Source organism: Bufo bufo, chromosome 8 (genome assembly GCF_905171765.1).
Source record: "Bufo bufo chromosome 8, aBufBuf1.1, whole genome shotgun sequence".
In the NCBI taxonomy this organism is placed as follows: domain Eukaryota; kingdom Metazoa; phylum Chordata; class Amphibia; order Anura; family Bufonidae; genus Bufo; species Bufo bufo.
The window spans coordinates 188380338-188452426 of NC_053396.1; the positions used below are offsets into that span (position 1 = coordinate 188380338).

General features: G+C 43.3%; 1 protein-coding gene across 1 annotated transcript; it reads left to right on the forward strand.

The window, feature by feature from the left end:
- The first annotated feature begins 18207 nt into the window (after positions 1–18207).
- Positions 18208–47854, forward strand: LOC120978130 (olfactomedin-4-like). Its single transcript, XM_040406358.1, has 5 exons — positions 18208–18264; positions 22468–22617; positions 41872–42084; positions 42239–42404; positions 47031–47854. Exons 1-5 carry the CDS (start codon positions 18208–18210, stop codon positions 47852–47854), a joined length of 1410 nt encoding a protein of 469 aa, XP_040262292.1.
- The last annotated feature ends 24235 nt before the right edge of the window (positions 47855–72089 follow it).

Below are 72089 nucleotides of genomic sequence, written 5' to 3' on the forward strand. Positions count from 1 at the left end.
CTGACTGTCCTCTAGTAGCTCGTCCTCCCTGTATAGTGGAGCAGAGCCCACAGCATACAATACGTCTCTGGCTGAGGGAACAGAAAAGGACAGAGGCAGGTTGAGAACAGGTGAGGGCACAGGGCCTGCTCCCGAGCCATGCCAACTAAGCGTCGTGTCAGAGGAACTCACCGACTCTTGGCTGGGGGTGTCTGATGTCACTTGGGACGAAGTGGATGACCGAGTCAACCATTCACTAACTGCTGGGTTGCTGGTCAAGACACAACCGCTAGATGACACCGGGAGCTCAGGCCTCTCTAAGTGAACCCTGCTGCCACACCCCCTTACTCTGCTGCGACCTATGCATGCGCCAAAAACATTTAGGCCTCTACCACTCCCCTGTGCAGGGCCTGGCACTTGTCTGTCTGATATACTGTTAGATCAAATAAATAAATAAAAAGGAAATTTAAGCACCCCAAAAAACTTGGGGTGTTTAATTTTCTCACTTCAGCACACAACAGCTAATAAGCCCTTTTTTGTGCCAATAACACACGCCAAAAAGGGCTTTAGGACATATCACTGCAGCACTGAGCTACAAATATACTTTTGGTTTGCCACTAATACTTGGAAAAAATGGGTTTAAAACAGATAACTGCACCGCTGATCGGCAAATATATATTTTCTTTTTACGGTAATACACAACACAAAAGGCTTTAAAAGATATACGGTAATTGCACCGCTAAACGACAAATATATTTTGGTTTGGCCACTAATACACAGCAAAAATGGCTTTAGAACTGATAACAGCACTGCTGAGCGGCAAATATATATTTTCTTATTCCGATAATACACATCACTAAAGGCTTTACCACAGATAACTGGACCGCTGAGAGGCAAATATATATTTTCTTTTTCCGCTAATATATGTCACAGAAGGCTTTACCACAGATAACTGGACCGCTGAGAGGCAAATATATATTTTCTTTTTCCGCTAATATATGTCACAGAAGGCTTTACCACAGATAACTGGACCGCTGAGTAGCAAATACCTGTATATATTTTCTTTTTCTGATAATAAACGTCACAAAAGGCTTTACCACAGATAACTGAACCTCTGAGTGGAAAATATATATTTTCTTTTTCGATAACACATGTCACTAAAGGCTTTACCACAGATAACTGCACCGCTGAACGGCAAATATATTTTGGTTTTGCCACTAATACACAGCAAAAATGGCTTTAGAACAGATAACAGCACTGCTGACCGGCAAATACGGTATATTTTTAGTTTGCCACTAATACACGGCAGAAATGGCTTTAAAGCAGATAACTGCACCAGTGACCAGCCAATATATTTTTCGGTTTCCACTAATAAATGGCAGACATGGCTTTAAAACAGATAACTGCACCGCTGAACAGCAAATATATTTTTTCTTTTTACGGTAATATATGCCAGAAAAGGATTTAAAAGGTATGCAGTAACTGCACTGCTAAATGGCAAATATATTTTTGTTTTGCCACTAATACACAGCAAAAATGGCCTTAGAACAGATAACAGCACCGCTGAAATGGCAAATATATTTTTGGTTTGCCACTAATACATGGCAAAAAAGGCTTTAAAACAGATAACAGCACCGCTGAGCGGCAAATATATTTTTTCTTTTTACAGTAATACACGACACAACAGGCCTTCCTTAGGCATTGGGGCTGCCTTCTGGTGGAGAGCCTGTGAGATCCAGCCCCCTGGATCTCACAGGCAGGAAGTTGTATGAGTAATACAGGGTGGGCCATTTATACGGATACACCTTAATAAAATGGGAATGGTTGGTGATATTAACTTCCTGTTTGTGGCACAATAGTTTATGTGAGGGGGGAAACTTTTCAAGATGGGTGGTGACCATGGTGGCCATTTTGAAGTCGGCCATTTTGAATCCAACTTTTGTTTTTTCAATAGGAAGAGGGTCATGTGACACATCAAACTTATTGGGAATTTCACAAGAAAAACAATGGTGTGCTTGGTTTTAACGTAACTTTATTCTTTCATGAGTTATTTACAAGTTTCTGACCACTTATAAAATGTGTTCAATGTGCTGCCCATTGTGTTGGATTGTCAATGCAACCCTCTTCTCCCACTCTTCACACACTGATAGCATCACCGCAGGAGAAATGCTAGCACAGGCTTCCAGTATCCGTAGTTTCAGGTGCTGCACATCTCGTATCTTCACAGCATAGACGATTGCCTTCAGATGATACGAGATGTGCAGGACCTGAAACTACGGATACTTGAAAAGTTTCCCCCCTCACATATACTAATGTGCCACAAACAGGAAGTTAATATCACCAACCATTCCCATTTTATTAAGGTGTATCCATATAAATGGCCCACCCTGTACACACTATTACACATACAGCCAATGCATTCCAATACAGAAGTATTAGAATGCATTGTAAAGGGGATCAGACCCCCAAAAGTTGAAGTCCCAGAGTGGTACAAAAAAAGTTTAAATAGATAAAGTTTTCCTCTAAGAAAATTGAAAGTTTCAAGTTAAAAAAACAAACAAACGTCATTTTCCCAAAATAAAGTAAAAAAAATTGTAAAAAATAGGGGGGGGGGAGTAGACATATTAGGTATCGCCGCATCCATATCAACCGGCTCTATAAACATATCACATGACCTAACCCCTCAGATGAACACCGTCAAAAAAATAAAATAAAACTGGCTTTCAGAATGTGGAGACACTAAAAAATCATTTTTTTTTCAAAAATGCTTTGTTATGTATATTTGGTATTGTCGTGTCCGTAACAACCTGCTCTATAAAAATACCACATGATCTAACCTATCAGATGAATGTTGTAAATAACAAAAAATAAAAACGGTGCCAAAACGGTGCCAAAGCTATTTCTTGTTACCTTGCCTCACAAAAAGTGTAATATAGAGCAACCAAAAATAATATGTACCCTAATATAGTACCAACAAAACTGCCACTTTATCCCTTAGTTTCAAAAATGGGGTCACTTTTTTGGAGTTTCTACTCTAGGGGTGCATCAGGGGGGTTTCAAATGGGACATGGTGTCAAAAAACCAGTCCAGCAAAATTTGCCTTTCAAAAACCGTATAGTGTTCCTTTCCTTCTGCGCAATACTGTGTGCCCATACAGCAGTTTACGACCACATAGGGGGTGTTTCTGTAAGCTACCGAATCAGCGCCATAAATATTGAGTTTTGTTTGGCTGTTAACCTTTGCTTTGTAACTGGAAAAAATGGATTAAAATTGAAAATCTGCCAAAAAAGTGAAATTCTGAAATTTCAACTCTATTTTCCATCAATTCTTGTGGAACACCTAAGGGTTAACAAAGTTTGTAAAATCAGTTTTGAATATCTTGAGGGGTGTAGTTTGTACAATTGGGTAATTTTTGGGCGGTTTCTATTATGTTAGCCTCACAAAGTGACTTCAGACCTGAACTGGTCCTTAAAAAATGGGTTTTGGAAATTTGACATTCACAAAATGATCCAAACATGAAGTAGACATATGGGGAATGTAAAGTAATAACTATTTTTGGAGGGATTACTATCTATTATAAAAGTAGAGAAATTGAAATTTGGAAATTTAATTTTTTTTCCAAATGTTTGGTAAATTTGGCATTTTTTTTATAAATAAAAATACATTTTTTGGACTCAATTTTACCACTGTCATGAAGTACAATATGTCATGAGAAAACAATCTCAGAATAGCCTGGATAAGTAAAAGCGTTTTTAAGTTATTACCACATAAAGTGACACTGGTCAGATTTGCCAAAAATGGCCAGGTCCTTAAGGTGAAAAATGGCAGGATCCTGAAGGGGTTCAAAGCCTGATAGTGTTGTTTTGTTCAGGAGTCTAGTTTCTAAACTGTTGGTAAATGATAAAATCTGGGCCGGCTTTGTTGGAGTGGTGAAGAGGTGGTGGTGGGACTCACCACTCCCACTACACTACAGAGAGTGTGGGAAACTCAGCATGTTCAGCTGAGGAAAAAGCGTGTCTCATTAGAGGTGTTTAAAAGCCTGAGTAAACCAGTAGGGCTTGCTGGGAGAAGAGCCTAGCTGACAGACACAGGCAATCTGCGGGCTGGTAGCAGGTCCGAGTCTTACCGACGTCCATGGGAGCTGGAGGCAGGAGTGCTCAGTTACTACAGGAGCCGAACCAGGTGATCGCTGTTTGGTGCTGTTTCTGTTTTTTTTGTCTAGCTCGTCTGGAGCTGAAATAAAGCTTTACGTTACTTTACTCTGACTGGTGCGTCTGTGTCACCACCACGCGGCTCTATCACGCTTCCAAACTTTACACACCCTAATTAGAACGGTTTGCTGGAATTACAGAGCTGTATAATGGCAATTATGCAGCAAGGTGTAATAGGATTGTTCCTATTACCCAGGCTGTAACCTCCCCTACTGAACCCTGTTCTACATAAACGCTGTGGAATGATTCCTCCCTATCCTTTCCCTACACCTTGAGTTATCTTTCCCTGCACTGGTAAATCGCTTTTTCTGCACAATTAAATAGTTTTTTCTAACACTGTCCCTAGCGCCTGCTGACGTCTCTCCCTGCACTCAGTACACTGGTAAAAGGCAGAATCTAAGATGGCTGCTGCAATTTATAGGTCTGTGACATCACAGGGCTGGCTGGCTGCTGATTGGCTGGATGCATGCATGTAAATCTGGGTGATCCCGCCTTCCCAGAGTTCCTTTCTCCATGTCCTCACACGTGCAACGGCCATTTTAAAGAAAAAATTTGGGAGGGAAGAAATGCAAATGAGCTCTTAACAAGCTTTGCCTCTAATGCCACCAGATGTAAGGCGGCTATCCTATAAGTCAATATTCAGCTCTTAAAATAAGCCTTGAGACATGACTTGGATATTAAATAAGCCAGCACCTCATCTGCAGACAGCTGTTTCGGGGTGATTGCCCCTCATCAGTGCAGAGCAGAGAGTACTGGCTTACCTGGGTAGGAGGCCTGTGAAGAAAAAATTTGAATCATTACCACAAAGCGCGAGGAAATTCGGCTTCGGTGCAAATTGAATTTTTCCTGAAATTCGGAAAGAATTCCACTTCGTCAGCTTTGATTCGCTCATCTCTAGCTGGAAGTGATGCATGAGAAGGGGGCATCATTTTAGTAACATCTGCTGTACAGCCCAGGAAAATGCATCAGAAGTTTTGTCATTGTGTGTTATGTACAGAGAACCAACTAATGGCCTCAGCAGTGACATGTGCAGAAATGGCATGTACCTGCCGAGGTCATCAGTTCTGGTCATCTACCATGGATTGGAAACATCGGGACAGGAGCTGTGGTGCTGGAATGGAAGGGCTTTTAAAAGGTGAGTTATGCTTCTAGACCCTTCCAAGCCAGCTAGTCATTTTTCATGGATGTTGGACAACCGGGTTCAGTACCTACCTTGAATCATCTCATTTGAAGGGTGATCGGCAGCATGCTTACATGGGGCAATGAACATGGACAAGTGTTTTTCATTCCACATCAACAGCCACTTTATCTGAACCAGTGCCAAGCTGATTGCAGTCTCTCACACCACAGAAAGTATATTGCAACAGAAATATAAAGAAGGTATTTTAATGTATTACAATAAAAACAAGACAGCTGGAACATAAAAATAGCTGAACTTTCATAAAATAATTAGCGATAGGAAAGAGTCTTATTTTTAATAAAACTAGTTTTTATTAACGTTAAAAAAAACATTTAAGGAGTTTTCTCATTTCAGCAAATGGCATTAAAGGGTTTCTATCACTTCATATGACATAATTAGCTGTCAGACACTAGCGATCTGCTAGTGTCTGCTCTGGCCAACCATCCTACTATAATCGCTTGTGGGGCAGCGGTTTTGCTAAAAAACGAACTTTTATAAATATGCTAATGAGCCTCTAGGTGCTATGTGGGCGTCATTAGCACCTAGAGGCTCGGTCTACCTTCATAAACAGTCGCCGCCCAGCGCGTCCCTCCAGCCCGCCCATGTCCTGCTGAATGCGATCCTCCGTGTGACGCAGCGGACAAATTCTCGCGCATGCGCCGTGCGCGGCTATATTCGGCGCATGCGCTTTGAATGTCTGCTCCCAGCTCAGACGTCTCAAATGCGCCGAATACAGCCGCGCACGGCGCATGCGCGAGAATTCGTCCGCTACCTCAGACATCTCAAATGGGCCGAATACAGCCGCGCACAGCGCATGCGCGAGAATTCGTCCGCTGCGTCACACGGAGGATCGCATTCAGCAGGACATGGGCGGGCTGGAGGGACGCGCTGGGCGGCGGCTGTTTATGAAGGTAGACGGAGCCTCTAGGTGCTAATGACGCCCACATAGCACCTAGAGGCTCATTAGCATATTTATAAAAGTTCATTTTTTAGCAAAACCGCTGCCCCACAAGCGATTATAGTAGGATGGTTGGCCAGAGCAGACACTAGCAGATCGCTAGTGTCTGACAGCTAATTATGTGATACAAAGTGATAGAAACCCTTTAATCATGTAGAGAAGGTTAATACAAGGCACATACTAATGTGTTGTGATTGTCCATATTGCCTCCTTTGCTGGCTTGATTCATATTTCCATCAAGTTATACACTGGGCTGGCCGGGATGGGAGCTTCTGCGCATGCGTGCCTATATGCGCCCCCACGGTTCCAGCCACTAGAGAGGCCAGCGATTTTTCCTATAGTGTGCATGTCTATCTTGTCTAGGTAATAGGTATCTGAACTTTCATCCCTCACTTGCAGCAGGGTCTGTAACTCTACGGTTGCCGGCCACTTTGCTGTCTATACAACACTGTAGCTTTTAGGAAAGCTGTATCTTTTCAGGTTTCCTGGTGCTCTTACAATCTCTCTGAAGTAGTGGTCTAACAGCAGAATAGGATCTCTTACCGGTCCCTAAGCCCCTAGAAGTGAGAGCAATAGGACATGCTACCTCCCTCCTCACTGTCCTAGCTGGAACTTCCGCTCCTGGCAGGAGCAGGACCAGTCCACTCTTCTCAAGAGAGGAGGAATAGGGTGGTTAGCCCCATTTCTACTGCCAACTATACCACAATTGCTGGTGTACATACATGTACAGATACCCCAAGATCTGGGGCATCTGCACTTGCTTGGTTTTAAATTCTTCCCTCTTTCCCATCCCTGCTTCACACTAAATCATACAATTATCATAGCTATTTGAAATGCTAACATTTCCCATAATTATCCGCCAGCTACCATATAGATAACTGTATCAAGTGAAGTGTGTGGTTTCATGTTACCTCACACCTAATTATTTTATAGTCATTTTTATAACCTTTTTATATCTTTCATAGGTTGATAAAAAGAAACAGAAGTCACTACCAGTGATAAATGATTATTACGTCTGATCTGCTACACCAGAGACTGAACGGCAGGAAGTTCTTCGACAAAATCTGCATCAGACCTCCAAGGCTCAAAAGAAGAATCCTATACAATGTAAGAGTATTTTTGCTTAGCACCGTATGTATTTATAGTGCACCTATTTACATCAATGGGAGCTGTATAAATACTGTATGTACAGTCATGGCCAAAAGTTTTGAGAATGACACAAATATTAGTTTTCGCAAAGTTTGCTGCTAAACTGCTTTTAGATCTTTGTTTCAGCTGTTTCTGTGATGTAGTGAAATATAATTACACGCACTTCATACGTTTCAAAGGCTTTTATCGACAATTACATGGCCCTTCTTTTTCAGGACCTCTGCAATTCGACTGGGCATGCTCTCAATCAACTTCTGGGCCAATTCCTGACTGATAGCAACCCATTCTTTCATAATCACTTCTTGGAGTTTGCCAGAATTAGTGGGTTTTTGTTTGTCTACCCACCTCTTGAGGATTGACCACAAGTTCTCAATGGGATTAAGATCTGGGGAGTTACCAGGCCATGGACCCAAAATGTCAACGTTTTGGTCCCCGAGCCACTTAGTTATCACTTTTGCCTTATGGCACGGTGCTCCATCGTGCTGGAAAATGCATTGTTCTTCACCAAACTGTTGTTGGATTGTTGGAAGAAGTTGCTGTTGGAGGGTGTTTTGGTACCATTCTTTATTCATGGCTGTGTTTTTGGGCAAAATTGTGAGTGAGCCCACTCCCTTGGATGAGAAGCAACCCCACACATGAATGGTCTCAGGATGCTTTACTGTTGGCATGACACAGGACTGATGGTAGCGCTCACCTTTTCTTCTCCGGACAAGCCTTTTTCCAAATGCCCCAAACAATCGGAAAGAGGCTTCATCGGAGAATATGACTTTTCCCCAGTCCTCAGCATTCCATTCACCATATGTTCTGCAGAAGATCAATCTGTCCCTGATGTTTTTTTTGGAGAGAAGTGGCTTCTTTGCTGCCCTTCTTGACACCAGGCCATCTTCCAAAAGTCTTTGCCTCACTGTGTGTGCAGATGCGCTCACACCTGCCTGCTGCCATTCCTGAGCAAGCTCTGCACTGGTGGCACTCCGATCCCGCAGCTGAATGCTCTTTAGGAGACGATCCTGGCGCTTGCTGGACTTTCTTGGACGCCCTGAAGCCTTCTTAACCACCTCCGGACCGCTGTACGCAAAGACGCGTCCTGGAGGTGGTTGATTCATTCCGAGTGGACGCGCGGCGCGTCCTCTCGCGAGACGCGAGATTTCCTGTGAACGCGCGCAAACAGGCGCGCGCGCTCACAGGAACGGAAGGTAAGAGAGTTGATCTCCAGCCTGCCAGCGGCGATCGTTCGCTGGCAGGCTGGAGATGTGTTTTTTTTAACCCCTAACAGGTATATTAGACGCTGTTTTGATAACAGCGTCTAATATACCTGCTACCTGGTCCTCTGGTGGTCCCCTTTGTTTGGATCGACCACCAGAGGACACAGGTAGCTCAGTAAAGTAGCACCAAGCACCACTACACTACACTACACCCCCCCCCGTCACTTATTAACCCCTTATTAGCCCCTGATCACCCCTGATCACCCCATATAGACTCCCTGATCACCCCCCTGTCATTGATTACCCCCCTGTCATTGATTACCCCCCTGTAAAGCTCCATTCAGACGTCCGCATGATTTTTACGGATCCACTGATAGATGGATCGGATCCGCAAAACGCATACGGACGTCTGAATGAAGCCTTACAGGGGCATGATCAATGACTGTGGTGATCACCCCATATAGACTCCCTGATCACCCCCCTGTCATTGATTACTCCCCTGTCATTGATCACCCCCCTGTAAAGCTCCATTCAGATGTCCGCATGATTTTTACGGATGCACTGATAGATGGATTGGATCCGCAAAACGCATCCGGACGTCTGAATGAAGCCTTACAGGGGCATGATCAATGACTGTGGTGATCACCCCATATAGACTCCCTGATCACCCCCCTGTCATTGATTACCCCCCTGTAAAGCTCCATTCAGACGTCCGCATGATTTTTACGGATCCACTGATAGATGGATCGGATCCGCAAAACGCATCCGGACGTCTGAATGAAGCCTTACAGGGGCATGATCAATGACTGTGGTGATCACCCCATATAGACTCCCTGATCACCCCCCTGTCATTGATTACACCCCTGTCATTGATCACCCCCCTGTAAAGCTCCATTCAGATGTCCGCATGATTTTTACGGATGCACTGATAGATGGATCGGATCCGCAAAACGCATCCGGACGTCTGAATGAAGCCTTACAGGGGCATGATCAATGACTGTGGTGATCACCCCATATAGACTCCCTGATCACCCCCCTGTAAAGCTCCATTCAGATGTCTGCATGATTTTTACGGATGCACTGATAGATGGATCGGATCCGCAAAACGCATCCGGACGTCTGAATGAAGCCTTACAGGGGCGTGATCAATGACTGTGGTGATCACCCGATATAGACTCCCTGATCACCCCCCTGTCATTGATCACCCCCCTGTCATTGATCACCCCCCTGTCATTGATCAACCCCCTGTCATTGATCACCCCCCTGTCATTGATCACCCCTCTGTAAGGCTCCATTCAGACATTTTTTTGGCCCAAGTTAGCGGAATTATTATTTTTTTTTCTTACAAAGTCTCATATTCCACTAACTTGTGTCAAAAAATAAAATCTCACATGAACTCACCATACCCCTCACGGAATCCAAATGCGTAAAATTTTTTAGACATTTATATTCCAGACTTCTTCTCACGCTTTAGGGCCCCTAGAATGCCAGGGCAGTATAAATACCCCACATGTGACCCCATTTCGGAAAGAAGACACCCCCAGGTATTCCGTGAGGGGCATATTGAGTCCATGAAAGATTGAAATTTTTGTCCCAAGTTAGCGGAACGGGAGACTTTGTGAGAAAAAAATTAAAAATATCAATTTCCGCTAACTTGTGCCAAAAAAAAAAATATTCTATGAACTCGCCATGCCCCTCATTAAATACCTTGGGGTGTCTTCTTTCCAAAATGGGGTCACATGTGGGGTATTTATACTGCCCTGGCATTCTAGGGGCCCCAAAGCGTGAGAAGAAGTCTGGTATCCAAATGTCTAAAAATGCCCTCCTAAAAGGAATTTGGGCACCTTTGCGCATCTAGGCTGCAAAAAAGTGTCACACATCTGGTATCGCCGTACTCAGGAGAAGTTGGGGAATGTGTTTTGGGGTGTCATTTTACATATACCCATGCTGGGTGAGAGAAATATCTTGGCAAAAGACAACTTTTCCCATTTTTTTATACAAAGTTGGCATTTGACCAAGATATTTATCTCACCCAGCATGGGTATATGTAAAAAGACACCCCAAAACACATTCCTCAACTTCTCCTGAATACAGAGATACCAGATGTGTGACACTTTTTTGCAGCCTAGGTGGGCAAAGGGGCCCATATTCCAAAGAGCACCTTTCGGATTTCACAGGTCATTTTTTACAGAATTTGATTTCAAACTCCTTACCACACATTTGGGCCCCTAGAATGCCAGGGCAGTATAACCACCCCACAAGTGACCCCATTTTGGAAAGAAGAGACCCCAAGGTATTTCGTGATGGGCATAGTGAGTTCATAGAAGTTTTTATTTTTTGTCACAAGTTAGTGGAATATGAGACTTTGTAAGAAAAAAAAAATAAAATAAAATCATCATTTTCCGCTAACTTGTGACAATCAGCGAATACCTTAGGGTGTGTACTTTCCGAAATGGGGTCATTTGTGGGGTGTTTGTACTGTCTGGGCATTGTAGAACCTCAGGAAACATGACAGGTGCTCAGAAAGTCAGAGCTGCTTCAAAAAGCGGAAATTCACATTTTTGTACCATAGTTTGTAAACGCTATAACTTTTACCCAAACCATTTTTTTTTTACCCAAACATTTTTTTTTTATCAAAGACATGTAGAACAATAAATTTAGAGCAAAATTTATATATGGATGTCGTTTTTTTTGCAAAATTTTACAACTGAAAGTGAAAAATGTCATTTTTTGGCAAAAAAATCGTTAAATTTCGATTAATAACAAAAAAAGTAAAAATGTCAGCAGCAATGAAATACCACCAAATGAAAGCTCTATTAGTGAGAAGAAAAGGAGGTAAAATTCATTTGGGTGGTAAGTTGCATGACCGAGCAATAAACGGTGAAAGTAGTGTAGGTCAGAAGTGTAAAAAGTGGCCTGGTCTTTCAGGGGGTTTAAGCACTGGGGGCTGAGGTGGTTAACAAGAATTGAACCTCTTTCCTTGAAGTTCTTGATGATCCTATAAATTGCTGATTGAGGTGCAATCTTAGTAGCCACAATATCCTTGCCTGTGAAGCCATTTTTATGCAACGCAATGATGGCTGCACGCGTTTCTTTACAGGTCACCATGGTTAACAATGGAAGAACAATGATTTCAAGCATCACCCTCCTTTTAACATGTCAAGTCTGCCATTTTAACCCAATCAGCCTGACATAATGATCTCCAGCCTTGTGCTCGTCAACATTCTCACCTGAGTTAACAAGACGATTACTGAAATGATCTCAGCAGGTCCTTTAATGACAGCAATGAAATGCAGTGGAAAGGTTATTTTGGGATTAAGTTAATTTTCATGGCAAAGAAGGACTATGCAATTCATCTGATCACTCTTCATAACATTCTGGAGTATATGCAAATTGCTATTATAAAAACTTAAGCAGCAACTTTTCCAATTTCCAATATTTATGTAATTCTCAAAAATTTTGGCCACGACTGTACACGTACAATATATTTCTAGGTTTCCAGGGGCGGCCACAATGCAGTGGTCCCAACCCCTTCCACCCACAACAAACAATGGCAGCACTAATTAACAGGTTAATGAAGGTATTACCTTAAAACTTGTGTGTCCACTAGAGATTTATTGAAAAGTTCGATTTGGCTGATTCGCCGAATTTTACAAAAAAATTAGCTTCGTGATAAATCACTTAGTCACGAAGCGCATTTTTTTGTAAGTAGCGAGTGCAATAACAGGGGGCTGCGATAGCACCGCCCCCCCCCCCCCCCCGTCATTGTACCCTTAGATGCCGCATTCATACATTATTGCTGCATAGGAGTGTAAAAAAAAAATGAAAATCGAACTCACCGCCTCCATTTGCTCGCGACGGGCTGGTCGTCGCCATCTTGTTTGAATATCTGGAGCAAAATTTCATGCGGCCTGAGATGACGTCATCATGGCGGCCAGCGTGTTGACGTCATACGTCACCACACATGGTATTTCGGCCCTTTACGAGCAAATGGAGGAGGTAAGTTTAAAATTTTTTGTTTTTTTACACTATTTCAGGTTAAATTCGGCTTCGAGGCAAATCGAATTTATCCTGAAATTCGGATCGAATTCGATTCGCTCATCTCTAGTGGCCACTATATGGAAATCCAGCCTATAGCCAAAAGTTTGTGGACATCCCTCCTAAATATTGAGTTCAGGTATTTCAGTCATAGCCATGAAAAACAGGTAGATATAATCAAGCACATAGTCATGTCATCTCCATAGACAAGTATTGGCAGTACTAAGTCATAATGAAGAGCTTAGTGACTATCACAGGACACCATTTTGAATCAGTTTGTGAAATTTGACTTTTTAATCTTTCCTAGTTGATCTGTAAGTGCTATTATTGCGTCCCTTCCACGTGTGCCACGTACAAGACTGTAGCGAGAACGCTCCAACAAACTGGTACACAAACTCTATCTACAATTGAAACAAGGCACCGACACGCACCATTTTTAGAAGGAACCAGGCAGTATACACCCAGCTGCACTTAAACTGGGGTGAGACAGACTTGATAAAGGGGTCGTCGAGACCCCGAAACGCGTTGTCTCGTAATAAACTTTGTTGTATCCTGCATCGGGTTGTGGTTATGCGCCTTACGATAGTCTATTAGCTGGATCACTCCACCGTGACAAGCTGAGATACGTTTTCCATTATTGTGAAGTGTCTGGGAGAAACAACAACAACAAACCGGAAGACCTTGCAAATTCACAAGCTTAAGACAACCGTGCACAATGTCAACCGTTGGCTGAGGAGATGGAAAGTACATCTCCATTCTGGAGCACAAAAAGAGTTCTCCTGAATAATAAATCATGGCAGTTTAGCAGATGTATCTGGGTTTGGGGGATGAACAGAATGTTATATTTACTGGGATGCATTGTGCTAACTGTAAAATTTGGTGAATAGCTTGGGGTGGATTTTCAGAGTTGCTCACTTATCTCCAGTGAAGGGTAATGTCAATGTAAAAGAGTAACCACTGCACTCAGTGCAGTGGCAGATCCAGAGCCTGGTCTCGGGAGGGGCACTTTCAGATTATTTTCTGTCCACCGCCACAAAACAATGGTGCTTATAGCACAGACGACACAGTGTAGAGGTATACTGTACATTGTGTGGCACAGTGTAGAGGTATACTGTATATTGTGTGGCACAGTGTAGCGGTATACTGTATATTGTGTGGCACGGTGTATGCTATATGTGTATAACATAAACATATTTCACATGAAAACTTACAATTACTTGACTTGGCCCTTGGGGATCTCGGACGCCACTTCCACACTTTGGCCGGAGGCTCGGTGGAGCTAAAGTTGTGTTTTATCCTAAAGATTTCATAATAAGGATTTGGAGAAGGGGCAGCGGGGCAGAGGGATAGCAGAGCAGGGAGAGGCTGGTGTTGCTACTAGGGGGTCATACCATGGGGAAGTAATAAAGCCCACCATAATGCCCCCCCCAGTAGAAATAATTCTCCTTATAATGTGACAGTGCAAAAAAATACCCCCTTGTAATGCCCCCAGGTGAGCTAATGTCCCCATAGTGCCTCCATAATGTGCCAGTATAAAATACCCCTATATAGTGCCCCCAGTAAATGCCCCCATAGTGCTCCACACCCTCCTTCCTCCTAGTGCCCCCCTTAATGTACCAGTATAAAATGCTCCAGTAGATGCCCTCAGTGTCCCCCATAATTTGCAAGTATAAAATACCCCTTTTTAGTGCCCCCCATAGATGACCCCATAGTACTCCTCTCCCCCTTCCCCATAGTACCCACCATAATGTGTCCCAGTATAAAATTGTACTGTACAGAGCGCCTCATATAAAATACCCCTTCTTTGTGGCCTCAGTAGATGCCCCTATAGTGCCCCCAATCATGTGCCAGTATTAATAACATCCCCCCATGTGCCAGTATTAACAGCCCCCCATGTGCCAGTATTAATAACAGCCCCCCTCATGCCAGTATTAATAACAGCCCCCCTGTGCCAGTAATAACAGCCCCCCCCTGTGTTAGTAATAACAGCCGCCCCCTGTGCCAATAATAACAGCCCCCCTGTGCCAGTAATAACAGCCCCCCTGTGCCAGTAATAACAGCCCCCTGTGCCAGTAATAACAGCCCCCCTGTGCCAGTAAAAGTATTGTATATATAAAAAAAAAAAAACATACTTACCTCCATGTCAGCGATGCGATGCAGGCCTCTTCCGGCCTGTGTCCCGCGCTGTACGACTCAGGCGCCTGCGCCGGCCTCTGATAGGCTGCCGGCCTCGTGCCTGCAGCCTATCAGAGGAAGGGAAAGGGACACGCCTCTCCCTCCCCTGCCTCAGCACAGCCATCTGTATCGCTGTCCTGAGGACGGCGATACAGATGACTATGGAGATGAACGCTTCCACAATGGAAGCGCTCATCTCCCTGTGCCCCGCCGCCGCCAGCTCGGGGAAGGGGGGGGGGGGGCAATTGCCCTGTCGCCCCCCCCCATCCTGGATCCGCCGCTACATCCAGTTAATTCGATTAAACAGACCAATGTGTCGGTCCATACCCGGACCTTGGTCATGGCTTAAGTTTCCAGAGAGGTAGAATGGAACTACTGGATGTTGGCATTCCTGGGTTATGTTAATGTTACAGCACACAAAGACATTTCAGACATTGGCTGCTTCCAAATTTTGTGACAATAGTTTTAGGAAGGCCCCATCCTGTTCCAGTATGTCTGCACCACTATACACAAAGTGACCTCCATAAACACATGGTTTAATGGGCTGGGTCTAGAAGAAATTAAGGCTACTTTCACACTGGCGTTTTGGCTTTCCGTTTGTGAGACCCGTTCAGGGCTCTCACTAGCGGTCCAAAATGGATCAGTTTTTCCCTAATGCATTCTGAATAGATAAAGATCCGCTCAGAATACATCAGTTTGCCTCCGTTCCGTCTCCATTCCGCTCTGGAGGCGGACATCAAAACGCTGCTTGCAGTGTTTTGGTGTCTGTCCGACGAAACTGAGCCAAACGGATCCGTCCTGACACACAATGTAAGTCAATGGGGATGGATCCGTTTTTCTATGACACAATAGAAAACGGATCCGTCCTCCATTGACTTTCAATGGTGTTCAAGACAGATCCGTCTTGGCTATGTTAAAGATAATACAAACTGATCCGTTCTGAATGGATGCAGACGTTTGTATTATCTGAACGGATCCGTCTGTGCAGATCCATGACAGATCCGCAACAAACACGAGTGTGAAAGTAGCCTAAGTTGCCTGCAGAGAGCCCTGACCTCAACCACATCCAACATAGTAAGAATGCATGGGAATGGCAGTAAGACAGACATTCTCGTCCTACTGTACGATGGATCCAATTGCAAGGTAAGTTGCTCTATTCTCGACATCAAATTTGACAGAGCCTCGAATGGAGAATCCAAATGGAACTGAAAACAGGACTTTGTAAAAAAAAAAAAGAATAAAGTAGAGGAGAGAGTTGAACCCTGTCATTTTTATGAAGCCTATCCGACCGTGAAATCAAATCGTATCTCCAAAGCTGTTAATGGGTGATGACTCCCACTGATCCTTAGAATAAAATGAGAGAAGCAGACGCTCTCTCGTCTCGCTGCAGAGGACAGTTTCAAGATTGGCCAATAGACTTCTATTGAGCTGTCTCCTGCACGAGAGAGAGCATGATGTATGAGCACTTCTCTCTCCTCGTTCTATCCATCTGAGGGGGTCTCAGCATTCACACCCCACTGATCAAAACTTTCTATATGTCTCTATGATATATCAAATTTGGTGAGCCTTTAAAAATGTCTGCTATAATTTAGTACATGTTGTAGATGAGGTCAAAAGAAGGGTAACACAGGTGGCATGAAGCAGGGACGAATCGATTTTCCTCATAAAGAAATGTTTGAATTCTTGAGGAAAGAAGTAGGAATAAAACCGTATATTAAAGGGGTTCTGCACTTTGTTTTAACTGATGATCTATCCTCTGGACTGATCATCAGCTTCTGATCAGCGGGGGTCCGACACCCGGGACCCCCGCCGATCAGCTGTTTGAGAAGGCAGCGGCGCTCCAGTAGCGCCGCAGCCTTCTCACTGTTTACCTCCGGCCCAGTGACGTCACGACTGGTATCAACTAGCGTGGGCGGGGCTAAGCTCCATTCAAGTGAACAGAGCTTAGCCCCGCCCACGCTAGTTAATACCAGTCGTGACGTCAGTGGGCCGGCGGTAAACAGTGAGAAGGCTGCGGCGCTACTGGAGCGCCACTGCCTTCTCAAACAGCTGATCGGGGGGGTCCTGGGTGTCGGACCCCCGCCGATCAGAAGCTGATGATCTATCCAGAGGATAGATCATCAGTTAAAGCAAAGTGCAGAACCCCTTTAAATATTGAAAGAACTTGTATATAGGAAATTACTGAACTGTTATGTTAAAGGGGTCGTCTCACTTCAGTAAGTTGCATTTATCATGTAGAGAAAGTGAATACAAGGCACCTACTAGTGTACTGTGATTGTCCATATTGCTTCCTTTGCTGGCTGGATTAATTTTTCCATCATATTGTACACTGCTTGTTTCCATAGCTACGACCACCCTGCAATCCATCAGCGGTGGTCGTGCTTGGTTACAATAGGAAAAAGAGCCGGCCTCTCTAGTGGCTTGGACCATGGGAGCGCACATAGACAGGTGCTTTTTCCTATAGTGTGCAAGCACGGCCACCGCTGATGGATTGCAGGGTGGTCGTAGGTATGGAAACAAGCAGTGTATAATGTGATGGAAAAATTAATCCAGCCAGCAAAGGAAGCAATATGGAGAATAACAATACATTAGTAAGTGGCTTGTATTAGCTTTCTCTTCCTGATAAATGCTATTTGCTGAAGGGACACAACCACTTTAAAGGGCTTCTGCCATGAGGAACATGGTTATTAAACTGGCTGACTTTAGCTATGTGTCAATGTCAGCCTCATTCTAACGATCAGTAGGGGCCTCAGATTTACATTAAAAGTCAATGGGGGACGGATCCTTTTCTATTGTGCCATGTTGTGTCAGTGAATAACGGATCAGTTTGGCTCCGCATAGTCAGACAGTCACCAAAACGCTGCAAGCTGCGTTTTAGTGACCATCTAAAAAACGCAACGGAGACTAAACGCAGCCAAATCGATGCATTCTGAACTTATCCATTCAGAATGCATTGGGGCTGAACTGATCCATTTTTGGCCGCTTGTGAGAGCCCTCAAAAAACAGATCTCAAAGGCGGACCCAGAAACGCCTGTGTGAAAGTAGCCTAATATGTCACTGTGACATATCATTTTTTTTTTCAAAGTATGGTGATGCTTTAAAATCGATAAGTTTAATGAGACCAGTCATAATAATTGAAAAACATATCTGCTTGTCATTGGGCAGATAGCCGTAGCTCGTGTTATATTTCTTCCCCAATCATTTATCATTGGTCTCTGGTTTATTTATTACCAAGTGGGAGGGGTGGAGTATACACACCAGAGTATATATAGAGGGTGACCACTAGCTGGCGGTATAGAAGGCAAGAAGGACACCATGTTCACCTTCTTCATTTTGCTCCTTGGCATCGGCCAGAATCATGCAGCCAGCTTGGTAAGTTCTACTGGAAGGTAGTTACTATTACTTTTGGTGCATCGCGTGCCAAGTTATTTTTTCAGTATTACTACATACAAAATGTACAAATATTGAAAGCTATTTTCCCATTAAGATAACATCTCTCAACCTACAAACCCTAAAAACTTTTAATAGTTATTTTAATGCTCTTTATTTCAGGTTCAAAAAGAAATGCGTTTTATAAAATCGTCTAACGTTTACCCTACCCGGACTGCAGGGTTGCCAACAGTCCAGAAATTCCTGGACAGTCTGTCAAAATATGGAACTTTTGTTTCCAGTGTCCATGAAAAAATTTTTACGTGTCCGTGTTTTTTTTTCTTATTGAGGTTGGTGGTACTTGAGCGGGTTATTTTGATTGTAATTCTCAGCATTTTAAGGGCTCATTCAGAAGGCCGCGTGCTGTCCGCAAAATTGCGGATCAGTTTTTTTTGCAGACGGTTCAGCATGTCGGATTGCATTTTTTCAGACCCATTGACTTGAATGGGGCCACGTCCCGATTTTTACTGACAAGTATAGGACATGTTTTATTTGTTTTGCGGAGCCGTGTAATGGAAGAAAAGGGTCCTAGGCTCACGTTAAATGCCAGTAACATGTTCAGTATTAGTATCTGACCTATAGATGTGTATTACTTACTGTAAATCCTTTATAGTTTATTATAGTTTTCCAATTTGGCCATAGAAATGTTGGCTGTCCAGGATTTTTGGATAATTTGTCCAGAAAAAAATACAAATTTAGGTTGACAAACCTGCTCGATTGTATGTCTAATATACTGCGTATTTGATAAATGGGGCATATATTTGCTGCAATGGTGCTGCTAGGAGGGCTGAGCTCAGTGATATCTTCATTTGCCTCGTGAGTAATCACTGCTAAAAAAGCAGCAATAGTAACATAGTAACATAGTACATAAGGCCGAAAAAAGACATCTGTCCATCCAGTTCGACCTGTCATCCTGCAAGTTGATCCAGAGGAAGGCAAAAAAAAACTGTGAGGTAGAAGCCAATTTTCCCCACTTTAGGGAAATAAAAAATTCATCAGAGGAACCCGGGCAAACAATGAATCGCTTAAAATGGTCCCTCATAAAGCCTAATTTTTTATATTATTTCTCCTCTATATTCCAGAGGGAGTTTTAGGGTACAGCCACACGGTTGGGTTTCTGCATGATTTTTTGGAAGCCAAAATCAGGAGTGGATCATAATAGGAGAGAAAGTATAATGGACAGATAAAACTTTTCCTCTTCCAAAACTGCATACAGAAAGCTGACCCTTAGGGTTATTGTGATTATTATGCCCAACACGTATCTCCATCCTCATTGGTTCCAAGTTACAGCATCTACATAGATATCTAAATGTGTTTTAGCTATCGATAGTTTTTAGAAGATACTGTTTCTCCTTACAACCAACTGGTGTGAGGTGTCCTAAAAGCAACGCTTGCTAGGAAAAGTATGCAAAATTAGCTTTCCTCCAGAAGCAAAAAAAACCTGTCTCTCTAGTGCCACATGTAAGTAGCTACTCTGAAAGCCAATGTCTACATGAGAGATATGCTGCAGTAATTTCTGGGACTTCCCTATTCAGCTGAATGGGGCCACCAGAAATCTATGCGGTTGCCTCCAAAGCAAATCCTTTCATTTGAATGTAATCGACTTTCACTCTTTAGCCACATATGAATTCACCCATATGGAGCCTTGAGTTTAGGGTTTAGGGCCTCCTTGCTCTCCAGGTCATGGAAACAATGGCAGTCTCTGCACTTCTCATAATCTTACATAGTAACTTAGTAACATAGTACATAAGGCCGAAAAAAGACATTTGTCCATCCAGTTCGGCCTGTCATCCTACAAGTTGATCCAGAGGAAGGCAAAAAAACCCTGTGAGGTAGAAGCCAATTTTCCTCACTTTTGGGGAATAAAAAATTCCTTCCCGACTCCAATCAGGCAATCAGAATAATTCCCTGGATCAACGACCCCTCTCTAGTAGCTATAGCCTGTAATATTATTACACTCCAGAAATACATCCAGGCCCCTCTTAAATTCCTTTATTGTACTCACCATCACCACCTCCTCAGGCAGAGAGTTCCATAGTCTCACTGCTCTTACCGTAAAGAATCCTTTTCTATGTTTGTGTACAAACCTTCTTTCCTCCAAACGCAGAGGATGTCCCCTCGTCACAGTCACAGTCCTGGGGATAAATAGATGACGGGATAGATCTCTGTACTGACCCCTGATATATTTATACATAGTAATTAGATCTCCCCTCAGTCGTCTTTTTTCTAACGTGAATAACCCTAATTTTGATAATCTTTCAGGGTACTGTAGTTGCCCCATTCCAGTTATTACTTTAGTTGCCCTCCTCTGGACCCTCTCCAGCTCTGCTATGTCTGCCTTGTTCACAGGAGCCCAGAACTGTACACAGTACTCCATGTGTGGTCTGACCAGTGATTTGTAAAGTAGTAGGAATATGTTCTCATCACGGGCATCTATGCCCCTTTTGATGCAACCCATTATCTTATTGGCCTTGGCAGCAGCTGCCTAACACTGGTTTTTGCAGCTTAGTTTGCTGTTTATTAAAATTCCTAGATCCTTTTCCATGTCAGTGTTACCGAGTGTTTTACCATTTAGTATGTATGGGTGACTTGCATTATTCCTTCCTATGTGCATAACTTTACATTTGTCAGTGTTAAACCTCATCTGCCACTTATCTGCCCAAGCCTCCAATCTATCCAGATCCATCTGTAGTAGTATACTGTCCCCTGTTGTATATATACAGTATACTGTCCTCTTCAGTGTTAATTACTTTACACAGTTTAGTGTCATCTGCGAAAATTGATATTTTACTATGCAAGCCTTCTACAAGATCATTAATAAATATATTGAAGAGAATAGGGCCCAATACTGACCCCTGAGGTACTCCACTAGTGACAGTGACCCAATCTGAGGGTGTACCGTTAATAACCACCCTCTGTTTTCTATCATTGAGCCAGTTACTTGCCCACATACAGACGTTTTCTCCTAGTCCGAGCATTCTCATTTTATATACTAACCTTTTATGCGGTACAGTGTGAAATGCTTTGGAGAAGTCCAGATACACGACATCCATTGATTCGCCGCTGTCAAGTCTAGAACTTACCTCCTCATAGAAACTAATTAAATTAGTTTGACATGACCGATCCCTCACGAAGCCATGCTGATATGGCGTTATTTGCTTATTTCCGTTAAGATGCTCTGACATAGCATCTCTCAGAAAACCTTCAAACAGTTTACCCACAACAGATGTTAAACTTACCGGCCTATAGTTTCCAGGCTCTGTTTTTGGACCCTTTTTGAATATTGGCACCACATTTGCCATGCGCCAATCCTGTGGGACATTCCCTGTCAGTACAGAGTCCGCAAATATCAGAAATAAGGGTCTGGCTATGACATTACTTAATTCCCTTAGGATACGGAGGTGTAATGCATCCGGTCCTGGCGATTTGTCTATTTTGATATTTTTAAGTCGCTGTTGTACTTTTTCCTGGGTCAGACAGGACAATTTTAATGGCGAATTTATTTCAACATTCAGCATTTCATCTGACAGTTTATTTTCCTCAGTGAATACATTGGAGAAAAAAATATTTAACAGCTTTTCTTTCTCCTCGTCACTCTCTGCGACTCCCCCCTCATTACTCTTTAAAGGGCCTACACCTTCAGATTTATACTTTTTAACATTTATATAATTGAAGAACATTTTAGGGTTAGTTTTACTCTCTTTGGCAATTCATCTCTCGGTCTCTAGTTTGGCAGCTTTTATTTGTTTTTTACATGTTCTGTTTTTTTCCTTATAATTTTTCAGTGCTTCCGTGCTACCCTCCTGTTTTAGTGTTTTATAGGCTTTCTTTTTGTCATTTATTGCTTTCTTTACAGTTCTGTTTATCCACATTGGTTTCTTTTTGTTCCTTAACCTTTTATTCCCATACGGTATGTACCTCTCACAATGAGATTTTAGGATGTTTTTAAAGATATCCCATTTTTTGGCTGTATTTTTATTTTTGAGGACTTTGTCCCAGTTAGTTAGGCTTTCTTAATCTTTTTGGTTGCTTATTTTGGTTGCTTATTCTTTTATTTGTTATTTCTAGCATTTTACCAAAATTTTAAAATGTCATATTCAGTGAAATAAAAGTTTCTTCTTGAACAAATTTGTTTTGTCTCAACAGATTCAAAACTTCACTGGATCTCTGGATGGGATGGGGGTCTGTCATTGTTCTGTTGTCCTCCCAGACTCTACCTTTCCTGCAGATCGTTTTGAGATGCTGGAGATGTCCAACCAGAACATGACCATCACTGTTGAACAGCAAATCACTAAGGTAAAGAAGCATGACTGAAATAACTCATAACAGTGACCATGGGATCTGCTCCTAGACAATATTGTCTAATTATTGAGACGAGTATCTGAGGTATGGTTTCTGATCCAAAACCAACAAAATTCCATGTGCCACACCATCTTTTCCGGTTGCCGGTTGTATTATACAGCTAGCACCCTGCTCTCCCTGTTGGGATAAGAGTATTACAGCTTAACCCCCTATGCTGACCATGGGATCTAAGTGGTTAGAGAGAGACAGGGTGCTCCCTTTGCCACTTCATGACCTCCCTTCATTGATGCAATCGCTGGGTGCCAAGGGGTTGTTATGGAAGCCACGGGCCTTTTCAAATACGGGTGTCTATTATGTCCTTCCTTTGGCAGGGTCAAAAATGCATAATGTTAGTACGCTGAAATCCAGAAGTATTCAAGTGTATCAGAAGATCACATGTTCTCAGTTCTCTTAGTAGGGCATAAAAAATACATTTTAAAAAAGTTTAAAAAATTTGTAAAAGTTTTTTTTTTTAAATCACTGAAAAACACAGATTACTATTTTCCACTTACCAACAAGCCCATTATATGACTTAATGATAGAGTTACCATAAGTCCTTTGTACAGATAAACATTGAAAAAAAGGAACCTTGAATTGTCGCTACTTAGTGATGGATTCAGAAAGTTGGCATCTCTTCCATATATTTATTAATCATATACAAATGACATGTTTCGGGACAGGACTAGTCGCTTTATCAGGTAGGCCCTTCATCAGGTACACATCAGTTCAGATTTATCATAGCCCAGCAGTGTACGCAGGTCTATGATAATCAGGCACGCTGCCGAATGCTGCACCTGATTTATGACGACATGTACACCTCATCATAAATAAGGTGCAAGATTCTGCAGTCTGTGCTCCTGAACTAATGGCATAGATTTCAGTGTTCTTTTATGCCAGAAAACTGTTGTAGAAGATAAATGTCCCCATTTAGGGAAAGTGGCGAGGTCGGCGGAGGGATGGCACTTGCGCAAAACTTTTTGCTCAAGTGCCGAGGGCAAAGTCACAAATACTGAGTACATATGGAGCACATTATATGATAAATCTGGCCCATTATGTGTAATACCTGATGAAGGAACTAGTCCAGTCCCGAAACGTGTCATTTGTACATGGTTAATAAAAATATGGAAGAGACTCTAGCTTTCTGAAACCATCATTGGCTAGCGCCAAGTCAAGTTTCCTTTTTCCTATGTTTATCTGTATTGCTCTCCGGACATCATGTCGGCGGTACCACCAGGATGCAGACACCACTGCAGCAACTTCGCAAGGTCTTTTGGGATATTGTGCAGTGTCGGACTGGGATGCCTAGGGCCCTCCTGTAAATTTCATTCTGTGGGCCCACTGTACAGCTATATGCAAATATTACCTGCTCAAACAGCGGCAGCAGTAAGATGCTACAAGACGCAGGTCCCTGGGGAAAGAGGAAACTGTCTGGCACACCTCTGTAGCTAGAAGGCATTAAGACAATAGATGCTTCTATAATAATAACCTGGGCAGTCTGTTAACCTACCCAATTTTTTTATATGAACATGGGCTGGTTGAGGCGCTGAATGCTCCCTATCTACAAGTAGGTTAGTCAGTCTAATGTGCCATGTGCTACTTGTGCAGGAGGTGGGGAACTAGGGGCCCACCTTGTTCCGTGGCCTACCAGTGGATTCACCTGTTCCCCTGTGGGCCAGTCTGAGCCTGCCCAGCACAACAACATCAGGTGAGTGGGACTAGTTTTTCTCCTCCCCACTTTTACCTAACGTTACTGCTCTATGTGCGCTATTTTTGTTTTTTTAAAGGGGATCTCCAGGAATTAAGAAAATTAAAATACTTAAATATTACTTTATTATAAATATATTCCCAAATACTTTTCATTAGTTATAATACCTCATTTTGCCTAGGGAGCAATCAACAGGGGAAATAAAATGGCCACTGTCCTATTGGTACACAACCTGTCCTAATCACACAGGAGGACAAGTTACTTCAGAACACTGAGCTAAAATGCTGCCTCGTCCTCCTCTCTGCTCTGCTTGTCAGGGATTATGATCCTGAATACAGCTGATAAGATGTTCATCTGAATCTCTTGGGAATGGAGTTCATGAGGAGACATGAAGTACAGAGAGGAGGTGAGGATGTGGCTAGCGAACTCCAGCTCTTGTATGCAGTCTCCATTACCACAGTCTGTCCTCTTTGTACTTCATGTCTCCTCATGGACTCCATTCCTACAGAGATTCAGCTGAAGATCTTATCAGCTGTATTCAGGATCATAATCCCTGACAAGCAGAGCAGAGAGGAGGATGAGGCAGCTCTTTAGCTTAGTGTTCTGAAGTAACTTGTTCTACTGAGTGATTAGGACAGGTTTTGTGTGTACTAATAGGACAGCGGCCATTTTATTTCTCCTAATGATTGCTCCCCAGACAAAACAAGCCATTATAACTAATAAAAGATATTTGGGAATGCATTTATAATAAAGTAATATTTAAGTATTTTAATTTTCTATGCACTAATTCAATGATTGTTATATTACATACATTGTTGTACTGGTATTAATTTTATGACTTTCTAAAATAAAAATAAAGTTAAATTAAAAAAAAAAAAAAAAAAGTATTTTAATTTTCTTGATTCCAGGAGAACGACTTTAACAGATCATGTAATTTATACAGTATAGGGAACTCCGTAAAAAAATTAATAAAAATGTAATCACTGTTCTTTCTTATGCTAACACCCCAACATTTTTTTTAAGTTATACAATACATTATTTGTAGTTGTATATATGTATATGTAGTTGTATGTACCCCAAATTATGCAGTTAAAAATACAAATTGTCCTGCAAAAAAACAAGCTGTTATGCATCTAGGGGAAAACAAAAATATATGGTGTTTGAACTGTGAAGATGAAAAAGTGAGAAAAAAAACTTGATGTGTCAGTAATTAGGTCACATCTTAGTATGGTTCATCTGAAGAGCCGAAATCCAAAAACTTCACCTAAATTTTATCTGGCCTCCATGCCTAGCTTTTGACATAAGGCACTTGTGTCTTTTTCAGCTTCACATAACTTTCCTTTCCAAGCTTAAATATCACATGTAGGGAAATCCAAAACCAACCTTCCAATAATCTCTATTTTAGGTTGCAGCCATATGGTCAGGTTTCTCCATGCAGTTTTAAAGCCAAAATCAGAAGTGGAGCATAAAAAGAGAGAACGTATAAAGGGCCGATACAACTTCTACTCTTTTTGAATTCATTCATGGCTTTGGCTTCTAAAACTGCAGGCAGAAACCTTACCGTGTGGCCATACGCTTAGAGTTTTTGGGTACTGCAGATAATTTCACCCTGGTAAAAACCTTATATAAATGTACATTGCAGTTGCAGACACAAGCATAGCTTAAAGGGGGTATCTGGCATAACTTTAGTGTACTCTGTCAGAACTATCTGTACCGTTTTATCTGTCTCTGCTCTGTGTCTAAACTGTGTACTAAACTGATTTCTATCTGTACTACCTATACTCCATGTACTGTACTACATGTACTTCACTGCTCCATCATGAAGGTACTCCATGCCCCTGCCATCCCATTATACGGGGCGGGCATGGGCGCTGGATCACTCACCCAGCTTTTGTCCTTCCAGCAGTGGGGACAGCCGTCGGAGTCCTTTGTCCCCCATTGCAGACTGTCTTCCTGTCTTCACAGGGCAAGAGTGCGCCCCTCGGCTCTTAAAGAGCCAGTCCACTCTACTTAGATTGTGAGCCCCTATTGAGGACAGCTTGATGCTAAAGTCTAAAGTGCGTCAGAATATAGCAGGTCTATATAAGTGTGTAAAATAAATTCTCTCATCTCTGCCAACCAATAGCTGGATACCTGTCTATACTCAAGCCAATCTTTCCTGAGATTAGGTTCCTACCTTGCTAGTCTTACGAGTGAAGGTGTGTTATTCTAATCATCTGCCCGTGTACCATACTTCTGCCTGTTACTGACCTTAGCCTGTCTATCATTCTGACCCTTTTAAGACCTGCCTCACAGAATCACACAAACTCTGCCTGCCCTCATCTTTCCCTGTTTCCTGACTATGATTATTGCCTGATCCCTTCTTACCAGTGTCTCTGATCCCCATGGGTCAGCTGCGAACTACACCAGGACTATTCCAAGAGGTAGTGACCTAGTGGTTCCCCTGCAGTGAAGTCCAGATCCCTGTATACGGGTTAAAGGGTGAAAACCAGGGGACTACCAGTACTCAAAGTCAAAGCTGTTAGTTGGCACAGTTGTTAGTTGTTCCACAACCATTGCCCTTTACAGCAAGTGCAGTAAGCCGGGTTGGGACAGATGCACACTGGCGCAATATAAATAGTTTTTAGTTCGTGACGCCAATTGCAGCTTGCGCAGGTACTGTAACAGGCCCCTTTAAGATTTTATAGCTCACGTACCAAGTGAGGAATGCCAGAGGGGGAATAATGTCTCTGTGTAGTGTCAACGGTGTCTCCTACCTTGGTACGGCTGGAATCCTGGATCCTGGCTCACATGCAATAAAATTGAGTGCGGTCAGTAGGAGTAATTGAGGAATTAATGCAATCCAGACAGGAAATATGGTCCAACTTGTCTTTACTTAATGCAGCTTTGAATCCATACAAGATACAGCAATAGTCTTGGGTCCCAGCAGGTATTGGCAATATGTGACAGGAATCTATATATATATTCTGCTTCTTATCATATGCCTAGTAGAACTGGCAGGTATCTGTCTTCTGCTCTGTCTGTAGTCTGCTTGGTTTGGGCCTGACTAGCTGAAGGAGGTATTTGGCTTCTCCTGGTCTTTGGATAAGTACTCACAGGACTGCTAGCAGGGTATGATGGCTTCTTCCTGGAGATCTTTAGTTCTGGAGATGGCTGCTTGCTTGTCAACCAGCTGAGGAAGATGACTCAGGCTGAGAAGGGTGATCCTGGGCCTCAGCCGAGGCTTGGATCCTAGGTTGGGATCCCTGTTTCTGGGAGCTCCTACCAACACAGCCTTCCCCTATCCGGGGTGGCTGGTACACACTGGATCTAACTGGTTTCTTCCCTCCCTTGCTGCAGGGCGTGGGACCAGCCCACTTCTGCTCCTAGAAGAGGGGGAGCTAACACTGGAATGAACTATTCCAGTCAAGCTATACTAAACTGAACTAAACACATTGCTGCCACCTGCTGGTGTACATGGAAATTACAGCATAATATATGAAACAGGCATAGAAAATACTTAAAATGAAAATGCAATGTTAGACTACACAAGATGACAATACATATGCACCTGACATGTTGTAGCAGGGAGATGTCACGGCTGTATGTGGGCAACAATAGTAATACACAGTACAGAGCTACTGACTGGACCCAGAACTAGGGAGGATAACGGGTGACCCCTGTCCGACCCTCAACGCTCTCCCTATTCTGCTAAAGCACATGCCCGGATCCAAATGGCGGAAAGAGGCATGCCCACGTGCCTAAGACTAATGACCACTGTAACCCCTACAATAGTGGAAGGGGCACGGCCACCAGTGCCCTACTCAGTATATGGAGGGAACCGTGGCCACCTCAGATCCAGTCAGAAAATAAACAGGAACACAACAATGTCTGCACACTTAGCTGACGGTGTTGCAGCCGCAGAGAAGACGGATCCAAGGACAGGCTGGCAATATCCGGAGTGCTAGCTGCAGCAGAACACAGGTCCAGTGAACTGATAGCTACAAGTGAAGAAACTAAAGCCAGAGCTACAACTGAAGTGAGAACTATAATCCACATCCTATCATAGGAGGAGGGGTGATATAAAGAGAGGAAAATCAAACACATGAAGGACAGCTGTGGTGAAAGAAACCAAAAGTAAACAGAGTAGTGAGAACTCCTCCCAGCTCTAGTAGTGACATCATCACAGGGGTGGAGAAACAGAGCTGTGAGAACGTCCCAAAGCTCTGGTAGTGACAGTACCCCCCCCTCTACGGGTGGACTCCGGACACCCAGGACCCACCTTCTCAGGATGAGCCCTATGAAATGCCCTGATGAGGCGAGTGGCTTTAATGTCCGACACCGGAACCCACATCCTCTCCTCAGGACCATAACCCTTCCAATGAACGAGGTACTGAAGAGAACCGCGGACCATGCGAGAGTCCACAATTCTGGAAACCTCAAACTCCAGATTGCCATCAACCAAAATCGGAGGAGGAGGCAAAGAGGAGGGTACCGTGGGCTGGACATATGGTTTTAAGAGAGATCTGTGAAATACATTATGTATCTTCCAAACCCGTGGAAGATCAAGACGGAAGGCAACAGGATTGATGACTGACAAGATTTTATAAGGCCCAATAAACTTGGGACCCAATTTCCAGGAGGGAACCTTCAACTTAATGTTTCTAGTAGACAACCACACCAGATCACCCACATTCAGGTCCGGACCAGGCACACGTCTCTTATCAGCCACACGCTTATACCTCTCACTCATCTTTTTAAGATTACCCTGAATCTTTTGCCAAATGGTAGACAAAGACGAGGAAAATCTCTCCTCCTCAGGTAAACCAGAAAGAGCCCCTCCCGAGAATGTCCCAAACTGTGGATGGAACCCATATGCGCCAAAGAATGGTGACTTATCAGAAGATTCCTGACGACGGTTGTTCAGAGCAAACTCAGCAAGAGGGAGAAATGAACACCAATCCTCCTGGTTCTCTGAAACAAAACAGCGCAAATATGTCTCCAGATTCTGATTGAGGCGCTCAGTCTGACCATTCGACTGCGGATGAAAAGCAGAAGAGAAGGACAGCCGAACCCCCAGGCGAGAACAGAAAGCCTTCCAGAACCTGGACACAAACTGCGTGCCTCTATCGGAAACAATATCAGAGGGAATGCCGTGCAATTTAACAATATGGTCGACAAAAGCTTGCGCCAACGTTTTAGCATTAGGTAAACCAGGGAAAGGTACGAAATGAGCCATCTTGCTAAAACGGTCCACCACCACCAGGATCACCGACTTCCCCGAGGAACGAGGAAGATCCGTGATAAAGTCCATGGACAGGTGTGTCCAAGGACGGGAAGGAATGGGTAACGGGAGAAGGGAACCTGAAGGCCGTGAACGAGGGACCTTAGCGCGAGCGCACGTCTCACAAGCAGCCACAAAACCCTCCACCGACTTACGAAGAGCCGGCCACCAAAATCTCCGAGCAATGAGATCCACCGTGGCTCTACTCCCGGGGTGACCAGCAAGAACCGTATCATGATGCTCCTTAAAGAGTTTGTGACGTAGCTCAGGAGGCACGAACAACTTCCCAGAAGGACAACGGGCAGGTGTCTCAGTCTGGGCAGCCTGGACCTCGGCCTCCAAATCGGAATATAGAGCAGAAACAACTACCCCCTCCGCCAAAATGGGACCCGGGTCCTCGGAGTTTCCTCCTCCCGGAAAACAGCGAGAGAGAGCATCAGCCTTCACATTTTTTATCCCAGGTCGGAATGTAACAACAAAATTGAATCTGGAGAAGAACAGAGACCATCTGGCCTGTCTCGGATTCATACGCCTGGCCGACTCCAAGTATGCCAGATTCTTATGGTCGGTAAAAACGGTGATAGGGTGCCTGGCCCCCTCCAACCAATGGCGCCATTCCTCGAAAGCCAACTTGATGGCCAACAACTCCCTATCGCCCACATCATAGTTTCTCTCTGCCGGGGAGAGTTTTTTAGAGAAAAAGGCACAGGGTCGCCACTTGGCAGGGGAAGGGCCCTGGGACAAAACCGCACCCACACCCACCTCGGAAGCATCCACCTCAACAATAAAAGGTAAGGAAACATCGGGATGCACCAAGACGGGAGCAGACGCAAAATTCTCTTTAATCTTAGAAAAGGCTGCAAGCGCCTCCTCCGACCAAGAGGAAAAATCCGCCCCCTTTTTTGTCATGTCAGTGAGGGGTTTGACAACAGAGGAATAATTCAAAATGAACTTTCTGTAATAGTTCGCAAAACCCAGAAAGCGCATCAATGCCTTCTGATTCTCAGGAAGCTCCCACTCAAGTACAGCACGGACCTTCTCGGGATCCATGCGAAAACCAGAAGCAGAGAGGAGAAAACCCAGAAATTGAATTTCCGATACCATAAAAAGACATTTCTCCAGCTTGGCGTACAATTTATTTTCCCGCAGAATCTGCAGAACCTGAAAAAGATGATCCTGATGGGTCTGAACATCAGGGGAAAAAATCAAAATATCATCAAGATACACCAATACAAATTTCCCCATTAAATGATAGAAAATACTATTAACAAAATGCTGAAAGACGGCCGGAGCATTCATCAGGCCGAAAGGCATAACGAGATTCTCGAAATGCCCGTCAGGGGTATTAAAGGCCGTTTTCCATTCATCCCCCTCTCTGACCCTGACCAGGTTGTACGCGCCTCTCAAATCCAATTTGGAAAACACCTTGGCCCCAACAATTTGATTGAAGAGGTCCGGGATCAGAGGAAGGGGATAGGGATCGCGAATCGTGATACGGTTCAGCTCCCTAAAATCTAGGCAAGGTCTCAGAGAGCCATCTTTCTTTTTAACAAAAAAAAAACCCGCGGCCACAGGTGACTTTGAGGGACGAATATGCCCCTTTTCGAGACTCTCGGAGATGTAAGTTCGCATAGCGATTCTTTCCGGTTGTGAGAGATTGTAGAGGCGTGCTTTTGGCAGCTTGGCGCCGGGAATGAGGTTAATGGGACAGTCAAACTCCCGCTGAGGAGGTAGCTCCTGAACACCGCTCTCGGAAAACACGTCCGAGAAATCAGAGAGAAATGATGGCACCGTTTTAGTAGACACCTCTGCAAAAGTCGCTGTGAGACAATTCTCTCTACAAAAGTCACTCCACTCATTTATTTGCCTTCCTTGCCAATCAATAGTGGGGTTATGTCTAGTGAGCCAGGGTAACCCCAAAACTAGAGGAGACGGCAATCCGTTAAGGACAAAACAAGATATATCCTCCACATGAGTGTCACCTACAGCTAGCCGGATATTGTGAACAATGCCTTTCAGAGATCTCTGTGAGAGTGGAGCAGAGTCAATAGCAAAAACAGGTATATCTTTATCTAATGTGCAAACCTGAAAACCATGCATGGCTACAAATTGAGTGTCAATAAGATTGACGGCCGCTCCACTATCGACAAAAATCTCACAAGAAATGACTTTGCTCTCTAGCGCCACCCTGGCAGACAGGAGAAAACGGGAACTGCAGGTCAGAGGAAAAGCATCATATCCTACATCAACTTTGCCCAAAGTAGCAGATGAAGCAGAACTTGATGATTTACCTTTTGAGATTTTTCTCTTATTATCGCTCTTAGTACGGTTCAAGAATCTCCTAGATGGACAAACATTTGCCAAATGACCTATGCCCCCACAACAAAAACAGACCATACTCTGAGGACTAAATCCTCTTTTATCAGGGGCAAGTCGAGCTAGCTGCATGGGCTCCTCCTCAGAGGGGAGCGAGACAGGATGAGGCCCCTGCACACTGAATGAGTCCGCACCACTTCCCCTAGACTGACAATGGCTGGACAGAGAGGTCTCGTTTCTTTCTCTTAGACGCCTGTCAAGGCGTACCGCCAATGACATGGCAGACTCTAAGGACGTTGGTCTCTCATGGAAAGCAAACGCATCTTTTAATCTCTCCGAGAGACCATGACAGAACTGACTCCGGAGTGCAGCATCATTCCAACCCGAATCAGCTGCCCATCTCCGAAATTCAGAACAATAAAGCTCCGCAGACCGTTTGTTCTGGCATAAAACACGTAGGTTAGATTCGGCCAGAGCAACACGATCCGGGTCATCATAAATCTGCCCCAGGGCCACAAAAAATCCCTCCACGGATCGAAGGGAGGGATCCCCTGATGGCAGCGAAAAAGCCCAAGTCTGAGCATTACCCCTGAGCAGGGAGATGACAATCCTCACCCTCTGCTCTTGATTACCAGAAGAGTGAGGACACAAGCAAAAATGGAGTTTGCATGCCTCTCTGAAACGAACAAAATTCTCACTGCCCCCGGAGAACGTCTCCGGAAGTGAGACCTTTGGCTCGCAACAGACTCCATGAGCCGGAGCAGGGCCCAATGCTTGAAGCTGAGTCATAGATTGACGGAGATCCGCTACTTCCAAAGAAAGACCCTGCATGCGGTCAACCAGGCCAGAAAGCGGATCCATGTCAAAAAAGGACGGTTTTGGTGGATTATAATGTCACGGCTGTATGTGGGCAACAATAGTAATACACAGTACAGAGCTACTGACTGGACCCAGAACTAGGGAGGATAACGGGTGACCCCTGTCCGACCCTCAACGCTCTCCCTATTCTGCTAAAGCACATGCCCGGATCCAAATGGCGGAAAGAGGCATGCCCACGTGCCTAAGACTAATGACCACTGTAACCCCTACAATAGTGGAAGGGGCACGGCCACCAGTGCCCTACTCAGTATATGGAGGGAACCGTGGCCACCTCAGATCCAGTCAGAAAATAAACAGGAACACAACAATGTCTGCACACTTAGCTGACGGTGTTGCAGCCGCAGAGAAGACGGATCCAAGGACAGGCTGGCAATATCCGGAGTGCTAGCTGCAGCAGAACACAGGTCCAGTGAACTGATAGCTACAAGTGAAGAAACTAAAGCCAGAGCTACAACTGAAGTGAGAACTATAATCCACATCCTATCATAGGAGGAGGGGTGATATAAAGAGAGGAAAATCAAACACATGAAGGACAGCTGTGGTGAAAGAAACCAAAAGTAAACAGAGTAGTGAGAACTCCTCCCAGCTCTAGTAGTGACATCATCACAGGGGTGGAGAAACAGAGCTGTGAGAACGTCCCAAAGCTCTGGTAGTGACAGGAGAAAGAGTTTAGTGACATACTCTGGGATGTTACACAAGTGATGGCTCCTATTGGCTAGTGATGAGCGGGAGGTGCCATATTCGATTTCGCGATATTTCGCGAATATTCTATTGAATATTCGTATTATATTCGTCGAAATTGAATATTCGTAATTATTTCATTTATCGCGAATAATATGCGATTAAATTAATCGTACGATTATTTTTATTTTTTTCTGTATAAGGCAACGTTCCTATTACTATGGCTAGGCTAATATGTGTATTTTACGAATATTCTTAATATTGCTCTAAATTCGTCTTTTAGAATATTCGTAATATTCTAAAAGACGAAGTTAGAGCAATATTAAGAATATTCGTAAAATACACATATAGATTGTAATTTAGCTAATATAGTGCTATAATATTTTTTTTTTTTGCCTAATTTTTTTTTGCCTCTTCTGCACTTCAGTTTTGGAAAATATGTACACTATTAAGAAAAAAGAATATAGCACTATATTAGCTAAATTGCAGTCTATATGTGTATTTTACGAATATTCTTAATATTGCTCTAACTTCGTCTTTTAGAATATTCGTAATATTCTAAAAGACGAAGTTAGAGCAATATTAACCACCTCAGCCCCTATGGCTTAAACCCCCTTAATGACCAGACCACTTTTTACAATTCTGCACTACACTACTTTCATGGTTTATTGCTCGGTCATACAACTTACCACCCAAATGAATTTTACCTCCTTTTCTTCTCACTAATAGAGCTTTCATTTGGTGGTATTTCATTGCTGCTGACATTTTTACTTTTTTTGTTATTAATCGAAATTTAACGATTTTTTTGCAAAAAAATGACATTTTTCACTTTCAGTTGTAAAATTTTGCAAAAAAAACGACATCCATATATAAATTTTGCTCTAAATTTATTGTTCTACATGTCTTTGATAAAAAAAAAATGTTTGGGTAAAAGAAAAAATGGTTTGGGTAAAAGTTATAGCGTTTACAAACTATGGTACAAAAATGTGAATTTCCGCTTTTTGAAGCAGCTCTGACTTTCTGAGCACCTGTCATGTTTCCTGAGTTTCTACAATGGCCAGACAGTACAAACACCCCACAAATGACCCCATTTCGGAAAGTAGACACCCTAAGGTATTCACTGATGGGCATAGTGAGTTCATAGAACTTTTAATTTTTTGTCACAAGTTAGCGGAAAATGATGATTTTTTTTTTCTTTTCTTACAAAGTCTCATATTCCACTAACTTGTGACAAAAAATAAAAAGTCCTATGAACTCACTATGCCCATCAGCGAATACCTTTGGGTGTCTTCTTTCCAAAATGGGGTCACTTGTGGGGTAGTTATACTGCCCTGGCATTCTAGGGGCCCAAATGTGTGGTAAGGAGTTTGAAATCAAATTCTGTAAAAAATGGCCGGTGAAATCCGAAAGGTGCTCTTTGGAATGTGGTCCCCTTTGCCCACCTAGGCTGTAGAAAAGTGTCACACATTTGTTATCGCCGTACTCAGGAGAAGTTGGGGAATGTGTTTTGGGGTGTCATTTTACATATACCCATGCTGGGTGAGAGAAATATCTTGGTCAAATGCCAACTTTGTATAAAAAAATGGGAAAAGTTGTCTTTTGCCAAGATATTTATCTCACCCAGCATGGGTATATGTAAAATGACACCCCAAAACACATTCCCCAACTTCTCCTGAATACGGAGATACCACATGTGTGACACTTTTTTGCAGCCTAGGTGGGCAAAGGGGCCCACATTCCAAAGAGCACCTTTTGGATTTCACAGGCCATTTTTTACAGAATTTGATTTCAAACTCCTTACCACACATTTGGGCCCCTAGAATGCCAGGGCAGTATAACTACCCCACAAGTGACCCCATTTTGGAAAGAAGACACCCCAAGGTATTCCGTGAGGGGCATGGCGAGTTCCTAGAATTTTTTATTTTTTGTCACAAGTTAGTGGAAAATGATAATTTTTTTATTTTTATTTTTTTCTTACAAAGTCTCATATTCCACTAACTTGTGACTAAAAATAAAAACTTCCATGAACTCACTATGCCCATCAGCGAATACCTTGGAGTGTCTTCTTTCCAAAATGGGGTCACTTGTGGGGTAGTTATATTGCCTTGGCATTCTAGGGGCCCAAATGTGTGGTAAGGAGTTTGAAATCAAATTCTGTAAAAAATGGCCTGTGAAATCCGAAAGGTGCTCTTTGGAATGTGGGCCCCTTTGCCCACCTAGGCTGCAAAAAAGTGTCACACATGTGGTATCTCCGTATTCAGGAGAAGTTGGGGAATGTGTTTTGGGGTGTCATTTTACATATACCCATGCTGGGTGAGATAAATATCTTGGCAAAAGACAACTTTTCCCATTTTTTTATACAAAGTTGGCATTTGACCAAGATATTTCTCTCACCCAGCATGGGTATATGTAAAATGACACCCCAAAACACATTCCCCAACTTCTCCCGAGTACAGAGATACCACATGTGTGACACTTTTTTGCAGCCTAGGTGGGCAAAGGGGCCCACATTCCAAAGAGCACCTTTCGGATTTCACAGGGCATTTTTTACAGAATTTGATTTCAAACTCCTTACCACACATTTGGGCCCCTAGAATGCCAGGGCAGTATAACTACCCCACAAGTGACCCCATTTTGGAAAGAAGACACCCCAAGGTATTTTGTGATGGGCATAGTGAGTTCATGGAAGTTTTTATTTTTTGTCACAAGTTAGTGGAATATGAGACTTTGTAAGAAAAAAAAAAATCATCATTTTCCACTAACTTGTGACAAAAAATAAAAAATTCTAGGAACTCGCCATGCCCCTCACGGAATACCTTGGTGTGTCTTCTTTCCAAAATGGGGTCACTTGTGAGGTAGTTATACTGCTCTGGCATTTTCCAGGGCCCCTAATGTGTGGTAAGTAGGTAAATGACCTGTGAAATCCTAAAGGTGCTCTTGGGAATGTGGGCCCCTTTGCCCACCTGGGCTGCAAAAAAGTGTCACACATGTGGTATTGCCGTATTCAGGAGAAGTTGGGCAATGTGTTTTGGGGTGTCTTTTTACATATACTCATGCTGGGTGAGAGAAATATCTCGGCAAAAGACAACGTTTCCCATTTTTTTATACAAAGTTGGCATTTGACCAAGATATTTATCTCATCCAGCATGGGTATATGTAAAATGACACCCCAAAACACATTGCCCAACTTCTTCTGAGTACGGCGATACCAGATGTGTGACACTTTTTTGAAGCCTAGATGCGCAAAGGGGCCCACATTCCTTTTATGAGGGCATTTTTAGACATTTGGATCCCAGACTTCTTCTTACGCTTTAGGGCCCCTAGAATGCCAGGGCAGTATAAATACCCCACATGTGACCCCATTTTGGAAAGAAGACACCCCAAGGTATTCAATGAGGGGCATGGCGAGTTCATAGAATTTTTTTTTTTTGGCACAAGTTAGCGGAAATTGATTTTATTATTTTTTTTTCACAAAGTCTCCCTTTCCGCTAACTTGGGACAAAAATTTCAATCTTTCATGGACTCAATATGCCCCTCACGGAATACCTGGGGGTGTCTTCTTTCCGAAATGGGGTCACATGTGGGGTATTTATACTGCCCTGGCATTCTAGGGGCCCTAAAGCGTGAGAAGAAGTCTGGAATATAAATGTCAAAAAAATTTTACGCATTTGGATTCTGTGAGGGGTATGGTGAGTTCATGTGAGATTTTATTTTTTGACACAAGTTAGTGGAATATGAGACTTTGTTAGAAAAAAAATAATAATTTCCGCTAACTTGGGCCAAAAAAATGTCTGAATGGAGCCTTACAGGGGGGTGATCAATGACAGGGGGGTGATCAATGACAGGGGGGTGATCAATGACAGGGGGGTGATCAATGACAGGGGGTGATCAGGGAGTCTATATGGGGTGATCACCCCCCTGTCATTGATCTCCCCCCTATAAGGCTCCATTCAGATGTCCGTATGTGTTTTGCGGATCCGATCCATGTATCCGTGGATCCGTAAAAATCATACGGACATCTGAATGCAGCCTTACAGGGGGGTGATCAATGACAGGGGGGTGATCAGGGAGTCTATATGGGGTGATCACCCCCTGTAAGGCTCCATTCAGACGCCTGTATGTGTTTTGCGGATCCGATCCATCTATCAGTGGATCCGTAAAAATCATGCGGACGTCTGAATGGAGCTTTACAGGGGGGTGATCAATGACAGGGGGGTAATCAGGGAGTCTATATGGGGTGATCACCACAGTCATTGATCACGCCCCTGTAAGGCTCCATTCAGACGTCCGTATGCGTTTTGCGGATCCGATCCATCTATCAGTGGATCCGTAAAAATCATGCGGACGTCTGAATGGAGCTTTACCCCTCTGTCATTGATCACCCCCCTGTAAAGCTCCATTCAGACGTTCGCATGATTTTTACGGATCCACTGATAGATGGATCGGATCCGCAAAACACATACAGGCGTCTGAATGGAGCCTTACAGGGGGATGATCAATGACTGTGGTGATCACCCCATATAGACTCCCTGATCACCCCCCTGTCATTGATTACCCCCCCTGTCATTGATCACCCCCCTGTAATCAATGACAGGGGGGTGATCAGGGAGTCTATATGGGGTGATCACCACAGTCATTGATCACGCCCCTGTAAGGCTCCATTCAGACGTCCGTATGCGTTTTGCGGATCCGATCCATCTATCAGTGGATCCGTAAAAATCATGCGGACGTCTGAATGGAGCTTTACAGGGGGGTGATCAATGACAGGGGGGTAATCAGGGAGTCTATATGGGGTGATCACCACAGTCATTGATCACGCCCCTGTAAGGCTCCATTCAGACGTCCGTATGCGTTTTGCGGATCCGATCAATCTATCAGTGGATCCGTAAAAATCATGCGGACGTCTGAATGGAGCTTTACAGGGGGGTGATCAATGACAGGGGGGTAATCAATGACAGGGGGGTGATCAGGGAGTCTATATGGGGTGATCACCACAGTCATTGATCACGCCCCTGTAAGGCTCCATTCAGACGTCCGTATGCGTTTTGCGGATCCGATCCATCTATTAGTGGATCCGTAAAAATCATGCGGACGTCTGAATGGAGCTTTACAGGGGGGTGATCAATGACAGGGGGGTAATCAATGACAGGGGGGTGATCAGGGAGTCTATATAGGGGGATCACCACAGTCATTGATCACGCCCCTGTAAGGCTCCATTCAGACGTCCGTATGCGTTTTGCGGATCCGATCCATCTATCAGTGGATCCGTAAAAATCATGCAGACGTCTGAATGGAGCTTTACAGGGGGGTGATCAATGACAGGGGGGTGATCAGGGAGTCTATATGGGGTGATCAGGGGTGATCAAGGGTGAATAAGGGGTTAATAAGTGACAGGGGGGGGGTGTAGTGTAGTGGTGCTTGGTGCAACATATTACTGAGCTACCTGTGTCCTCTGGTGGTCGATCCAAACAAAGGGGACCACCAGAGGACCAGGTAGCAGGTATATTAGACGCTGTCATCAAAACAGCGTCTAATATACCTGTTAGGGGTGAAAAAAAATCACATCTCCAGCCTGCCAGCGAACGATCGCCGCTGGCAGGCTGGAGATCCACTCGCTTACCTTCCGTTCCTGTGAGCGCGCGCGCCTGTGTGCGCGCGTTCACAGGAAATCTCGGCCATCGCGAGAGGACGCGCCGGCGCGTCCACTCGGAATGAATCAACCACCTCCAGGACGCGTCGCTGCGTTCGGCGGTCCGGAGGTGGTTAAGAATATTTGTAAAATACACATATAGACTGTAATTTAGCTAATATAGTGCTATAGTAATTTTTTTTAATAGTGTACATATTTTCCAAAACTGAAGTTCAGAAGAGGCAAAAAAAATTAGACAAAAAAAAAAAAGGATTATAGCACTATATTAGCTAAATTACAATCTATATGTGTATTTTACGTATATTCTTAATATTGCTCTAACTTCGTCTTTTACAATATTCGTAATATTCTAAAAGACGAAGTTAGAGCAATAATATTCCACTTTGGCATACTGCTCCCCGACAAGCGTCCCCGTCACCATGGGAACGCCTGTGGGTTAGAATATACCATCGGATCTGAGGTTTTACGATCTCAGGGAAAACTCACAGGCGTTCCCATGGTGACGGAGACGCTTGTCGGGGTGTTGTATGCTGAAGTTGATTAAATAACGATTTTGTCATGCGCTCGGGCACACGTATTAAACCATTACGATTTTTCTGTTGTAATATTCGTGAACTTATTGGTTTAGATTAGAATAGGACGAATATTCTAAAATTGAATATACAGCAATAAATTCTTTATTTAGAATATTCATCATATTTGGTCCATCTTCCTTCCAGCTTCAATTCAGTTGCTCGTGGGCCAATGGCTCATTGACCCACAAGCAAGAAGCAGGGAGGAATCATATATTTTCAGATGAAAAAAATATTAAAAAAATACGAATATTCGATTTCGCGAATATATGGAACTATATTTGAAATATTCGCGAAATCTCGAAGTTGCGATATTCGAGATAAAAATTCGAAATTCGAATATTCGCACTCAACACTACTACTGGCTCACCCCGAAAAGGTCTACCTGAAATATTTAAAGACCTTTCTCAGCAGCGTGAATGGCAGGATCAAATACTGGGGCTGCTCTGGCCCTGATTACTTTGTGCTAAACTTATTGCCCACTATCCAAGCTAATGACATGATTTGAGCAAGCAAAGTCAGTTGGACCTGCTCACCGCAGTACAAATTGCAGGCATAATTGCCAGGGTACATTTGCCAGTCAAAGATTTTACTGAGAAAGACTTTAGCAAGAAAGTGTATACAAGGGCCATAAAATACATCCTTGCCAAAAGGTATACATTGCTGTCCGGGAAAGGAGCAGATGAGACTACTTCCCTGTTGTTGGATATACTACAACTCCCAGAGTAAAGACAGAATTTTCTTCTTTTTTAGACTGGCCTGGTTACTGTTACATCACAACATGCTGGCTTTTACACTCCACATGCCCTGCCTTGCATCCATGCAATAACTTAATATTAACAGCACCCCATGCATACATCAGACAGGGACCCCAACGATGGGGGTGCCCAGAAAGGGCACACACTCCTCTCAGTGGAACATCCCCAGGGAGCAAAGGCCGGAGGGAAACCACTGTGACACTAATCTTGTAGTCAGAACTACTACCACTCCTATCCTCTGCTCTGGCTTCTCAAGGGCTTACTGCACTCCCTGAAACCCTCTTTATGTCATCCTCCCCTTCAGGCTTCTCTCTAGTCCAGCCTTACTTTACTGCTCTCAAATTGTGCTACTTGTACTGTACTCTCTGCTTGTACTGCATGTACTGTACTGATATATACCAAAAGGACATGAACTGCACTTTTTGCTTCTATTACTCCATGTACTGTACTTATATATACCAAATAAATTACTCCACTGCTCACTACCTGCAGTACATATGCTGTATCCCTATCTATCGGTACAACATGTACTGTACCACTAGTGATGAGCGGCAGGGGTCATATTTGAATTCGTGATATTTCGCAAATATTTTGTAGAATATTCGTCATATATTCGCGAATTCGTATATTCGTTAAATTCTACATTCTTTTTTTTTAACGAAAATCGGCAAGGTAATAATCGTGTAATATACATATATTGCGCGCTCAATACAGGCGTGGGTCAAAAACGAATATATAGCACTATAGAATATACTGCTATATATTTGTTTTTAGAATATTCGTCATTTTTTTCCATCTGAACACATGATTCCTCCCTGCCTCTTGCTTGTGGGCGAATGACATCATTGGCCCACAAGCAAGAAGCAGGGAGCAATCATGTGTTCACTTTAGATGGAAAAGAATTACGAATATTCTAAAAAACGAATATATAGCAGTATATTGAATATAGTGCTATATATTCGTTTTTTAGAATATTCATCAACATTTTTTTCCATCTGAAGTGAACACATGATTGCTCCCTGCTTCTTGCTTGTGGGCCAATGATGTCATTCGCCCACAAGCAAGAGGCAGGGAGGAATCATGTGTTCAGATGGAAAAAAATGACGAATATTCGTCATTACGAATATATAGCACTATATTCTAAATATTTACAAATTCTCAAAGTGCCGATATTCGCGATTAAAATTCGTTATTCGAACATTCGCGCTCAACACTATATACCACTGCTTACCTGTAGTTCATAAAGTGCACAGATTTATGCCTATGTTACCTGCACTGTATTGCTCACTACCAGTACTACATGTGCTGTACTAATTTCTACTATACTGTCTCAATTTTTGCTTTGTATTTGACTGAAATTAAACAGACTTGCAATATTCTCATAGATCCACCACTATGAGAGTACACTGAATAGTTACACTGAGCGTCTGGCTAACCTGACCAAACGTGTGGAGGAGATGGAGACTGGAGGTCTCTCATACACTGAGCTGGAGTTTGAGCTGGTGAAGTTGGAGATCAGAGAAATGGAGACTTTGATACTGCAGCTGAAATCTTCAATGGACGGTACTAATGTTCTAGTGGAAGCTTTGTACCTAGAGGTAAGACCAAGCCTACCATTTATTTCTTTATTATGAATTGTGATTAGATATGCTCACAAGCAACCATATGGATACCCCAGCAACTCATTCTTGTAATCTTATAATTAACGTTTTCTTTAGACCAACCCGCCATTTTGTCATTATGTTGGTTTAGATCCGCAACATTTCCATCATGGTGAGCCAGCTGGAGGTCTACGACAAGAATAATGTCATGGTAATCAGAAGAGAAATTGCAGCACTGAAGAAACGCCTTGAAGATTGTGAAAAGAACCAGACAACAAAGCCAACACCTTACCCTCCAGTTCCTCCAATGTATAATGGTATGTCAAAACAAAATTTTCTTGGTTAAATGGCTTCAATCACCAGGAAAAAAACATAAAACTGTTTCCCTAGGAAAAACAAGCCACCCTGAGATGCCTCCTAAATAAGTCCCCCTGTATGAATGATATTGTATGAACTTTTTGGAGTTACCGTGACTAATTACTGCATGGTGCACCGTGATGTACCTTCTACAATATGTCTGCCTTCAGAGTCCAAATAATGCAGAGACACAGTGTATCATACAGTGCCAACACAACATTGCCCAATCAATGAATTATGTAATTAATTAATTGCTGCTGCCTTCTGATAGTTTCAGACATAAAGTATTGTATCAAGGATACAAGCTCCACATGTCCAAGTCATCAAAGCTAGTGTTGCTCCTTTCAGTAGTGATAAATGATATGCCCTGTGTGATATCACCAATCACAGGGCAAAAGCACTGGGCCATGAGTAGCAACCCATCCAGGGGTTTAGCTATTGTGGAAGCAGGGGAAGAGGTTGCTACGATGACCAAACTTCAGAATGCCCCCCCCCCACCCCCCAGAGGACTGAAGCATTTTATGGTCCGGGTCCTCTCAACAGTATTATACAATGACATTATATACAGTGACACTATATAAAGTAACATGACATATAGTATATAAGTGTAGGAAATGAACAGAGCGGCCCTGCTCTGAGAGAGCTATCTTGCCTAGCTGCTGGAGTAAGGGTTGCTAGGGGTTGGGGGCCAGGCTCGGACTGGCAAACAGAGGTACAGGTTAATCCCCCGGTGGGCCCCTGAGCAAGGTGGGCCCCTAGTCTCCCACCCCCTGCACAAGTGGCACATAACACATTAGATTTACTGCAATATATATATATACAGTACAGACCAAAAGTTTGGACACACCTTCTCATTCAAAGAGTTTTCTTTATTTTCATGACTATGAAGGCATCAAAACTATGAATTAACACATGTGGAATTATATACATAACAAACAAGTGTGAAACAACTGAAAATATGTCATATTCTAGGTTCTTCAAAGTAGCCACCTTTTGCTTTGATTACTGCTTTGCACACTCTTGCCATTCTCTTGATGAGCTTCAAGAGGTAGTCCCCTGAAATGGTCTTCCAACAGTCTTGAAGGAGTTCCCGGAGATGCTTAGCACTTGTTGGCCCTTTTGCCTTCACTCTGCGGTCCAGCTCACCCCAAACCATCTTGATTGGGTTCAGGTCCGGTGACTGTGGAGGCCAGGTCATCTGGCGCAGCACCCCATCACTCTGCTTCATGGTCAAATAGCCCTTACTTTCAAAGTTTTCCCAATTTTTCGGCTGACTGACTGACCTTCATTTCTTAAAGTAATGATGGCCACTCGTTTTTCTTTACTTAGCTGCTTTTTTCTTGCCATAATACCAATTCTAACAGTCTATTCAGTAGGACTATCAGCTGTGTATCCACCTGACTTCTCCTCAACGCAACTGATGGTCCCAACCCCATTTATAAGGCAAGAAATCCCACTTATTAAACCTGACAGGGCACACCTGTGAAGTGAAAACCATTTCAGGGAACTACCTCTTGAAGCTCATCAAGAGAATGCCAAGAGTGTGCAAAGCAGTAATCAAAGCAAAAGGTGGCTACTTTGAAGAACCTAGAATATGACATATTTTCTGTTGTTTCACACTTGTTTGTTATGTATATAATTCCACATGTGTTAATTCATAGTTTTGATGCCTTCAGTGTGAATCTACAATTTTCATAGTCATGAAAATAAAGAAAACTCTTTGAATGAGAAGGTGTGTCCAAACTTTTGGTCTGTACTGTATATATATATATATTCAATGTACAGCACCTCAACCAGCCTATTTTCATATAAAAAAAGTTTGTTAGATTAATTATTATATTTGAATGTATCCGTATGGTGGGCCCCCAAAATACATTTTACTGGGGGACCCTAGGTACCCCAATCTGACACTGTTGGGGGCCCATTCAAAAATTTGCTGTGGGGCCCAGTCAGTTCTAGTTAAGCCACTGGACCCATCCTTAGCTTGTTTTCCTATGCCTGCTTTATTGCCACATCTATATAGCCTTCTTTGAGGGCGGCATAAAGTAGAGACAGGTACACCAAATTCAGGTCCATTATGTCTACCTGTGGTATAGCTTTTGTGATACCTACAGCACTGTGAGGAAGGAGTCCTCTGCATTGATGAGATGAAGGCTTTCCCCACCCTCCAACTGCTCAATTGACAGCTTTCTCCTTATTAGCGGACAAAGGGAGAAAGCTGCTAATCAGTGGCTGGAGGATGGAGGTGGTATTCCACAGCTGATGAATATTAAGTATTCCTTGCAGATTGGAATGAGTGTTACAATGTATAAAGCCAAAATTTTCCAAAAGCTGCACCACAGGATGTGTGAAAGACACAGCCCTGACTTTAGTGTCCCTGCCAATACCCTATGGCAGCAAAAAATATAGTAACTGGGCACCTTTGCATCCAGTTGTCATATAAAAAGCTCTCTATAAGGGCAAGTTTATACAGATACCGGTGAGCAGCCTATACCAGGCGTATATAAATATCACAGATCAAAGGTGCAAAGACATCACAGAAAGGGAACCCAGTTTCTTTTAACAGAGCATCCTTGTAGGTAGACTCACTTCTCCAGTCAATGTACAGAGAGCCCCTTGAGAAGCTGTGGATTGAAGTGATAGTGGCCCCAACTAGAAGATTTATCACATTGATCTCCCCCGGGCAGTAGCTCCCTAGGGTCGGTGCAGTGAAAAGGTGGGTGCAGCTGAAATCTACAGAGAGAAGTAAAGCATACGAATGACAACCTGGCCCAACCTAAGAGAAGCACTCACTGTGAAAAGGGTGACCCCACAAATTGTCCTAAACCCAAAGCATACACCACCAGACACACTATAACACATATTAAAGGGCTGTGCCCTAATTTACGGACCTCTCCGGATGGCAGGACCCACATTGTTGATCATACTTACCTGATCTCCAGCACTGGATCCCGGCTCTCCAGCACTGGATGCCTTCATGTAAACTTCCTGTTTGATACCACTGCAGCCAATCACTGGCCCTTGCTCTCCTTACATCATGTCAAATGGTCACATGACTCAAGGGAAGCAGATCACCGGTGAGGCCAGTGATTGGCTGCCGCAGCATCAAACTGGATGTTTACATGGAGGGACCTAAGACAGGCAGCGGATCTGGGACACAACACAGGAGATCAGGTAAGTCTCACCAGTCTGAGAGGTCTGCTAATCAGTGCACCCTGTCAAGAATATGGTTAAGCAAATCTGTTTTGGATTGCCGTATTCTTTTAAAAACTTTGTTAAAAATATTGGCTCTGTCCTACTGTAAAAAGTATGGCCTCCGCAGAGGTCTTTCTGAAGCTTTAGCTAATATCGCAAGACTTAATTTGCCTCGCCTCTATCATGTGTCACTTCATTTATTCACATAAATTACTGTATCATAATACTAAGCCGATCTCGGCTTCGTGCCTCATTTACAAAGCCAAGTTCAGCTTCGTATTTTGATACACTAATTTATGCGAATAAACAAAGTGACATGTGATAGAGGTGAGACGAAGTAAGTCTCGCAATATTTGCTAAAATATTGGAAAGACCTCCGCAGAGGCAATGGATCTTCTTAACGAAGTTTTTAAAAGAATCGGGTTGGGATACAGCAACCGAACCCAATTCGCTCAACCCTAGTCATAAAAATTATGCAAAGGGAGCAGGTCACCACTGCAGCCTGTGAATGGCTGCAGCAGACACATGTTCTCTTGTCGATGGATGTTGATCTCAGCGTGGCAAGTAGAGGAAGAGCCATCCTGGAGCATTGCACAGCTAACCCACTGACGAGGACCAGCATGATCTCCACTGCGGGCTGGCCACTCTGGGAGGTGTGTCTTACTCTTGGATAACCCCTTTAAGTGCCCCCATACACTGTGATTTCCCCTCATCTCTAAACTGAATACTTATTTAAGCCACATTTCCACAATGAATGGTGCAGAGCTGGACTACACTGGCCTCCGGTCTGCACTGCTTGTGGCTCGGCTCAGCAGGCGTGATAACATCACTGTGTCCTGCTTCAACTGTATTTATATACCGTTGAAGTTAGGACATGCGGACATGTTAAGCTATATTTACATAGCCCTTATGCCCTCTGCAAGGCTTTTTTTTAGGGTATATTTTTGAATACCAGAAAGAGGTATTCAGACTATACTGTGACCACTTTGCTACCTTTGGACTCAGTTTGACCTACTTTCAGCATTTTTGCCGGACAGAATAGTGTGGTTGCTATCTTCAATCAGCTAGTTACTCTTATTGTTCACAAATATAGTTATAACCACGCCACATGCACCGCTGACCTCTGAGTGCCGACCGAAACCCTCTTTGTATCACCGTTAACTGAGAGGAACTGAAAACAGGTCAAACGGAGTCCAAACAGGAATCCTTTTAACTCTGTATAGTCTACTGAAGTCAATATACCCATCGCTGTATACGTCTGAATACCATTTTTGGGTATTCAGATGAATACACCCCTGATGGAAAGCCCTGAGAAGGGCTCAAGCACTATGGGAATGCCGCCTTACTTGTGTTGTGAGGCCACAAATACATTTGCTTTTCTTATTGTGCAGGTACCTGTCAACATGGATCGATTAGTGGTATCAGTAAACCATTTGTAGTGCAACTGAACTATCTAGGATCCAGCTACAGATATGGAGGATGGGGAAGAGATTCACTAGCAGGAGCTGATCAGGATGTTCACTGGGTGGCTCCTCTTAGTACAAATGCACGGGCAATGCACACTTTACGTACCTACATTACATACAGCGATCTTCTGATCTATAAATATTCCCTTGATAGAAGCTTCCCAAATGGAAATTATGGACAAGGTGGTGGAATGATCATGTTTAATAAAACAATATACTTTAATTGCTACAACAGTAGAAGCATATGCAGGTACAATCAACAGACCAATAAAGTGGAACTCTCAGTAACTCTCCCTAATGCTGCTTACAACAATCAGTTCTCCTACTCATCCTCAGCGTACCAAGACATTGACATGGCCGGTGATGAAGAAGACCTATGGGCAATTTATTCAACTGTAGAAAATGCTGGAAACATTGTTATCAGTAAAATAGATCCAATATCTCTTGCAGTAAAACAGACCTGGACCACTGGCCAGTACAAGCCAGCAGTCACCAACGCATTCATGGTGTGTGGTGTCTTGTACGCTACTAGAGCTATCAGCACCACACAAGAAGAGATATTTTACATGTATGATACCAAAACTGAGAAGGAAGGGTATTTTAGTATTCCCTTGGAAAAACCAATGGATATTGTGCAGAGTTTGTCCTATAATCCCAATGATCATAAGCTCTACATGTACAATGATGGCTACTTAGTCAACTATGCCCTCACTTTTAAAAATCCTCAGGAAGATAAAACTGAAATATAACCCTATGAGTCCACATCGCCACAGAGTGTTCATAACAGAGCAGGTTTTCCATATTTCCCACTAGGACAACAATGAAACCATCAAGTGCCCCTTATGATCCAGTGAATCCAGGACGATGGCCAATCCTGTCCTAATTGTACAAAATCAACAAATATTCCTATTAGAATCAACAAACCCTAAATGTGTCTCCATGGTAACAGACAACAGACCCTGCGTAGTCTGATCCTGCAGTGATAATTCCTTCTAGCTGCCCCCTATTTCTTGCTGATCCACCAAATGTATGTTTCAATCATGAACAGTAAGGTACAGCGAGAACTGAATATCACTGAAGGATTAGACCGCACAAGATTTGTGAGTCTGTTAGAAAGGATTGTGGCTGTATACAAAAAAAAGGTAGGATATTTTTTATGAAGATTTGCAAAGCTGCTTTATTTTTTTATTTTTAATGCATTGGAGGAGAGAAAAAAATTAAATGCAGGTGGGCATAGCCTTTAAGATTGTCCTTGGAAAGATAGGATTTCTGCCTAAATGAACACTGAATTATGAATCTTATGATTATTTTTTCATCTGTTCTTAAAGCTTAGCGTTTAACATTCAAATTGTGAGTTTGCCTTTCAACATTATTTTATTTTTAACATGGAATTAATTTACAGAAGCATTTGCAAAGTCACTTTGCAGCTACTTTACAGATCCTAAATTGCAATTTGCAATTCTACACACTGTAGATCCAAAATCTCCAAGGATAACCTACGTGCCTTCAAAGAGCTTGTACTGGTCACTTGCATTCTAGAAAGTATCTGCATCACACTAGTTAACGTTCAGTAATGTGGAATCTGGAAAACTAGATGTCCCATAGCATCATGGGGGCATAGCACGGCTTTTAGGGAATGTATCTGACCATACTCTTATTGTTTCCAAGCGAACCAGCAGAACTGTGAATGCAGCCCTGGACTAAAATAGAGAACAAGATAGGAATGCAGGATTTTAAAAGGGAATTCTGCCATCCCAATGGTAACCACTTTGTGCATAAATTACAAACGTTTTTAAAAAGGGAGTGGCCTCCTTTAGAGGGAAATCACTGCATTGAGATATAAACAGTCTCCATTGAATTCATGAGTAAATATGCCATAGATAGAAGGCAGAAATAATTCTCAGAGTTTGTAGGGTTTGCTTTAAAGGCTATGTACACCTTAGGGGGCCAAAAATTTTTATAATTGCATTGTAGCAATTTTGAGCTAAAAATATATTTTTTTAAATGGTCTTTATTAAAAATATGGAGCCCCTTTTTCTGTACGGAGCTGAGATGCTGTAATATCACCCTTTGGATTTTCTGTCTTTTCCGTCACACCAGGAGCTGAATGACTCCTTATATCTCCTCTATGAAGTTATGAACACTCATTATAGCTCAGTTCTTATGTTACTGATAAGAATCTGGCTTAAATATGTGTTTATGTGTTTATGGGGCACAAAGTGAAAGTACCAGTCACACAGCTAGAAAAACAGTTAACCCATTGTGACAGAACAGCTCACTATTTTTAATAAATGCCAATTGAAAAAATGATTTTTAGCCAGTTATAAGTAACATGCAATCTTAAAAAAATTGCCTCCAAAGGTGTTCATAGACTTTAAACTGTCAGTGGAGGTTTCCAAGTAGTAGGATATTCCTCACAGTGCACCTCAGTAATGTTTTAGCAAAGTTTCTTAATTTTCCATGTATATCTATCTATAGACTCAAAAATAAGTTCATATTAGGACAAACTCTTTCACACTATTTAACAGGGATAAATGAGGGTCTGTATATCTGCAAAAATTATTAGAATGTGTACTAATGCTAAGGTATTATACGCCTGTTTTCTTTAGAATTGTTTCATCTATAACATTCATTAAATAAAATCAGAAGTGTGCGAATGATGTGCCACTGTCCATTTATTACCTTCTCTTACTTCTTTCTGTATGCATTCAGTATATATACATTGCACAACATGGTCTAAAACTATTGTGACCTACGTTTGGTGCAATCTAGGCGTATTCTGCAAATCAGTAGTATTAATTATTTTATTGATGATATTTATTATTTTGATCTTACAGCTCTAGTGAAGAGACATGCAAATACACATGGGTGGCATAAATTATCAAATATAAATGTTTTAGTAAGAAAAACACTAGGTAACAATGATAATTTCTGTGGGGCTGGCTAACCATCTAATATACATGGTGACCTCATGACTCTTCCCCTAATAGATTTTGGTGGATATATATATTAGGTTGTTGGATTTCAACATGTCCAATCCTAAAATGAATGTTATGACCAGTGGGTGAGAACCAGCTGTCTCACATGACCAACCCTCTGAGAGCGATGTCTGAGTACACCCCTTGTTCTTTACATGATATCTCTGATGGTGAGGAGACACTTTCCCGAGAGGTGTACTAGGTGCTACCTCAGAGGGGAACTGGAACACAAGGGAATCAGGATATGAGTGTGAACTCACTGGACTGACCTCCAGGTGACACAATACACCCAGTGGATGCTGGGAGGCCAGAGGCTGATCAGATGGAAACGTAGTCAGGGTATAAAGGCAGATGTCAGGGCAGGCAGCAAGTCCGTAAATGTAGACCAGGGTCCGGGCAAGTGGCAATCAGGCAAAGTCCATAAAACCTAATGCAAAGTCCGGTACACAGAATGAAAAGAAACAGCAGAACACCTTAGCTCAAAAAGGAAACTAGACTTGCTAGGAACCTAATTGCTCAGGCAACTCCCAGTTGAAGGAGGCGCCTTTAAACACACATTGCAGATCAGCCATAGGCTGGGCAAGATGGAGGGCTTGCGCATGCTGCCTTACAATAGGAGGAGAGACACACCTGTGCACACTCTAACAAACAGTACAGAACTCTGAGCCAGAGCATAAGCTCCACTCAGAGCTAGAAGGAGGATGCCAGAGACTACATACTGTATCTGCACCCATACTAGCAAGGATAAGGAAGCAGCGGCACGGGGCATAGATGCAACAGTTAAGCTACCAGCTGCCTGCACTTGTCATCATGGCTCGCTGCAGCAGGAGGAAGTGAAGGAGTCCAACTCCCATGTCTGCGTGTAGGGGCAGCAGCTCAGGCACAGAACGCTGGGCTAACACATGATAAACAAGCGCTTCATTCATCGGGTGAGCGGCTGCATTTTTAAACAGACAGATTATCCGGCAGGGATATAAAAGGGGTTATCCTACGATTAATGTAAAAATGTAGTACATGATAATCTCTTCCTAACAAAGCTAGAACCAGCCCTGTACCTCACATGGATCCAGAGATTTCCACATTCATTGCTCTACTAGATTTAAAATAAACGAATAGCTCAAGTGAAGTGTCTTTTCTGCTGGAGTTCTCTCCCTATTACAGCTCAGGAGGCTGTTGAAGGATAAAACTGAGCATGTGCGACCATCTTAGTGAGCAGGACAAAGAAATAAGAAAAAGAACAAACAGCAGGTGCCGCTATACAGATACATTGCATTGAATAACTCAATGGCTATACAACATTTTTAACTACATGCAATTACAAAAGTATTCAGATCCAGGTGCTGGTCTGTAGAATATTTTTCTTTGGACAACCCCTTTAATGCTGACCCCCGGGTGTTATCCTCTTAAGCACATTGTGAACTAGAAATCATAGATATCTGTCACCGCCAGTTCTCTGAGAAGCTCTGACAGACGTTCTTCTGTACCTCTTGCATGATGTTCTTTGTTTTGGTTTTACTTTGTCATCTCTTTTCCTTCTCCCAGCTGTCATCTATTTACACTGATTGCCTCCCTTTATATTCCCTCCCATACTGCCTCACTTTGCGGTTTATACTGCTAGATGTTCACTGCTAGATGCTGCAACTGCTGGTTCCTCAGATAAGTCTTTTCCTTTATGTGTGTTTCCGTTTTGGCTTGATTCTAGGTGACCCTGACTCCCTCCGTATTAAGTGCAGGGAGCCGGTGGTCGTGTCTCCTCTCTATTATAGGGTTTTCAGGTGTCACACAGTCTAGGTACGAGGGCATGCAATTATCTATCATAAAGATCTTTGCATGGGCAGAACAGTCAGGGAGAGCTCTAGAGGTTTTATAGGGCTCACCCATATGTTCCTTGGGATCAAGTCAGTCGGATGTTTATTTATAACTTCCAGTTTTCTGCAACACCATCCGTGACAATATCCCACAGAATGGAGGACACTATCTCTCAGGCTATAGTATGTCCCTTAAAATTAAGGATGTTCTTTCTTATTCTACATTAGATAAAACATATAATGTTTTTTCTCTCAGGCCCCCTTAGATAAAACGGAAAATACTCTATTTCCCAATGTACCCCAGATAAAATGAAAGATGCTCTCTCACAGTCTACCTGAGATGAAATGAAACATGCTCTCCCTGTCTACCTCAGATAAAATGAAGGATGCACCCTTTTTCTAAGTCTACCTCAGATGAAATAGAGGATGCTTTATCTCTCTCTCAGTCAACATCAGATAAAATAAGACTTTTACCTGCTTCTCCAGCTCCTCCTAGCTCCTGTGGTTTTGAAAACTTCAATCACTAAAGTGAGGTATGAGGAAAGTATCCTATAACACATTTTGTACTTCAGGATCCTCTGTCACATTTCCACTTATTTGATCGGATCCAGAAGTACTTTCTTCATTTATTCAAGGGTGAATAAATTGATTTATTTAATAAATGATTTATAAAATGGAGGCGGTTCTCTCTCTCTCTCTTTCAGTCTACCTAAGATTAAATAGAGGACCCTCCCGCTCTCTCAGTCTACCTTAGATGATAATAATCCTGCCAATTCCTCATGGTTCTTCTGACAGGGGTAAATGCTTCTAACATTTACAACTGATCTGTCAATATTTTCAAGAAAACATCAATTTAGTTGTTCCCATTAATGGGGGCAGTCTTCTTACAAGACACCCTGAGATCAGTGAAAAATCCCTCAATTTCTCTCTGGATTTATAAAAAAAAGGCGCGTCAGGTACAGTACTCTAATGTCCTCCGGTCCCACCCTCGATCTCTGATACTGTCTTTTGTTATGGGTCAAGAATTTGCACGATTAGTTTATGTACTAACAAATTAAGGTGTTTTACTTGAAAGGCTTCCCTGCACTGAGATCGGAAAAGCCGTTAATTCACTGAGGTAACTGCTATAGTTTCTGTAGCAGGACACCATAGGAACCTGTTGAATGTCCCATGAACTACAATGGTAATTCACTGCAGTCTATGGAACAGGTTATCTAATGATTGCACATTAAATTAATATAAATAAAAGAAACAATTGGCAGTAGTTGGCGGGCTAGCAGTTCCGACAAGCCAGCGGTCAGCCGCTGGGCAATAGTATTATTCGGCGTCATATTTTTTTTTTTACGCTCAAACATTTGGGCCACGGAAGCCTGCCTTGTGCCAGATGAATGCGACAACGGCAAAGTGGAAGGTGGAGTGGAGGACAAATGGGAGGAGAGAGGAGAAGTAGAAGAGGCAGGACGTGGAGCGCTGGGAGTGTGGCTTTGTGGGTTCTGACGGCATTGCTCCCACTGGGCTCAATGTTGGGAGGCCAGGTTCCTTTTTAAGGCGGTCGTCCTAGGTGAGTGCTGGGCTTACCGCGACTTATGCTTTGAAAACGCAGTCTGCAGGTGGCAACACTATTATCAGCAGCTGACACGTAAAAAAAATCCCACACTGAGGAGCCATGTGCCGGCGTCCTGGGAGCGCAAGATGTGACTGTGCAAGGTGGATGGCTCGCTCCAGATACATTTTCAGTCTGATTTTTGCAGCCTGTGCACTGCGAGTTCTGCCTCTCCTCCTTCTCCTCCCTATCTGTTGCTCCATCTCTCCCTCTGAACTCCCCTCCTCTTCCTTGTGGGCACCCACGTGATGTCCATCGACACGTCATCATCGTTACCTTCACCACCACTGACATTCGAGATCTCGGAGTAGGCAGCAACAGCGGCGACCACCCTCCTTGGGATGACCTGGGTACTGTCGTCAGACCACTGGGTGGCGGCCGTTACTACCTCCTCTTCCTCATCCGATGCCAAGAATGGCTGCACATCGGTAAGGTCTGGGAATGGATGGGAAAATAATTTGAGCGGAGGGGCTATGGTGGTGGTGGTGTCTTTGGGGGTGCACACAGCAGAGAGTGAGGCTGAGTGAGCCATTCAACCAACTCTGGGGCACCCTTTGAAGTTATCGCACGCGCCTTCTCCAACTTCCCACTTAGGCACCGGCCTGGTGCACCTGCCCGACCCCTACCATCCCTGTGGAACAGTCTGCCTGTAGCTGGCCACCTAGGACCTGTCCTATGTTGCTAGTATAGCTTATATGTGTATACAGCTAAACCTGCTAATAACATTAATACAGTTCCTATGTTTATGTGTTAAAGACAAAAACAGAGTTATTTACTGTGACATCATGTTTTGGATGTCATATAACTGTTATACAGTTGCAAGAAAAAGTATGTGAACCGTTTGGAATGATATGGATTTCTGCACAAATTGGTCATAAAATGTGATCTGATCTTCATCTAAGTCACAACAATAGACAATCACAGTCTGCTTAAACTAATAACAAACAAAGAATTAAATGTTACCATGTTTTTATTGAACACACCATGTAAAGTAAACATTCACAGTGCAGGTGGAAAAAGTATGTGAACCGTTGGATTTAATAACTGGTTGAACTTCCTTTGGCAGCAATAACTTCAACCAAACGTTTCCTGTAGTTGCAGATCAGACGTGCACAACGGTCAGGAGTAATTCTTGACCGTTCCTCTTTACAGAACTGTTTCAGTTCAGCAATATTCTTGGGATGTCTGGTGTGAATCGCTTTCTTGAGGTCATGCCACAGCATCTCAATCGGGTTGAGGTCAGGACCCTGACTGGGCCACTCTAGAAGGCGTATTTTCTTCTGTTTAAGCCATTCTGTTGTTGATTTACTTCTATGCTTTAGGTCGTTGTCCTGTTGCAACACCCATCTTCTGTTGAGCTTCAGCTGGTGGACAGATGGCCTTAAGTTCTCCTGCAAAATGTCTTGATGAACTTGGGAATTCATTTTTCCTTTGATGATAGCATTCCGTCCAAGCCCTGACGCAGCAAAGCAGCCCCAAACCATGATGCCCCCACCACCATACTTCACAGTTGGGATGAGTTTTTGATGTTGGTGTGCTGTGCCTATTTTTCTCCACACATAGTGTTGTGTGTTTCTGCCAAACAACTCAACTTTGGTTTCATCTGTCCACAGAATATTTTGCCAGTACTGCTGTGGAACATCCAGGTGCTCTTGTGCAAACTGTAAACGTGCAGCAATGTTTTTTTTGGACAGCAGTGGCTTCCTCTGTGGTATCCTCCCATGAAATCCATTCTTGTTTCGTGTTTTACATATCGTAGATTCGCTAACAGTGATGTTAGCATATGCCAGAGACTTTTGTAAGTCTTTAGCTGACACTCTAGGATTCTTCGTCACCTCATTGAGCAGTCTGTGCTGTGCTCTTGCAGTCATCTTTACAGGACAGACACTCCTAGGGAGAGTAGCAGCAGTGCTGAACTTTCTCCATTTATAGACAATTTGTCTTACCGTAGAATGATGAAAAGCAAGGCTTTTGGAGATACTTTTATAACCCTTTCCAGCTTTATGCAAGTCAACAATTCTTAATCGTAGGTCTTCTGAGAGCTCTTTTGTGTGAGGCATCATTCACATCAGGCAATGCTTCTTGTGAAAAGCAAACCCAGAACTGGTGTGTGTTTTTTATTGGGCAGGGCAGCTGTAACAAAAACCCCTCCAATCTCATTTCATTGATTGGACTCCAGTTGTCTGACACCTCACTCCAATTAGCTCTTGGAGATGCCATTAGTCTAGGGCAGGGGTACTCAACTGGCGGACCGCGGTCCAAATACGGACCGCGGCCGCCAGTTGTCCGGACCCCGGCCATCCTTCAGAGCGCTGCTCCTCTCCTGCACACTGTGCCGTGCAGGAGGAGGAGCTTACCGGCGCACTTCCACCTGTCCCACAGCGCAGTGAGACAGGGCTTCCTCCACATGTAGCGCTCCTCCTCCTGCACACTCTGGCAGCTCTGCTCAATACAGCGGCGGGGCACAGGAGCTGATAGTTCTCAGCAGCGCAGGAGGAGTCTCTCTCTCCCCCCTGTGATGCTGCTGTCCCCGCCGCTGCCAATAAGAAGAGGCAGGAGGAGGAGGGGAGGGGCTGTGGCCACTGCGCCACCAATGAAGAAAACTGACCTGTATTACAAATACAGGAGGCGGGTGCTGGAATCAAATAGCCGGCACCCGACCTCTGTGACAGGGAGCTGCGATCAGCTGCAGTTGAGTTAACCCTTCAGGTGCGGTACCTGAGGGGTTAATTGTAGCTGATCGCAGCCCCCTGTCACAAAGGTCGGGTGCCGGCTATTTGATTCCGGCACCCGCCTCCTGTATTTGTATAAGAAACGTTGGTGGCACAGTGCGCCCCCCCCCCTAGTATAAGAAACATTGGTGGCGCAGTGCGCCCCCCCCCCCCCTTCCCCATTATAATAAACATTGGTGGCTCAGTGGGAAGTGCCAATGAGGGTTAAAAATAATAAAAGAAAATTAACTCACCTCCTCCAGTTCATCGCGTAACTGCCGGTCTCCAGTTCTTACTTCTTTCTTCAGGACCTGTGGTGACGTCACTGAGCTCATCACATGGCCCATTACCATGGTGATGGATCATGTGATGAGCTCAGTGATGTCACCACAGGTCCTGAAGAAAGAAGTAAGAACTGGAGACCGGCAGTTACGCGATCAACTGGAGGAGGTGAGTAAATTTTTTTTTAACCCTCATTGGCACTGCCCACTGCACCACCAATGTTTATTATATTGGGGGGGGCGCACTGCGCCACCAATGTTTATTATACTGGGGTGATGGGGGGGCGCACTGCGCCACCAATGTTTATTATTTTGAGGGGGGGCGCACTGCGCCACCAATGTTTATTATATTGGGGGGCACACTGCGCCACCAATGTTTATTATATTGGGGGGCACACTGCGCCACCAATGTTTATTATACTGGGGTGATGGGGGCGCACACTGCGCCACCAATGTTTATTATTTTGAGGGGGGGCGCACTGCGCCACCAATGTTTATTATACTGGGGTGATGGGGGCGCACACTGCGCCACCAATGTTTATTATACTGGGGTGATGGGGGGGCACACTGCGCCACCAATGTTTATTATTTTGAGGGGGGGCGCACTGCGCCACCAATGTTTATTGTGATGGGGGGGCACACTGCGCCACCAATGTTTATTATTTTGAGGGGGGGCGCACTGCGCCACCAATGTTTATTATATTGGGGGGCACACTGCGCCACCAATGTTTATTATATTGAGGGGGGGCGCACTGCGCCACCAATGTTTATTATACTGGGGTGATGGGGGGGCACACTGCGCCACCAATGTTTATTATACTGGGGTGATGGGGGGGCGCACTGCGCCACCAATGTTTATTATTTTGAGGGGGGGCGCACTGCGCCACCAATGTTTATTATATTGAGGGGGCCGCCAGACGAAAAAGTCGGACATGTAGTACTTTTAGTCTGGCGGCCTCTCACCGTGCTGCGCCGTAACTCTGCCCCCATCCCCATTATAGTCGATGGGCACAGAGCAGCGGCACGGCGAAGTAGTGGCAAGATGGATCTGACAGGGTGAGCAGCCTGTCGGATCCATCCTGCTGCAAGTGTGAAAGTACCCTTACTAATGAGCGCTTCCATCATGGAACGCCCATTAGTACAGCCTTTACCTCCACCGCTACTTGTGCTAGTAAAAAAATATATATATTACGACGGTACCTCCACCTCCATTTGCTCACGCTGTGGAGAACACTCCCTGCTGACTAGAAGCTCAAGACAGGACCTACAAGACGTCATCACGTTAGAGCACCGGTCCTGAGCTTGCAGTCAGCAGCGAATGTTCACCGCAGCCAGGTGAATGCAAATTTTTTTTTTTTTTTTTTGCAAAAGCAGAGAAGGGGGGCAATACTCTTACTGGGGGCACTAATGGGGACATTATTCTTACTGGGGCACTAATGTGGCCATTACTAATTCTGGGACTTACCCGGGGCGCTCCACTATAACGTCAGAGCGCCCCATGCGCATGTATCACATGATCGCATGGCATCTTTACTGTTGGCGTTCAGCTCGGACCTTCACCTGACTGCAGACCCTGGTATGTGGACCTTTAATAAAACTAGTTGAGTACCCCTGGTCTAGGGGTTCACATACTTTTTCCACCTACACTGTGAATGTTTACATGGTGTGTTCAATAAAAACATGGTAACATTTAATTCTTTGTGTGTTATTAGTTTAACCACCTCCGGACCGCTGTACGCACAGACGCGTCCTGGAGGTGGTTGATTGATTCCGAGTGGACGCGCCGGCGCGTCCTCTCGCGAGACGCGAGATTTCCTGTGAAGGCGCGCACACAGGCGCGCGCGATCACAGGAACGGAAGGTAAGAGAGTGGATCTCCAGCTTGCCAGCGGCGATCGTTCGCTGGCAGGCTGGAGATGTGATTTTTTTAACCCCTAACAGGTATATTAGACGCTGTTTTGATAACAGCGTCTAATATACCTGCTACCCGGTCCTCTGGTGGTCCCCTTTGTTTGGATCGACCACCAGAGGACACAGGTAGCTCAGTAATATGTTGCACCAAGCACCACACTACACTACACCACCCCCCCCCGTCACTTATTAACCCCTTATTCACCCTTGATCACCCCTGATCACCCCATATAGACTCCCTGATTACCCCCCTGTCATTGATTACCCCCCTGTCATTGATCAACCCCCTGTAAAGCTCCATTCAGACGTCCGCATGATTTTTACGGCTCCACTGATAGATGGATCGGATCCGCAAAACGCACACGGACGTCTGAATGGAGCCTTACAGGGGCATGATCAATGACTGTGGTGATCACCCCATATAGACTCCCTGATCACCCCCCTGTCATTGATTACCCCCCTGTCATTGATCAACCCCCTGTAAAGCTCCATTCAGACGTCCGCATGATTTTTACGGATCCACTGATAGATAGATCGGATCCGCAAAACGCACACGGACGTCTGAATGGAGCCTTACAGGGGCATGATCAAAGACTGTGGTGATCACCCCATATAGACTCCCTGCTCACCCCCCTGTCATTGATTACCCCCCTGTCATTGATCACACCCCTGTAAAGCTCCATTCAGACGTCCGCATGATTTTTACGGATCCACTGATAGATGGATCGGATCCGCAAAACGCACACGGACGTCTGAATGGAGCCTTACAGGGGCATGATCAATGACTGTGGTGATCACCCCATATAGACTCCCTGATCACCCCCCTGTCATTGATTACCCCCCTGTCATTGATCACACCCCTGTAAAGCTCCATTCAGACGTCCGCATGATTTTTACGGATCCACTGATAGATGGATCGGATCCGCAAAACGCACACGGACGTCTGAATGGAGCCTTACAGGGGCATGATCAATGACTGTGGTGATCACCCCATATAGACTCCCTGATCACCCCCCTGTCATTGATTACCCCCCTGTCATTGATCACACCCCTGTAAAGCTCCATTCAGACGTCCGCATGATTTTTACGGATCCACTGATAGATGGATCGGATCCGCAAAACGCATACGGACGTCTGAATGGAGCCTTACAGGGGCATGATCAATGACTGTGGTGATCACCCCATATAGACTCCCTGATCACCCCCCTGTCATTGATTACCCCCCTGTCATTGATCACACCCATGTAAAGCTCCTTTCAGACGTCTGCATGATTTTTACGGATCCACTGATAGATGGATCGGATCCGCAAAACGCACACGGACGTCTGAATGGAGCCTTACAGGGGCGTGATCAATGACTGTGGTGATCACCCCATATAGACTCCCTGATCACCCCCCTGTCATTGATCACCCCCCTGTCATTGATCACCCCTCTGTAAGGCTCCATTCAGACATTTTTTGGGCCCAAGTTAGCGGAAATTATTATTTTTTTCTTACAAAGTCTCATATTCCACTAACTTGTGTCAAAAAATTAAATCTCACATGAACTCACCATACCCCTCACGGAATCCAAATGCGTAAAATTTTTTAGACATTTATATTCCAGACTTCTTCTCACGCTTTAGGGCCCCTAGAATGCCAGGGCAGTATAAATACCCACATGTGACCCCATTTCGGAAAGAAGACACCCCCAGGTATTCCGTGAGGGGCATATTGAGTCCATGAAAGATTGAAATTTTTGTCCCAAGTTAGCGGAAAGGGAGACTTTGTGAGAAAAAAATAAATAAAATCAATTTCCGCTAACTTGTGGCAAAATTTTTTTTTTTTATATGAACTCGCCATGCCCCTCATTGAATACCTTGGGGTGTCTTCTTTCCAAAATAGGGTCACATGTGGGGTATTTATACTGCCCTGGCATTCTAGGGGCCCTAAAGCGTGAGAAGAAGTCTGGGATCCAAATGTCTAAAAATGCCCTCATAAAAGGAATGTGGGCCCCTTTGTGCATTTAGGCTGCAAAAAAGTGTCACACATGTGGTATCGCCGTACTCAGGAGAAGTTGGGGAATGTGTTTTGGGGTGTCATTTTACATATACCCATGCTGGGTGAGAGAAATATCTTGGCAAAAGACAACTTTTCCCATTTTTTTATACAAAGTTGGCATTTGACCAAGATATTTATCTCACCCAGCATGGGTATATGTAAAATGACACCCCAAAAAACATTCCCCAACTTCTCCCGAGTACGGCGATACCACATGTGTGGCACTTTTTTGCAGCCTAGGTGGGCAAATGGGCCCACATTCCAAAGAGCACCTTTCGGATTTCACAGGTCATTTACCTACTTACCACACATTAGGGCCCCTGGAAAATGCCAGGGCAGTATAACTACCCCACAAGTGACCCCATTTTGGAAAGAAGACACCCCAAGGTATTCCGTGAGGGGCATGGCGAGTTCCTAGAATTTTTTATTTTTTGTCACAAGTTAGTGGAAAATGATGATTTTTTTTTTTTTTTTCCTTACAAAGTCTCATATTCCACTAACTTGTGACAAAAAATAAAAACTTCCATGAACTCACTATGCCCATCAGCGAATACCTTGGGGTGTCTTCTTTCCAAAATGGGGTCACTTGTGGGGTAGTTATACTGCCCTGGCATTCTAGGGGCCCAAATGTGTGGTAAGGAGTTTGAAATCAAATTCTGTAAAAAATGACCAGTGAAATCCGAAAGGTGCTCTTTGGAATGTGGGCCCCTTTGCCCACCTAGGCTGCAAAAAAGTGTCACACATCTGGTATCTCCGTATTCAGGAGAAGTTGGGGAATGTGTTTTGGGGTGTCATTTTACATATACCCATGCTGGGTGAGAGAAATATCTTGGCAAAAGACAACTTTTCCCATTTTTTTATACAAAGTTGGCATTTGGCCAAGATATTTCTCTCACCCAGCATGGGTATATGTAAAATGACACCCCAAAACACATTCCCCAACTTCTTCTGAATATGGAGATACCAGATGTGTGGCACTTTTTTGCAGCCTAGGTGGGCAAAGGGGCCCATATTCCAAAGAGCACCTTTCGGATTTCACTGGTCATTTTTTACAGAATTTGATTTCAAACTCCTTACCACACATTTGGGCCCCTAGAATGCCAGGGCAGTATAACTACCCCACAAGTGACCCCATTTTGGAAAGAAGACACCCCAAGGTATTCCGTGAGGGGCATGGCGAGTTCCTAGAATTTTTTATTTTTTGTCACAAGTTAGTGGAAAATGATGGGTTTTTTGTTTTTTTCTTACAAAGTCTCATATTCCACTAACTTGTGACAAAAAATAAAAACTTCCATGAACTCACTATGCCCATCAGCGAATACCTTGGGGTGTCTTCTTTCCAAAATGGGGTCACTTGTGGGGTAGTTATATTGCCCTGGCATTCTAGGGGCCCAAATGTGTGGTAAGGAGTTTGAAATCAAATTCTGTAAAAAATGACCAGTGAAATCCGAAAGGTGCTCTTTGGAATATGGGCCCCTTTGCCCACCTAGGCTGCAAAAAAGTGTCACACATCTGGTATCTCCGTACTCAGGAGAAGTTGGGGAATGTGTTTTGGGGTGTCATTTTACATATACCCATGCTGGGTGAGAGAAATATCTTGGCAAAAGACAACTTTTCCCATTTTTTTATACAAAGTTGGCATTTGACCAAGATATTTATCTCACCCAGCATGGGTATATGTAAAAAGGCACCCCAAAACACATTCCTCAACTTCTCCTGAATACAGAGATACCACATGTGTGACACTTTTTTGCAGCCTAGGTGGGCAAAGGGGCCCATATTCCAAAGAGCACCTTTCGGATTTCACTGGTCATTTTTTACAGAATTTGATTTCAAACTCCTTACCACACATTTGGGCCCCTAGAATGCCAGGGCAGTATAACTACCCCACAAGTGACCCCATTTTGGAAAGAAGAGACCCCAAGGTATTTCGTGATGGGCATAGTGAGTTCATAGAACTTTTTATTTTTTGTCACAAGTTAGTGGAATATGAGACTTTGTAAGAAAAAAAAATAAAAATCATCATTTTCCGCTAACTTGTGACAAAAAATAAAAAGTTTTATGAACTCACTATGCCCATCAGCGAATACCTTAGGGTGTCTACTTTCCGAAATGGGGTCATTTGTGGGGTGTTTGTACTGTCTGGGCATTGTAGAACCTCAGGAAACATGACAGTTGCTCAGAAAGTCAGAGCCTCTTCAAAAAGCGGAAATTCACATTTTTGTACCATAGTTTGTAAACGCTATAACTTTTACCCAAACCATTTTTTTTTTACCCAAACATTTTTTTTTATCAAAGACATGTAGAACAATAAATTTAGAGCAAAATTTATATATGGATCTCGTTTTTTTTTGCAAAATTTTACAACTGAAAGTGAAAAATGTCATTTTTTTGCAAAAAAAACGTTAAATTTCGATTAATAACAAAAAAAGTAAAAATGTCAGCAGCAATGAAATACCACCAAATGAAAGCTCTATTAGTGAGAAGAAAAGGAGGTAAAATTCATTTGGGTGGTAAGTTGCATGACCGAGCAATAAACGGTGAAAGTAGTGTAGGTCAGAAGTGTAAAAAGTGGCCTGGTCTTTCAGGGTGTTTAAGCACTGGGGGCTGAGGTAGTTAAGCAGACTGTGATTGTCTATTGTTGTGACTTAGATGAAGATCAGATCACATTTTATGACCAATTTGTGCAGAAATCCATATCATTCCAAAGGGTTCACATACTTTTTCTTGCAACTACTTATTGTGTTCACAGAAGCAGAAAAAGATCATATGCCTTTAACCCCTTAAGCACATGGCCATATTTCACCTTAAGGACCAGGCTATTTTTTGCAAATCTGACCAGTGTCACTTTATGTGGTGATAACTTTAAAATGCTTTGACTTATCCAGGCCATTCTGAGATTTTTTTTTGTGACATATTGTACTTCATGACACTGGTAAAATGGAGTCAAAGAAAATAATTTTTATTTGTAAATAAATACCAAATTTACCAAAAATTTTGAAAAATTTACAAATTTTAAAGTTTCAATTTCTGTTCTTCTATAATACATAGTAATTCCTCCAAAAATAGTTATTACTTTACATTCCCCATATGTCTACTTCATGTTTGGATCATTTTGGGAATGATATTTTATTTTTTGGGGATGTTACAAGGCTTAGAAGTTTAGAAGCAAATCATGACATTTTTCTGAAATTTTCAAAAACCCACTTTTTAAGGACCAGTTCAGGTCTAAAGTCACTTTGCGAGGCTTACATAATAGAAACGACCCAAAAATGACCCCATTCTAGAAACTACACCCCTTAAGGTAGTCAAAACTGATTTTACAAACTTTGTTAACCCTTTAGGTGTTCCACAAGAATTAATGAAAAATAGAGATACAATTTCAAAATTTCACTTTTTTGGCAGATTTTCCATATTAATATATTTTTTTCAGTTACAAAGCAAGGCTTAACAGCCAAACAAAACTCAATATTTGTGGCCCTGATTCTGTAGTTTACAGAAACACCCCCTATATGGTCGTAAACTGCTGTACGGGCACACGGCAGGGCGCAGAAGGGAAGGAATGCCATACGGCTTTTGGAAGGCAGATTTTGCTGGACTAGTTTTTTGAAACCATGTCACATTTGAAGCCCCCCTGATGCACCCCTAGAGTAGAAACTCCAAAAAAGTGACCCCATTTTAGAAACTACACCCCTCAAGGTATTCAAAAACTGATTTTACAAACTTTTTTAACCCTTTAGGTGTTCCACAAGAATTAATGAAAAATAGAGATACAATTTCAAAATTTCACTTTTTGGGCAGATTTTCCATTTTAATATTTTTTTTCCAGTTACAGAGCAAGGGTTAACAGCCAAACAAAACTCAATATTTATGGCCCTGATTCTGTAGTTTACAGAAACACCCCATATGTGGTCGTAAACTGCTGTACGGCAGTGGCGGATCCAGAGCCTGGTCTCGGGAGTGGCACTTCCAGATTATTTTCTGTCCGCCGCCACAAAACAATGTGGTGTTTATAGAACAGACTACACAGTGTAGAGGTATACTGTATATTGTGTGGCACAGTGTATGCTATATGTGTATAACATAAACATATTTCACATGAAAACTTACAATTACTTGGCTTGGCCCTTGGGGATCTCGGACACCACTTCAACACTTTGGCCGGGGGCTCGGTGGAGCTGATGTTGTGCTTTATCCTAATGAGAAAGATTTCATAATAAGGATTTGGAGGGGTAGAGGGATAGCAGAGCAGGGAGAGGCTGGTGCTGCTACTAGGGGGTCATACCATGCGGGAGTAATAAAGTACACCCCTTAATGCCCCCCAGTAGAAATAATTCTCCTTATAATGTGACAGTGCAAAAAAATACCCCCTTGTAATGCCCCCCAGTTGAGTTAATATCCCCATAGTGCCCCGATAATGTGCCAGTATAAAATACCCCTATATAGTGCCCCCAGTAAATGCCTCCATAGTGCTCCTCTCCCCCTTCCTCCTAATGCCCCCCCATAATGTACCAGTATAAAATGCCCCAGTAGATGCCCTCAGTGTCCCCCATAATTTGCAAGTATAAAATACCCCTTCTTAGTGCCCCCCGTAGATGACCCCATAGTACTCCTCTCCCCCCTTCCTCATAGTACCCACGATAATGTGTCCCAGTATAAAATTCTACTGTACAGTCGTGGCCAAAAGTTTTGAGAATTACATAAATATTGGAAATTTGCATATACTCCAGAATGTTATGAAGAGTGATCAGATGAATTGCATAGTCCTTCTTTGCTATGAAAATTAACTTAATCCCCAAAAAAACTTTCCACTGCATTTCATTGCTGTCATTAAAGGACCTGCTGAGATCTTTTCACTAATCGTCTTGTTAACTCAGGTGAGAATGTTGATGAGCACAAGGCTGGAGATCATTATGTCAGGCTGATTGGGTTAAAATGGCAGACTTGAAATGTTAAAAGGAGGGTGATGCTTGAAATCATTGTTCTTCCATTGTTAACCATGGTGACCTGCAAAGAAACGCGTGCAGCCATCATTGCGTTGCATAAAAATGGCTTCACAGGCAAGGATATTGTGGCTACTAAGATTGCACCTCAATCAACAATTTATAGGATCATCAAGAACTTCAAGGAAAGAGGTTTAATTCTTTTTAAGAAGGCTTCAGGGCGTCCAAGAAAGTCCAGCAAGCGCCAGGATCGTCTCCTAAAGAGGATTCAGCTGCGGGATCGGAGTGCCACCAGTGCAGAGCTTGCTCAGGAATGGCAGCAGGCAGGTGTGAGCGCATCTGCACGCATAGTGAGGCGAAGACTTTTGGAAGATGGCCTGGTGTCAAGAAGGGCAGCAAAGAAGCCACTTCTCTCCAAAAAAAACATCAGGGACAGATTGATCTTCTGCAGAAAGTATGGTGAATGGACTGCTGAGGACTAGGGCAAAGTCATATTCTCCGATGAAGCCTCTTTCCGATTGTTTGGAGCATCTGGAAAAAGGCTTGTCCGGAGAAGAAAAGGTGAGCGCTACCATCAGTCCTGTGTCAGTCCTGTGTCATGCCAACAGTAAAGCATCCTGAGACCATTCATGTGTGGGGTTGCTTCTCATCCAAGAGAGTGGGCTCACTCACAATTTTGCCCAAAAACACAGCCATGAATAAAGAATGGTACCAAAACACCCTCCAACAGCAACTTCTTCCAACAATCAAACAACAGTTTGGTGAAGAACAATGCATTTTCCAGCACGATGGAGCACCGTGCCATAAGGCAAAAGTGATAACTAAGTGGCTCGGGGACCAAAACGTTGACATTTTGGGTCCTTGGCCTGGAAACTCCCCAGATCTTAATCCCATTAAGAACTTGTGGTCAATCCTCAAGAGGCGGGTGGGCAAACAAAAACCCACTAATTCTGACAAACTCCAAGAAGTGATTATGAAAGAATGGGTTGCTATCAGTCAGGAATTGGCCCAGAAGTTGATTGAGAGCATGCCCAGTCGAATTGCAGAGGTCCTGAAAAAGAAGGGCCAACACTGCAAATACTGACTCTTTGCATAAATGTCATGTAATTGTCGATAAAAGCCTTTGAAACGTATGAAGTGCATGTAATTATATTTCACTACATCACAGAAACAACTGAAACAAAGATCTAAAAGCAGTTTAGCAGCAAACTTTGTGAAAACTAATATTTGTGTCATTCTCAAAACTTTTGGCCACGACTGCATCGGTGTAAGAACCCCCAAAAATCTGGGGGGGCAGCCGGTTATATTCTTATTCAGTAAACTGCGAGTTGTTTATATCGTTAAATTTTAAGTGTGTGTGTGTGTGTGTGTGTGTGTGAACTCCCCCCCCACACACACACACACTTAAAGTTCTGAAGACTCAGGGGTGCTGGCTGGCTTGGCCTCAGGGGTGCTGGCTGGCTTGGCCTCAGGGGTGCTGGCTTGCTTGGCCTCAGGGGTGCTGGCTGGCTTGGCCGGGCAGAAGGAGTGTGCGAGACTGTGAGGCCTTTTACTCCAAGCTGCTCCGGATCAGTGCTCTGGGCAGCTGGCCTCCGGGCTGGAAGTGGCCACAATAAGAAAAAAATATTTTTCATTACACCTCAGGTCAGACCACCAATTAGACCCCCAATGTTAATCAGACCTCAGCTAACAGCCCCATTTATAGTGCCAATAGACATCCAATCACATATAATAGGAACTAGCCCTAATAGTCACTAGTGGTATCTAAATAACTTAACCACTTCACATCCGCCCATAGGATATAAACGTCCTATGGGTTGATGTTTATCTCTAAATGGACCGTTCTGGAACATCCATTCAGAGATGGCAACTGCACGCTAATCGTGCAGCTGCTGAGCGGGGGGCCCGCTGTCAGTGACAGCAGGGCAACCCTGAGAGAAGGCAAGGAAAGTTCCCAGGTGTCCCTGCCTTCTAGATCACTGTATACACAGCGCTCAGGAAGCGCTATGTCCCGGACCTGTGGTCATGTGACTGCCGGGGCCAGGAGAGTGCAGGAGCTGTCGGGTCTTCAATAGACCTTGATCAGCCCTGCACTGAGGCTGTACAGCCCTACACTGAGGAAATAGCTAAAATGACATTGAAGGGGGAAGTTATCATTATGGGAGACTTCAATCTTCCAGATGTAAACTGGAAAACCAAAATAGCTAGTTCTGCCAGGAGTACAGATATTCTAAATTCTACTGGGATTATCTCTACAGCAAGTAGTTGAGGAGCCAACCCGGAAGGAGGCCATTTTAGATTTAGTATTCACAAATGGGAATTTCGTATATGATATTACTGTAGGGGAAAACTTGGGATCTAGTGATCACCAGTCAGTGTGGTTTACTATAAGTACAGTGACTGAGTCACACCACACAAAAACAAAAGTTTTAGATTTTAGAAAAACTGACTTTTCTAAAATTAGATTAGTGGTATACGAGTCCCTATCAGATTGGAACAGTTTCATTGGAGTCCAGGAGAAATGGGACTACTTAAAAGTGGCACTATTGAAGGCAACAGAAAATTGCATTAAGCTTGTCAGTAAAAGAAAAAAAAGGAAGAGACCACTGTGGTACTCAGTAGAAGTGGCCAAAATCATTAAAAACAAAAAGATAGCATTTAGGAATTATAAAAAAAAACAAAAAACAAGGATAACAGGCAAATTTATAAGATTAGGCAGAGAGAGGCCAAACAAGTTATAAGAGCTTGTAAAGCACAGGCAGAAGAGAAATTAGCTCAGTCAAGGAAAAAAGGCGACAAGGCATTCTTCAGATACATAAATGAAAAAAGGAAACTAAAACAAGGAATTACCAAATTAAAAACAAAAGAAGGAAGGTATATGGAAGAGGATAAAGAACTAGCTGACTGCCTCAATGAAAACTTCTGTTCAGTTTTTACAAAGGAAAATGAAGGAAAAGGACCTCAGTTAGGAAAGAACTAATGAATCTTTTGATGCATGTGTCTTTACACAGGAAGAGGTTCTAAGTCAGCTGTCTAAAATTAATACAAATTAGTCACAGGGGCCTGATGGGATACACCCAAAGCTATTAAAAGAGCTCAGCGGTGAACTAGCAAAACCATTAACAGATTTATTTAACCAATCACTGGCAACAGGAGTCGTCCCAGAAGATTAGAAATTAGCAAATGTTGTGCCCATTCACAAGAAAGGTAGTAGGGAGGAATCGGGCAACTATAGGCCAGTAAGCCTGACATCAATAGTGGGGAAATTAATGGAAACCATACTTAAGGAGAGGATTGTGGAACATCTAAAAACCCATGGATTGAAAGATGAAAAACAGCATGGGTTTACCTCAGGGAGATCATGACAAACTAATCTTATTGATTTTTTTTGATTGGGTGACTAAAATAATAGATGGCGGAGGTGCAGTAGACATCGCTTATCTAGACTTTAGTAAGGCTTTTGATACTGTCCCACATAGAAGGCTTATCAATAAATTGCAGTCTTTGGGCTTGAACTCCCATATTGTTGAATGGATTAGGCAGTGGATGAGGGACAGGCAACAGAGGGTTGTAGTCAATGGAGTATATTCAGACCAAGGTCTTGTTACCAGTGGGGTACCTCAGGGATCTGTTCTGGGACCCATATTGTTTAATATATTTATCAGCAAAATTGCAGAAGGCCTCGATGGTAAGGTGTGTCTTTTTACTGATGACACAAAGATTTGTAACAGGGTTGATGTTCTTGGAGGAATACACCAAATGGAAAAGGATTTAGGAAAACTAGAGGAATGGTCAAAAATTTGGCAACTAAAATTTTATGTTAATAAGTGCAAGATAATGCACCTGGGACGTAAAGACCCAAGAGCAGAATATAAAATCAGTGATACAGTCCTAACCTCAGTATCTGAGGAAAGGGATTTAGGAGTCATTATTTCAGAACACTTAAAGGTAGGCAGACAATGTCATAGAGCAGCAGGAAATGCTAGCAGAATGCTTGGGTGTATAGGGAGAGGCATTACTAGTAGAAAGAGGGAGGTGCTCATGCCGCTGTACAGAGCACTAGTGAGACCTCATTTGGAGTATTGTGCGCAGTACTGGAGACCATATCTCCAGAAGGATATTGATACTTTGGAGGGAGTTCAGAGAAGAGCTACTAAACTAGTGCATGGATTGCAGAATAAAACTTACCAGTAAAGGTTAAAGGACCTTAACATGTATAGCTTGGAAGAAAGACGAGACAGAGGGGATATGTTAGAAACTTTTAAATACATAAATGGAATCAACAAGGTAAAAGAGGAGAGAATATTTAAAAGAAGAAAAACTGCTACAAAAGGACATAGTTTTAAATTAGAGGGGCAAAGGTTTAAAAGTAATATCAGGAAGTATTACTTTACTGAGAGAGTAGTGGATGCATGGAATAGCCTTCCTGCAGAAGTGGTAGCTGCAAATACAGTGAAGGAGTTTAAGCATGCATGGGATAGGCATAAGGCCATCCTTCATATAAGATAGGGCCAGGGGCTATCCATAGTATTCAGTATATTGGGCAGACTAGATGGGCCAAATGGTTCTTATATGCCGACACATTCTATGTTTCTGTACAGCCTCTCTGGGGGCTGTATTTCCCCCGTAACTGGGACTACAATGTCAGCCCCAGTTACAGGAGAAATCAATAGTGAAAAAAAAAAAGTGAAGTTAAATATCCCCCAGAGGTCTTGTATGACCTTATGGGGGGTGCAAAGTGTAAAATAAAAAATGAAAAAATGAAAACAAATAAAGTGTTTCACATGTAAAAAAAAAAAAATCCCCAATGAAGTAATTAACCTCTTCACGACCGCAATCTGTATATATACGTGATAGCTGCACATGCCCCGTGCAGCTATCACGTGTATAGACGTCAAGCCAGCTCTTTAATCCAAGCGCTGCAAAGCGCTTGGATTAAAGCTTCTGCCCCTCCCCTGGTGCTGTCACGGACAGCATACAGTCTAGTAATGCCGGCAAGGGGCCAATCAGAGTGGCCCCTTGCCGGCAATCGATCTGATTGGTTAGTCTGTGCAGACTAACCAATCGGATCGAGGCAGTGTTAAAATGCCGGTTTCAGGCTCTGATCTGCGCTCTGCAGATCACAGCCTGAAATCGGTAATGTGTCCTGAAGCCCCCGATCTGTGCCCCCTTCTTGTTCTTGTCCTTCTTACCCTGCCCCCGATGCGGTCCGCCCCCTCCTGCCCCGATCTGTGCCCCCTTCTTGTCCTTATTCTTATCCTGCCCCCGATGCGGTCCGCCCCCTCCTGCCACGATCTGTGCCCCCTTCTTGTCCTTCTTCTTCTGATCCTGCCCCGATGCGGTCCGCCCCCTCCTGCCCCGATGTGTTATAAGTGAAATGCTGCCCCCTGCCCCCGATGCGGTCCCCCTTCTGTGTGTGATGGCGGCGGCTCCATTCCTGAGCCGCCGCCATCAGCAGCGAGTGTCAGCTCTATGCTGACACTGCTGTAACCGCATAGATGCCGCAGTAGCGGCATCCATGGGGTTAATAGAGGGAGGGTGTTCCTCTCTCAACCATCAGGGCTGCTGAGATCGCAGCGTCCGATTGTTGCCATGGCAACCGGACGCTTTGCAAAGGCGTCCGGTTGCCATGGCATAGGCGTCCGGTGCTGCCACCTACAGGCATCTGATTGTATTATACTTTGCAATGCAAAAGCATTGCAAAGTATAGTACAACCATCAGCCCCACTGGATCTTCAAGATCCAAGAGGGAACTGATAAAAAAAAAAATTTAAAATAATAAAAGTAAAAATAAATAAATAAAAATGTAAAAAATAAATTTCCTTTTCCTATAAAAAAAAAAAAAAAACTAACAAAAACCACACATATTAGGTGTCACCGCGTCCGTAGCGACCATCTCTATAAATATATCACATCATCAACCCCGTCCAATAAACACCATAAAAAATAAAAACGGTGTAAAAAAATAAGCGATTTTTGTCACCTTACATCACAAAAAGTGCAACACCAAGTGATCAAAAAAGGCATATATACCCCAAAATAGTACCAATCAAACCGTTACCTCATCCCGCAAAAAAAGCACATATTTAAGACAATCGCCCAAAAAATAAAAAAGCTATGGCTCTCAGGCTATGGAGACACTAAAACATCATTTTTTTGGTTTCAGAAATGCTATTATTGTGTAAAACTTAAATAAATAAGAAAAAGTATACATATTGGGTATTGCCACGTCCGTAACGATCTGCTCTATAAAACTGTCACATGACCTAACCCCTCAGATGAACGCTGTAAAAAAAAAAAAAAAACTGTTCCAAAACAGCCAATTTTTTGGCCACCTTGTCCCATAAAGTGTAATAATGAATGATCAAAAAATCCTATGTACCCAAAAATGGGACCAATAAAAACCTCAACTCTTTCTGCAAAAAATGAGCCCCTGCACAAGATGATCGGTAGAAAAATAAAAAACATATGGCGTTCAGAAAACCAATCCAGCAAAATCTGCCTTCCAAAAACCATGCGGCGCTCCTTTCCTTCTGCGCCCTGCCGTGCGCCCTTACATCAGTTTACAACCACATGTTGGGTGTTTCTGTAAATCGCAGAATCAGAGTAATAAATATTGAGTTTTGTTTGGCTGTTAACCCTTAATGTGTTAAAGAAAAAAATGTAATAAAATAGAAAATCTGCTAAAAAAGTGAAATTTAGAAATTTCC

What these genes read in the sequence shown, in the direction of transcription:
- LOC120978130 (XM_040406358.1), top strand. Translation starts at nt 18,208, where the DNA reads ATGTTCACCTTCTTCATTTTGCTCCTTGGCATCGGCCAGAATCATGCA. An exon ending in TGGAAGCTTTGTACCTAGAG is followed by an intron (nt 42,085 to 42,238) that starts GTAAGACCAAGC and finishes ATGTTGGTTTAG; the next exon opens with ATCCGCAACATTTCCATCAT. An exon ending in AGTTCCTCCAATGTATAATG is followed by an intron (nt 42,405 to 47,030) that starts GTATGTCAAAAC and finishes CTTATTGTGCAG; the next exon opens with GTACCTGTCAACATGGATCG.